Source organism: Cupressus sempervirens, chromosome 10 (assembly GCF_028749045.1).
Source record: "Cupressus sempervirens isolate cs-2001-9-10 chromosome 10, ASM2874904v1, whole genome shotgun sequence".
Lineage (NCBI taxonomy): Eukaryota > Viridiplantae > Streptophyta > Pinopsida > Cupressales > Cupressaceae > Cupressus > Cupressus sempervirens.
In genome coordinates, this window is record NC_143127.1 from 993,158,246 (window position 1) to 993,230,334 (window position 72,089).

Genomic DNA, 72,089 nt, shown 5'->3' on the forward strand with positions numbered 1-72,089 from the left:
TCAAAAATTGAGAAGTTCAAATAGAAAGGGAGGAGGGAAAGTCCAATGAACAACAAATGGAAAGGTGAAAGTAATAAACCTATAGGGAAATAAATAGCCAAGGAGCCATTTCCAAATTTACTAGGAAAGAAGACATGGGGTGTGACGAAAATAGGCCAAGAATTAGGTATGTGGTGTGAAATCCACAAAAGTCCCTTTCATAAAACTAAAGATTGTAGAACTATAAAGAATTTAATGATGAAAACCCATGAAGAAACTATTGAACATGAGGTGACATATTTTGGAAAACAAAAGGAAGATGAAAAAATCACCCAGGCTGGCCCATATGCCATAGTGGCTAGTGCATAGGTATTTTCTCATGACGATGAAGAGAGATTATTTCATTCACAGATATGGGTAGGAAGAGAAGCTTTGCATTTTATTGTTGATAATGGTAGCCAAAAGAATTTGATATCTATTGAAACTATAAAGAGACTAAATTGAAGACAACACCACACCCACAACCATATTATATGGGTTGGGTAAGCCAAGGGTGAGACATTCAAGTAAATAAGCAATGTCGTATTTCATATTCCATAAAACCATTCAAAGATGAGGTGATCTATGGTGTAGCTCCTCCTGATGTGTGTGGTATTTTATTGGGACAACCTTACATGTATTAGCACCATAGGGTGTATGAATCTAGGCCATGAAGTGTCATAATCAAATTGGGTGAATAAAATTATTAGATACCAAAGGTAAGTCCTACTCATTTTGCATCTTTGATTAGTGCAAAACCGTGTAGAAGATTGATTTCCCAAACTGGCACATTTGTGTTATTAATGATTGATCCCAAGGAATAAAAAAAAATGGTATGTAATTCCCATACCACCATGTCCATCACAACAAAAAAACAAAGGTCAATGAAACATAGTTTAACAAAATATTAAAATGTGTTTGAGCTACAAGTAGGAGTACCCTCACACTGCCAAGTTAGACATTCTATTGATTTGATTCTAGGGACACCATTGCCTAATTAGCCAGTATATAGGATATCTATGTTAGAAAATGATGAGATCAAAAGGAAAATACAAGAGTTGATTTAGAAGAGGCATATTCACCCAAGTGCATCTCCTTGCGGTAGCCCAATTGTACTTGTAAAGAAAAATGATAGAATATGGAGACTTTGTATTGATTATAAAGAATTGAATAAGATCACTATAAAAAATAGCTATCCAATTCCTTGGATAGATGATCTATGGACCAGCTTAGAGGGGGAAAATTATTCACCAAAATTGATTTATAATCAGGGTACCATCTGTATATGGGCAATGTTAGTATGATAATAGAAACCAAATTTAAATAAAGCTTCTACAAACTAAACAAAATTCATAAACTTCAAGATAGACTAAGATGAGCTCTCAATTGAGAATATGAGCCATTAATGGGCTCTCTTCAATGAGAATCTCTCTTGCTGAGTAGCTTTGTCTAAATAGATAGGATGTATGCTCAAGCTTTATGCTTTAAAAAGGGCTTCAAATGGAGTTGGAATTTGGGTGTGAGTGTATGGTTTTGATGTAAAATTGCTTCTTAAAATGGCATTATGACTTTACTTCATGGATTGTGTTATTTTGCAAAGGGGAAGGATCCAATTTATAGGCAAGAGGCTTGAGGGATTGAGGGCTAAGATGCAAGTATGGGAAAAAGCTCATGGAGGGCTTAGATTGCATGAGAGGAGAGCACATGGATTGTGCTTCCTTACAGCCAATCAAGGAGTGACACATGTCATAGGGTGAGAGGATGGAGGAAAGGGGAAGGATGAGTCAACAAAGGAGGTTCAAGGGATAAAATCTTCATAAATACCCTCATAATGGCTTGTAAGAGCAATAAAAGGGCTTGGAAGAGTCATTTATGGCCTAGTGGACTTCATAAAGTTTTATGGTTGAGATATTTTGAGGGAGATGAGAGAAATTTTGACTTGGGCTTGATTAGGAAGGTTTTAAGCTTGCTTAGGATTGTGCAAATGATTAGAGGATGGATTAGGATGGTTTAGGATTAGCTTAGGGATAGGCAAGTGGATGGCATTTAATGAGGGTGGGTGAAGGAGGAGATATTTGTTAACTTTGGCTTGGGTTAGTAAGTCTTAACCCATGTTTAGAGAATGTGACAAGGTTAGGAGGGGATTAGGATTAGGTTTAAAGACATCTTCTAGAAGAGTCTAGACTTTGGATGAGGATAAAGACTTTCTAGAATAGTCTAGAATTTCCTAGGATGAGGATAAAGACTTTCCAGAAGAGTCTAGAACTTCTTAGGATGAGGATAAATTAGATTTTTAGGAAATAAATAAAGTTTTATTTATTTCAAGGGTTTGGGTTGAGGAGATATTTATTAAAACTTTTTAAATAAACATGAGGATTAATATTTAATCTTAATTAAATATTTTGAGTTGGGATTAGGGGTAGGAAATGATGGGATTAGCCTTTAATCAAAATTAAAGAAGGATTAGAAGATTTTGGAAGGGGTTAGTGGTCTTAAGGAAATTGGCCAAGTTTTGGGTAAAAAATAATTTTTTTATTTATTTTGGGTTTTTTGGTCAATTTATTAATTAAATAATTAATAAATAAGGAAATAATGTTTAAATAAGATTTAAACATTTTTGGGAGGGATTCCTTAATTAAATATTTTTAATTAAGATAAAGGGATTTAATGGCATAAAAATAAATAAATAAATAAAATAATTAATTAATTAATTAATGATGATGTCATCAAGAATTTTTTAGAAAATAAAAATACTTTATTTTCTAAAGGTTTTTAGGTGTCTACACCATCAAGTGCCAATTGATCCAACAAGTGTATGGAAGACTGCTTTTAAATCTAAGGAGGGATTGTTTCAATGGTTGGTGATGCCTTTTGGCCTCACAAATGCTCCAACCACATTTATGAGGATGATGAACGGTGTACTCAGGCCATTTACTAGTTCCTTTGTAGTGGTGTATGTAGATGACATTCTCAATTTTAGGAACATTCGAAAGAGCATATGCAACATGTGGAACAACTATTTTCCACCTTGAAAGATTGTGGACTCTATGCTAACAAGGAAAAGTGGTCTTTGGCATGTAGAGTATTAAATATTTGGGCTATGTTATTGATAGTGAAGGTGTTCATGTTGATCCTAAAAATATACATGTAATTAAAGACTATCCTTCTCCAAGGAATCTCACTGAGTTGTGTAGCTTGTTGGGGTGGGATAACTTTGATTGTAGATTTAAGCTTGGGTTTTCCCATTTGTCTTGGCCTCTAAATTAGTCACTATGAGGAGGAATGCAAGAAAAAATGAAATGGACAATTTCTCATCAGCAAGCATTTGAGGAGTTAAAATAGAGGTTATGCTTTGCAATATTTTTATCTCTTCTTGATTTAAAACAATCTTTTGAAATACAAGTTGACGTGTTAGAATATGCCCTAGGAGAAGTCCTCATGCAACATGGACACCCAATTGCCTACCATAGTGAAAAATTCTCTAATATAGTATGTAGATATCCCACCTATGATAAGGAATTATATGCCATTGTTCAAGCTTGAAAATAGTGGAAGCATTATATTCTAGGCAAGGAAACTATCATCCATACAGATCACAAACCCCTCCAACTTTTGCAAACACAAGGACAATTATATAATGATAGACATCAAAGGTGGTCAGCCTATCTTCAAAATTTTTATCTCAAAATTCATCATAAGAAGGGAAGATCCAATAAGGTAGAAGATTGCTTGAGTAGACCCCCGATTGTAGGAATAATTATGGTGTTAGAATCATGTAGGCACCAAATAGAAAATTAGACTTAACTATATTTACATGATAATGATTGTTCTTATGTATATACCCATCTCGTAGAAGGTAAACATGTGAATGATTTTAATTTGCAAGATGGAATATTTTCCACATTGGCCAAATATATGTACCTGAGTTAGAACACAAAAAATTAATATGGGAATCTCACTACAACAAGGTTGCATGACATTTTGGAATAGGTAAACCTATTGCTATACTTCAAAGATGTTTTTATTGGCCAAAAATGAAAAATGATGTGATTGTATACATCCAAGCACATGTACAACATGTGTCATTACAAAGCTTGCAAATCCTAAGTTTGGGTTATATCTACCACTTCACATTCTATAAAAGCCTTGGCATTCAATTTTTATGGATTTCATGTTTGGCCTTCCTACCACTAGGTGGGGGCATGACTGTGTATATCTTGTAGTAGATAGATTTTCAAAAATGGAAATCTTGGTAGCCTATAGAAAGAAAATTTCTATAGAAGACACCACAAAGATCTTCTTTGAGCATATTTGGGTTCATTTTGGTCTACCAAGCAACATTATCTTAGACAGGGATAGTAGGCTTCTAAGTAAATTTTGGTCTTCATTATGGGCAGTGATGGAGACATAACTAACAAAGTCCACTACATTCCATCCTTAGCTAGATGGTCAAACTAAGGTTTTCAACTACATGAGCATTCAAATATTGCATATGTATCACACAAAACATCCTCGTACATGGGATGAAAGTCTTCCCTATGTACAACATAGTTACAAAAGGGCAATTCATGGTTCAACTAGCCATAGCCCTTTGAAGTTTGTCTTGGATATCATCCATTACACCAATAAAGATTCTATTCTAGCTATGCAACCTAATTTAACACCATTCTTGGATAAGGATAAGGAAAAAGCAATGAAGTTCATTGACAGAATTCACCATTTGCAGCAATAGGTTCATGAAATTTTGGAGCAGACCATTAAGAAGTATAAACAAAGGCTTGATGAGCATCGAACTCCTCATAATTTTCAAGTTGGGGATAAGGTATGGTTGCATTTTTAGAAGGAGAGATTGCAAGGACCTCATAGAAATCTTTGCCCCCTTTGTTATGGTCCATACAAGATTATCAAACAAATTAGCAAAAAAGCATTTGAACTTAATTTTCCACCATTCTTGGGTATTCACCCAGTCTTCAATGTTGAACTTTTGAAGCCTTATTTTCCTCCATTACTAGACATTATAGATGTCACTAAGCAGGTCAATCATACAGAATTAAATCCAATAGTGGCTAATCCACTCTAGACTGATCAAGTTATGGAGAACTCTATAAAGAACTTGAAGAACTAGACTATTTACCTATATCATGTGGTGCAAGTAGATCAGGTTGCTCATCAGGGGAAGTGGCTTACATGTGAACAAATTTAGATTTTTTTTCCACACCTACTACAAAATGTGGATGCAATGGGGCCCATTGCCTCTCAAGGGGGGAGGAATGATCAGAACATGGTCCATGATGATCCAAAGGAGGTTGGCAGAAGCAGAAAAGGGAAAATATCAAAATTTGAATTGTTGATATTTTTTAAGTTTTAGTAATTTACATTTTCAAAGGCCTTCGGGGCATTTCTGGGCCTTGAAAGCTTTCATGGATAATTGGATTACCTTTCCAATAATGTAAGTTGTGTACATTTTCAAGCTACGTGTTGAAAGTTATGAATTCTACAAGTAGACTTAAAATTTTAAATAGTTTTCATAGTTTTGATATTTTATTTTGTAATAAACATTATGTGGACTATGTTAGAAGATTGGTTGAAAGCATGAATGCTGATGATATTCCTATGGGGGAATATTGTAGACATGTTACTATGATGATATCTTACATTCATGACTAAGTTTGTCATTGATGTCAACATAGTATTTTTCTATGGTATTTGATAGAAGAACAATGAAAAGATAGTGTTGGTATAGATGACTAGTTGAGTATTCTAACTATCTAAGGTTATGGGAGATACTTTTGAGTATCTGGTATATGCAATTAACATCAGAAGAAGAAAGGATAAGTCTAGAGGAAGTTATGTAAGTTTTGGTGATGTCTATTCTGAGATAGAGTTTACAAAGGCATATTCTAGTAAACATGTTATATCTTTTAGCAGAGTTAATATTCTGAGGATCAAGGTTGAGGACATGAAGAAAACATGTTGAAAATTATGTGACTAATTTTTCTCATGATAATATTGTGTGTATGGATAGATACTCAAGTTGCAAGGCGAAAGATTAATGTTATCACTAAGTGTAACATGTTCTTAATGTGGTCCTATAATAATTAATTGAGAAGGTCTAATAGTCAACTTAGGGATTTTTTTTGAGGAATTGGTATAAAGGAAGGACATTTTCCTTTATCATGGTATAGTTTATAATTGATGAGAAGTAGCAGCAAGAGCAGAATGCGAAGTTGAGAAAAGTAATGAGGAAGTGAAGGAAACTTCATTGTCGAGGACTTGCTGAGTGATCTGAGGTTTGATATTTGGATTTGAGATTCGTGAACAAGTCTACAAGGTCTAACAATGATTGGTTTGATTGAAAAAACAAAGGAAATAAGAACACAATAATAAATTACTAGTTTGAGTAGTGGGCTCTTCTTGTAGTTGAAATTGCATGTTTGGGCAGTGGGCTCATCTTGCATACATTATACTATAGCTTCTAAGATGGATTCAAAGTCTCCTAATAGGGACTCATTGTACTAAATATTTTAATAGAATCCTAATAGGGTCCATCCTCTAACAAGGAATATTTATATTAGTACATCATCTTGTGGGAATCATTCCCACTGGGGTTTTCTCTCTGATCAAGGGTTTCCCTAGTCAACATATCTAGTGTAATTATCTATGTGCATTTTATTATGGTTTCTATTTACTTTGGTTGAATGGTTAAGTTTTTTTAAAGCAGATAAATCTTTTAATTGTCAGATAACTGATTCACCCCCACCCCTCCTTAGTTATCTTGGTGGACTATTGTTTCTAACAGACTATTCATTTCTTTTTGAAGGGATGTTGGTGTCCCTTTAGATTCATCATACCCTGTATAAACTCAAATGTTGAATGAAATGAATGAATTTTTGGCTTGCATAATCTGTTTTCCATAAATCATTTTATTCACATTAGAATTAACAATATCATAGGTATCACACCAGGTGTTGTAATACAGAATTATAATTTGGATCAATATACAACAATCTAATCACTATAAGTGGTTATCATTCAAGATTATAGCATGTTGCTATTTCCAAATCAAAGATAGATTTGGACATAATTACATATTCATATTCATTGCATAGATCATAATATTTCACATAGTGCAAATATATACAATAACAATTCACTTAACATTTGTTGAATTGTACATTTGCAGAAATGAGTGTTAATGATATGAACAACCATTTTATAAGTTTATCTAGTATATATTATTCTTGAAAATGTTATTATTATTATTACTAATTAAATTAACTTTTTAGGTAGTATCAGATATTGTACTTTTAGTAAGAAGAGAGAATTCAATATAATTGTTCTAAATTTCTAGTTATCTAAAAATTATCAAGGTTCTCAATCCAATCCTAACATAATTTCTCTCAGAATAGATATGATTTTTTTTAAAATAAGAAATAGTTTATTTCTATTTGTATATAAGCATCCTATCATAATTATGGACATTTTTTTTCAATTAATAGTTAAACTAAAAAAAGGAAAAGTAACACATGATATATCAATAGGAAAATGTAGATGTTTGGTTGCATGCATAGGAATTAAGAATAAAAATGCATATTGAGAATAAGAATGGCTATTCTAATAACAACTATTTTTTGGAATAGACATAAGCTCATTTTAGAAAAAAAAAAATGGTCCCTATTCCAATTAACAAACAAAACTAAAAATAGAAAACTTGTTCCTAATTTCCTATTCCTATTCCAACAATCAAACACACCATAAACCTTTAAAACATGTAGTTACAACATTAATCCAAGAACACCTAGGAGAAATTTGTAAAAAATGCATGAAACTCAAAATGAAAACATGGAGGAAATTAGTCTATTTAGTTAACTATTTATTCAAGCCCTCTATTTTATCACCACATATAGCAGATTCTTCATAACTACTGTGAATTCCTCCACCTCCAAGATCAATAGACCCCCCTGCTCTACTCTCCCACATGAATTCCTCCATCAAATGAGCCACAAGAAGCTAAAGATGCATTAGAACCATCCCTATTCTTGAAAAAATCCTCTTACCCACACTGAAAGGCATCATTTTTATCTCTCTACTCCCCGTCACATCTACTTCCTAATTAATAAATTGATCTAGCCTGAATTCCTCTACATTTTCCCATTCTTGTGGATAATTACCCATTTCCCAAATAGAGAAATTGATGAATGCATTTGTAGGAACATGATACCCACCTACAGATGAAGCCTCTATGACTACGTGTGTCAAAATGAACTACCCTGGTGGGTGGTGTCTGTTGGTGTTTGAAAACTACTGAACAAAAAAATGTTCAATACCAAAATGATAACACTCATATAACCTAAGGATCAACCAATTCCTATTATCAATTACATAAGTAAACCATTTGGACCCAACTTCAACAAACCAAGGTAGGTATACCTAGGGATGATTCTAATGCAAACTGTTGTGTAGAGATTATTTTAGTTTCATTATGATTCTCATCTATTACCCACTAACACATAAGCAATTTAATTTACTTCTTTTAATCTTCTCAAACTTGTATGCATCCCTTATCAGTAGTTCTAGTCATCATTCTCCTTGAATTTACAAATATACCTAGTAATAGCAGATACCTAAGACTTAGAGAATAGATATAAAAGAGTATTGACCAGCATTTATAACTTCGAACAAAATTGAATGAAAAATGATTTTTATTTTATGATCGGTTTGATATGCAGTAGCAGAATTTATCCTTGTTCACTTCTAACTTATATTACCAGTTCCTTATCCATTGGGTAGAAAATTGACTATTGGCAGGAGATCTATTTCAATTAACTTGTAAATGAATTAATCAATTCTAATCACCCATTTCCATTCTTATGAAGTATCCTTTTTATAAACTCGTAAACCCTACTGATTCATTGAAGCATTTCTATAATTCCTTGAATTAAAAGCAACAGTGATATCAGCATACAACCCATCCAAATTGCATTCAACCAAGTTAAACCTTATTTAAAATGACTTCAAAATAGACAAACCCATAAAAAGGAGACAGAAACTGATGAAACAAATTCAGTGTAAATACCCCTTTGTATTATCCTTTCAGATGACTAATACAATGACCAATAGAATTCAAAGGAAATCCCACAACAACTTGTTGGTTCCGTCATTTCAATATATCTTCAGAAAGTATAGATAAAAAGTAAACTCAGAACAACTACACACTATTTGACCAACTGTATTCTCTCAAAGACTTAAAATTGTACAAAATTTGAACCCTCACATTGCCTTGAAAACTCATTTATATAGGCATGAGTTGCAACAAGAAAAGGACAGATGTGAATGACAGGTGTCCTTCAAAAAGATTTTAACACACACCCATAACAAAAGACAAAATGAAAATAACAGAACAGCTAATAGATCAAACATTCCTTTGTGGGCCCATTTCTGTTATTTCCTTTGGAAAGGAAATAATACTTTGATCGGATTCTTTTAGTGCTCTGGTTCCTCGGGATAGGTGGCCATCAAATGTGATAGTAATGAGTCATCTCCCACTACCTGAGGATCCTCTTTGTCTTTATCATCAGTAGCAAATCATCCTCCACCTCATCACCTTCTTCTATTTGTTCTATAGACATAAACTCTTCCTTCCACTTATTGTAGATAGTGTCCTCTGGCTAGTCAAAATTTAGAACTTCTCTTTGAACAGTTACTAAGGAATTTGCATTTGCCTCTATATCAACAAAATCTTTTTTGATGGAGTTATAGAATATCTATACTTTCACCAACTCCTCATTTTTCATTGCCCACAATAAATGGCCTATTTCATTTATAACCTTATTTATTCTCTCACAGAAGTCTTCATCTAGCTCCCTCTTCCATTCTTCCTTTTCCTTATTTTATCAACTGTCTTTAGAGCACAAGGAAATAAATCAAATTTTTCCACAAAATACTTGGAAAAGCAATTAGTTAATCTTCTATAGAAAGAATCTTTCTTATCATCAAAACCTTGAAACTTATTTACTAAATCAAAAATTCCTTCTATCTGATGATATGTTAGCTGAATAACAGATATACACATAGCAGTGATATCTGAACTTCTCTCTATCCACTTCTGTACAATGGGTCTGAATACAGCTTCATTTTGCTTCAATTCATCTGTGATTACTGAGATCCTTGCTAATTGATCAAAAAATGTGGGCCATTCTATCTTATCTATTAAATACATGATACCTTGCCTCAATTTTTCCTCATATTGATTATTAAGTTCTACATGCATTGCATATAACTTATTCTTCTCCTCTTAAAAATCATCTACCATATAGAACTGAGGTCTTTCTAGAGTATCAAGTATCTCAATAATTGGTGTTGATTTAAAAGGCTCAACAACTAGCCTCGGGGGGTATGCAATCCTGGGTTTACTAGTCTCTCCTAATTTTCTTTTCCCAAGAATCTTCTCCATCTAAGTTACTTTATTTTCTAAGGATTGTATTTGCATACCCCTCTCCTCATATGCTTTCAAAACTTCATCAAACCTAGCATTGAGTTGGGAAAATTTAGCTTCCTCTTGGCCAGACACTATGCTACCAAATTTTAGCATCTCTAATGCCATCCCAATTATTTGTTTACTACCTACCTCACTAGCCCTGAACACTATCAATGCACCAGTATGCTTTGCAGTGGGAATCTCATGCATTCTAGTATTTTCCCTTTTTTCCATTGACCATATAACAAGGGCTTGGTGGTCATCACTAAATTTGACTCCTCTTTGAGTTTGTATTATTTCTTCAGCATCTCTTAGTTGAACATCCCTCTATTTCCTTACTGAACAAAAAATAATGGCATTTGTTATATCCAATTCTAGCACAAGGAGGACTCCTGATTGTCTAACTATTTGTCTCCTAGCTTCAGGAGTAAACTGGGAAAAATCATTCAATTTTTTTTATTTCACCTCTTCCTTAATATCTGAATTAGGTTTGTCTAGCTATTCTGCTTTTATCTTCTCATAGGTTTTCTCAAAATTGCCCATGTTTAACCTTCAAAAAAATTGAGCAAAAGCCCTAGACTTTACAAAATTCTTATCATTAATAAACCTTTCAGAAGCTTGAGAAACTATCAAATCAATTTCCTTACCTTGGTAATCAACAATGGTTAGGTCCAAGGAAGGTGTAGGAGGTTCTTGTGGCTCTCCAACATCCAAATCTATAGAAGTAACAATCACATCCCCTTCTCCACCCATTTTTCTAAGATGCTACCTTAGAGATGCTTCATCATCTATCTGGATTGGCGACTGGCTTGGGGAGTATTGTTCTTTTTGAGAAGAAGAAGACCCTCACTCTAATTTTTTCCTTTTTGGAGAGCTATCTACAGATGGACTCCCTGGTCTTGGCCTCTGATGAAGGGGTCCCTGTTGCACACTTTGAACCATTATATAACCCACCCTTCTCTGCAAGGTATACTGGCTAGGAGCCACCATATTTCTACTACTTATCCTTCTTTGTACCTCTACAGGCTTGTCTAGATGTGTCTCAACATATATGGCTTTCTTCTCATTCATGGTTTGGATTATTATAGAAAAATTATTCATTAATGCTTGCATTTTAGCTCCCTAGTATTTCTTATCATTTAGTGGGTCATACTGGGGGTCAAAAGCATTAATGAATTCTAAAGTCTTACTGAATACTATCCACTTTTCTTTCCTCAATTCCTATTCTTGCAAAGTGAAAACATTTCTGATTATATCCTCTAGATAATAAACTTGATGTACCATACAAGAAGCTTTCACCCTCTCTCTTAAGAGGTCATAGAATCCCTCAGGATCAATAAATCTGGCATGAGATTCTGCCATATTATATTTATCTAGAAACAAATTCAAGTATTTCCACCCTTTCCTGACAAAAAAAAAATCATGTACTATAGTAAAAATTGGAAAGAAGGTACCCTTCTTAGATAATTCCCTCTCATCTATAGTGCCTATCTACCATAGGAGCTCAGCTATCCCTATCTTCAAGGGCACATGGAAAGGTGGAACATGAGCCTTTCCCAAAAATCCATATACTCTTATTACTGTTGAGACATTGTAAGGGATTATATCCCTCCAATTATGACTAACCAATAGCCCTCTTGCATGGTCCATGGGTTTGACCAATTATAGCAATGTTTGTGGAATTTTGGGGTTGTCACCTTTCAAGAGAAACCTAAGCTTTGAAGAAAAGTACTTATCAAATCTCACATAGCTGGTATCTGTAGCTTCTGAAGTCATATCTACACTCCACAGGTGCACTGGATTCCTCTCTCCATCCCTGATCATTTCCAACTCCATACCCTTGGAAAAGAAGGTAAATCCCTTGTACAAGTATACATGCATAAGAAATGAATACCAATAGATTGGTTTGTCCACCTTTCCCCATGCTATTCCCACCAGACCATTGTGAATTTCTTTCACAAGAAAAGTAGCAAAATCCAGAATAGTGCTCATCCTAAATTGAAGAGTTTGAGCCATAATAAGGACAATAGAACCTAGGATTTGATCAGCTTCATCCATCCCAAAAATCTTGCAAAGAGAGAAATATAATGCTTGAGCTCTAAGGTTGAAATGCCTTCTTAGCAATGGCTCTAGGGTACTAGCTGTAATCATAGGCAAAGTGCCAATTTTAGTAGCATGCTCTTGTAGTGGCCCTATTCTCAAGTAAATCCTTTGTGCATCATACCTTGCTTGAAGGTCATCCATTTCAATAGTTTCATGTATAGCATGGTTAGGATTGAGGTTGAAAACCTCACTAATTAATTCAGGGTAAACCTTAAAGAAAATTGTGGGGACTGTTAATTTACCAATATCAAACTCCCATATATTTCTCATAGGAGTATCCTATTTTTGCTTTGAAAACCATTTCTTAAACAACTCTAGACCCCCAATGGAAACCTAGGCATCTCTTATCCAATTTTCTTTGTCATAGAAACCTTCTGCTACAACCACTCTCGGGTGTTTTGGAATGAGTTTCCTCCCCTTAGTTATTTCATGTACTAATAAGGGGAATTGTTCAAGAAAATCATCATGCACAGAACATTTCAAGTAATCCATTTTTTTGGTGAATTCTTTTCGGGGAGGCATTTTGAATAAAACCCTAGAAAAATTACAATAGCAGATACTTGAATTTTTAAAAGAGTTGCAGAGTATTTACCCACTAGAATTCACACTTTTGCATTGTGTGATTTCTTCTACAATTTTATTAGATTGCTAGCTAAAAATTTTGTGCCCTAGCTCTGAGAATTTTGTATGCCTTGATGTTCTTTATGTGCCTTGGTAATTCATTAATGGTGAGATCGTGAGTTATATTCATACAATAAAATCACACGAACAAAATCTGCACCATATTTACTCTCAGTAACTGTTACCTCCAAATTACAACTAAATTTGAATCCTATCCATAGATTTTCACCAGATCAGATGGCTTTGATTTAAAAGGAAATAAGCTTTATGGCTTTGAAAACAAGGCTACATGTCACAATACCGCTTTCCCACATTACTTAAATTTCTTGCACCTTAGAATTGAGAGGAAGCACCGCATGTTGATCAAGATAAGATCAATGATCACATCAATTCACATTTGAACAAAATCTAATCAGCTATACTAACCAATAGGAAACCTTCATATGAGTTTGCATCTTCTAACAACTTCCATGCTAGCGTGTCCAATATCTTCTTTTGAGCGAGTAGGTACTTGACATCATTCATTCCACGTGTCATGCTGGTACATTCTTTCTTTTCTTATCTGACGAGCATCTTCAAATTATGGGCTTGTGCTAGTCATCAATCTTCAAAAGATCAATGGTGGTAGTGCTTATACCCTACAGAACTTCTGAGTTAATATTTTAGACATCACCATGGACACATGTTTGCATGGTGCATTCCCACTTTGTTTAAACTTTACTCAAGTTCTTTATGCGGGAAAGCACCCTTCGTTGATCAAGATAGGATCAACAGTGTGAAACAAATCCTACATTTTATGCTTGCACCATCCACTTTGGCCAATGAAATGATTTCTTTCAATCCACATGCTCTAATTTACCTAACTATTGCATTAATTTATGAAACTTTCTATGCTGACATCATAAGTATTTCTAGCTAAGCACGAATGGTAGACCACATGGTGTGACCTAGTGTCCTTCTATAGTTCAACCCCACTTTGACACACACCACAAAGGTTCATACCTACATTCCTTAAATCTCTAGCATCTTCATAATGCGAGATTGCACTAACCCTCGATCTTTGAAAGATCTACAAAAAATGCGGCTTCACTTCCATTTGGCAGACAAACTTCTTCAATGGCACAACTGGCAGTACACATCAGTGATCATTTTATAGCATGGCACACTACAACATATAGTTAAAATTTCTTGACCCCACCTTGCCACACATCCAAAAAATGCTTGCCTACATTATTTATCTCTCGTGTAGCTTCAAATTGCAGGCATGCGCTGGCCTTTGATCCTTGACAGATCAACAGTTATAAAATCATGCATTTCAAATACCACATTGGCTGAAGTGAGAAATAAAATATCTACATTCATTCCAACTTGCTGACACTTGCCATGGAGGACATCTCAACATCATCCTCGAGAATAGCGAGCTCATCTTGTCAGACTATGCCACTTGTCCAATTTTCACTTTCCCACATTATTTATTTGATGAGCATCTCCTTTTTTTGGGAAAGTGCTAGCCCTTGATTCAAATCAAATCAATGGTTGATGCTTCTTGGTGATAAAGGCATATCTCTGTTGGTAACTCAACCAATGATATCATAGGAAATCAAGAACATGCACAAAAAGTAGTGACAAACCTGCAAAAGTTTCTAACAACTTATGACTCCTTTTATGGTTCACTAGAATTTTAGAAAGGCAAGGGTTATGTGTCACCAAGTTACATGCCTGCATTATTTAAAAACCTTGCATCTCAAAATTGTGGGAATGTGATACCCATTGATCTGAACAAGATCAACAATTATAAAGGCTCTGTGTCATCAGAGGTATTTCCTAATAGAATGATCAAACAATTTACAGGCCAAGCACAACCACATAAGGTTAAGACAAAATAATAATGAATTCATGCTTGTGCAAGCCCTTCCTTAGGTTAAATGGTATATCATTAAAAATATTTTTCTAAAAATACTTTGAGGGTTTTCTAAAACTAGGGCAATCTAAGGGTTTGAAAAATATAAGGAACAAAACCCTAATTTGCAAGACCTAAAGACTCAAATGATTTTTCACTAAATTTTTCCATAATTTTTGCAATGTGAAAAATTAGACCAACAGTGGCTCTGTCTGGGGATGATAGACTACCTAAGTCTATAGAAGAATTCAAAATGTTTGGGAGAGCAGACCACATACTCGGTACATGGATGACAACCTTTTCAGAGAGCACAAAGCAACACACAAAAACTAGAAACAAGAAACCAAACTGTATAGAGAGACTATTTATAAGGATTTACAAAATATATAGAATGTACAAAACACCAGAAACCCTAAAACTACTGTTCATGGAAAATAGATACTTCAAGAAAAGTACCTCTTCAAGAATTGTCCATGAACTAGAAATTCAAGAATACCTCTAGTTAAATCCTTCAAAAAATATGAATCTTCTCCATTTCTATCACAAATATTATATGGACCAAGCCAAATTGGGTCAAATTTACCATGCTTTCCCTTATCTTCCATTCTGGCATTCCACATTAGTACCATATCTCCTATTTCAAATTTCCTATTGTTGGATTTTCTATGATACAAATGTTTCATTTGTGACTGCAACTTGGCATTTTGAACAACATATTCTCTCCTTGTTTCCTCTAGCTACAATATATCATCCATTCTGAGTTGCATCTCATCAATGATATCATCTTCATACAATTGAACAAATCTATACATCTCTTTGAGGTTATTTTGTGGAAGTCTACCCTATATACCATAGAGCAAGTCAAATGGGGCACAACCAATGGCCTTTTTCATAGTAACCTTGTCAACCCACAGGGCTAATGGAAATTTTGAATCCCATGCCTTCTTGTTTTCCCCCAAAATCCTCTTGATGATTTTCAATATACTCTTATTAGATTCAGCATAACCGTTACCTTAGGGGAGGTAAGGTGATGATGTGTATTCTGTAATGCCATACATTTTACAAAAATCTTTATATTTCTCTGATCTAAAACACATGGCATTATCAGTTACAATCTTCTGAGGACATCCAAACCTAACTATAATATTATTCAAGATGAAATTAATCACCACCTTTCTTGTTGCATTCCTAGTAGGGATTGCCTCAACCCACTTGGTGAATTAATCAATAGCCACCAAGATCCAAGAATGACCTCCACTGGACTTGATTGTGATTTCGCCTATAAAATCAATTCCCCATTGTTGGAAAGGTTCTTGCACCTCAACAGGTCTTAAGGGTAAATTCACAAAAAACTTCAACTACCCACTGAATCTTTGACATTTTTTACATAATTTCACAAAGTTATGAGCATCTTTAAAAAGTGTTGGCCACCAAAATCCAACCCTCAGAATCTTGTGAGTAGTAGTTTTAGCCATATAGTGACCACCACATACACCTTCATGCATATCTTTCAAAATCCTTCTAGACTCAATTTCATCTACGCATTTTAAAAGGACTCCTTCCATGCTTCTCCACCACAACTGTCCTTGGACTATAACATATCTTATAGCATGCAACTTAAAGGATCTCTTTTTATTATCAGTTAACCCTGATGAAGATTTCATAGTTTGCAAATAATAGATTACATCCTTGTACCAATCAGAGGTGTCCATATCAATGAGATCTTCTCTGCAATTATCATCCAATTGATTAATTTGGTTTGCCTCTAGATTTGCTTCTTCCATCAACTTGGCCAAACCTTGTCCTTTGACCAATTTAGTAATCTGGATGTCAATATTGAATTCTTGTATTCTATTGATCCACCTACACCTCTTGCCAGATACCTGTTGTTGTGAGAAGATGCCTTTCACAGTAGTAGTAGGGACAAAAGCAATAATTGTAGCTCCCATCAAGTAAAACCTAAAAGCTTTCACCCCTTTTACCAATGCATATGCCTATTTTTCATTGATGTCATACTTAATCTATGCTACTTGCAAAGACTTGCTGAAGAATGCAATTGGTTGTTCATAACCTTCTTCATTTTTTGTAACAATACCACAGAAACAATGTGAAATGAAGCAAAAGAAAATATGTGCATTGGCTTATCATAATCAAGAGCTCTAAGAACAGGGGCATCTTTAATAGCTTTCTTAATTTTTTGAAATGCAATATTAAGTTCACAATCCCACTTTATCTCAGATCCTCTCTTCAACATTCTTGATATTGGCCTACTAATCTCTGCAAAATTTGTCACAAATCTCCTAAGAAAGTTGATCTATCCAAAAAATGACTAGATGCCTTTGACACTCTAACAATTTTCCTCCAGTGACACCAAAGTTACATTTCCTTGGATTTAAAGATATTCCATATTTAAGGGCTCTAATAAATACCTTTTCTAAGTGCATGCAATGATCATTTTCATCCTTGGAGTAAGCAGTAAGGTCATCCTAATACATAGCCATAAATTTGTCAATAATATCAGCAAAAGTCACATCCATGGCCCTTTTGAAAGTAGCTCCAGCATTAGTAAGCCCAAAAGGCATCCTGACATAAACATATGTACCCCATGGAGTAGTGAAAGTAGTCTTAAACTATTCTAATTCTTTGACAACCACTTGATTATATCCTGAAAACCCATCCATCATGGACATCAATTCTGAACTAGTGACCCTTTGCAACATGGCTTCCATATTGGGTAAACCATAATTATCTTTTAATGAAGATATGTTGAGATTCCTGAAGTCAACACATAGCCTTATATCTCCATTTTTCTTTCTTACTGGTACTAGATTGGATACCCAAGAAGAATGTCTAACAGGCTTTATAATCCCAACATCTCTTAACTTGATCAATTCTTCTTACATTTTGGGAGCCAAGGTTCGATTTATTGGCCTTTGTTTTTGTCTGAAAGGCTTAGCATCTAGTTTCAAAGGGATTTCATGTTGAAATAAATCTTCCCTATAGGTGTTTAGATCATCATATGACCATGCAAACACATGTCTATACTTCCTTAGTAGGTCTATTAGATCTTTCCTAATTTTAGGAGGCAATTTCTTACCAATATATACCTTTTTAGGTGTTTCCTGAGTTCCCAAATTCACCTCCTCTAAGTCCTTGGCATTATACACATTAGTATCCATTTGTGTCCTATCTTGGTTGTTAAAAATAGTTTCTAAAATAACTAGCCCCTTTGGAATTTTATTTGTCTTCAATTGCACAACTTCTTGTCCAAAAACAATATCTTTTCCGTCTATAGTTTCCACATAAGTTGCACAATCAACTTCTTGTCCTGACAACATATGCTCACAATTCAGAAATCTCAAAATGTCCTTGTCATCTTGAAATACTTGCCAATTTTGGACATTGTCAAGAACAAAAGGCCTGATCTGAGTTTCAATTTTAGATATAACAAAAAATGTAACATCATCAGGTTTTATTGCTATATTTGCTAGCAAATCCACCATCTTATTGTTAGATCTATCATTCCAAATTATCCCAAATGCATCAAAGCACTCAATAATGTCCCGTACTACATTTCTATACTATTTTAACCTTTTATTCTTTGACACATAAACATTTCTCACCTAAGATATAATTAACTTAGAATCCCCTATTATATGTAAACATTTTATGCCATGCTTATGAGCTAGTCTAAGTCCTAACAACAAAGCCTCATATTCTGCTATGTTATTGGTACAGGGGAAATTCAATGTAAAAGAAAATTTGTAAGTTACCCTAGCAAGAGAAATTAATTAAATACCTACACCCACTCCATCTTTGTAATAAGCATCATCAAAGAACATGGCCCATAAGTCACCTTTATCTGACTTTGTATCAACTTCCATTTCTATCTGAGATTTTTGCTTGCTTTTCTTCAGAGTCAGGACCTCATCTCTGAATGCATTGACATCTATATCCACAAAATTCATCATATCATCCTCAACTTCCTCTACTATCATATATATGCTTTTTGGTTCTCTATTGATCTTTACAAAATTTCCATCAATATTAAAAGTAGCAAATGATAGGTCACATTGTAAAATTCCTCCCATGGAAACACTCCATTTTCTAGATAATAACATGCCATATTGAGGTGGTATGTCAACAACCAATACACTCATAGTGAGTTCTTTATTTGGATAGGTTGTCAATTTATAGGGTATGGTAGGAATGATGCCTATGACTATAACTTCCCTCTTATCCATGGCACAACATCTTCCTTGAGTAGTGTCAACCTTTAGACCTAATTCTTTCATTATCTCAAATGGAATAATAGTACTAGAAGCACCAGAATCAATCATACAATTTTTTAATATCTTACCATTCACTAAGATGCTTAAGAAAAATGGTTCAACATTTCCCAAACATTCATTGACAGAATTATCCAAAAACATCTGAGGAATTTGAGACACAACCACTTCAATGTCTAGTTCCTTCACCTTTTCCTTTCCTTTTTCACTCTTTTAGGAACATGATTTTCATTACATTCTTGACTTACCTTTACATCAGTATTCCCCAACCATGCTATGGCTTTATCTCAGTGCTCTGGGATTCTCAATAAATCAGAGAGAGGAACCTTAATATTAATTTGAGACAAAACAAAAAACATATCTGTAGAAGAATCAAAAAGGTTATCATTATTCACATTCCTTTTTTCATCATACTTACCCAAAGTGTTCAAGGGATTATGATGACTCTCATCTTGCTCAGTGACATTCTGTGATATCTTCCCATCTTTTTTCTTGGAGATATTATTTGAGTGCTCTATATCCTTAGGGTTGCCCCCTTTCCTTGGTTCCCATTTTTTATTTGCAAATTTACCCTTCACAGCAGGGGACTCTTTAGGTTTTACAATTTCCCCTTTCTTATGGTTGGTCCCCTTTACGAAAATACTAGCTACCTTATTTCCCTCATTTCCTTGAACCATACTTCTAGTTTGAACCTAAGCTACCATATTAGCAATGATTTGGTCAATTTCTTCTCTAGAGGGTTTTCTCAGGGTCACTTCATCTTTTGAACCTACCATGTTACACACATTATCCTCAACACTTTCATCAGAAAATACTTGCTATTGATTGACACAATGAAAGCATCTCTAATCATTTACATCTATGTCACAACCTTCATTGTCAAAAAAATGTGAATCAAACATGTTACATCCTACATCATCATTGGTTTCCTCCTATTCCTGACATTTTTCCACTATATTCTAATTTCCAAAAAATGACAAAGCTACTGCACAATATTCAGGGGCTTGAGGTAGTTGACAAGCAGAACACCATGTAGGTTCAACAGTGAATTCAGGACCATCTACCAAATTTATAGATTTTTTTGATAAAGGATTAGGGGTCACTTTGTTACTGGTGTTCTTGGGGGGAGGAACATTAGGCTAACCATCCTTCCAAGTAGTGTTATAAGGGAAATTTTGCAATCTATTTTATCTACTAAAATTTGATTGGTAAGGGACCCTATTTTCAGTGGGGTTCCTATCATTCTTTCCCTGAGGAAGATTCAAACCTTTTATAGTAGTTAGAATTTGACTCATTTCACTAGGCTCTTTCTTTTTTCCTCTAGTAGCTTTATGTTCTTCCCTTTTATTTCCCTTATTCTGAAATAACCTAGGATCATCTCTTTTTCTTTCTAACCTCCCTAAAATCCTTAAGTTATTTTCTATATTAATAGCAATTCTGAAAGCATCTCTTAAAGTCCTAGGCTCCTTATCCCTAAGTTGATATGCCATTTTAGCATCAAAAGCATTTAGATAAGTAATCAAACATACCTTGTCATCAATTCACATGGCTTGCATTAGCTTGTACATCCTTTTCTAGAATCTAGTGTTAAATTCAGTGACAGATTCATTAGGAAACCTCTTAATATTATTGAATTCACTCAAAATATAACTCTGATTTTTCTTGTCAACATATTGCTCTTTGAAACAATATTCAATATCCTTCCAATCAACAATAAATAATTTAGGGAGTCTCTTGAAGCATTCTCTAGCACCTTCAATTAGTGACTGAACAAAGAACTTCATAATGACATCTTCAGCCTCAACCTCATTATCACTCATCATATCAAGAAAACTCCTCAAATGGTCCTCACAAGAGATAGCATTATTTCCATCAAATTTAGGCAATCTTTTTCTCATTTCTTGTGGTATAAGATTAGGAAAACCAGGGATCCCATCAAAACATATTTTCCTATAACCTTCTAGGTGGACAAGTCTCCTTTGTACATCAATCTTAAGCTGATTAACATTATCTTTCTTATTATTACTCATAGTGTTACTAGTGCTAGCATCACCAATAGATTTTTTGAGATCTATTTTCTGTAAAGATGAAGATAAGAAAGAAAAAGGTACCTTAGTAGTATTCTGATTTACATCATTAGATCCATCATTATCTTTAGGCAGAGCTGCAGACCGCTTCTTGGTGTTTTCCAAGAATTTGATCTTATTGTTCATTTCAACTATAGCAGCCTCATTTTCTACAATCTCTAATCTCTTGGCTAAAGCATCCCATTCTTTCCTTCTCTTTTCCAATTCAATATCAGAGAGTGACATAGAATCATGGATACGAACTATCTTCACTACCTCATTGATCTTAACACCAATCTCCTTTTGTTTTCCTTTGTCCTTAGCCCCTACAATAGGTTCCACATTCTTTACTCTATTATTATCAACTTCTAGAGCAGTTTAGTTCTTAACTTGTTGTATCACAAGTCCCTCTAGATCCATTTTCTGAGTTTCTAGAAACTTCTTCTCTTGCCTCCTAAGTTGTTCAACTTGTCCCACAATCTCAAGCTACCATGCACTAGTTGCTATCTCATTTTTCTTCTTTAGAGCAGCAATTCACCTTAGTAATTCTTTTTTTTCTTCATAGTTCTTCATAATCACTTCTTTCCTTTCCTTTTGAAATCTTCTATTTATAGCTTCTTTCTTAGCAAGCTGTGCTTTCAAATTTTCATTCTCATCAGGATCAGGGATAGTGAACTCAGATCCAAATGTTTTCTCATTGTTAAAACTTTTAGGTTCTAAGTGTCTAGGTCTGACCTTTTTAGGGGAATAATCTGACATGAAAGGATTTGTACTATGCTAGAAAAGATTGTTACTAGTCCTACCCTCAAGACTAAATACATGTGGTTGCACAATCTTCTCCTGGCATATCATTTTAGGGGTATTATAGAAATCATCATCAGAAAAAACTAAATGAGATCTCGAACCTTTGGAGAAAGGCATTTTTTCAACATTAGAATGGTGAGCATTATCTTTACCTACTGCTTGCTCCTGTGAATAGCTTCCTTTCTATATCTGGTTTCCCTTCACAGCCCAATTCTGTCTTCCTCTAGGAGGGAGATCAGTTTGTAGTTTGATGGCCAAGTTTTTCCTCACATTTTCCCATGTATTTATCTTATTCTCCATTATTGGGGACAACAATTTTCTAAATCTTGACACTAGCTAAAACCTTTTGAGTTGCCACCCACTCTATCAGAATGGGAAAAAGAACAAAACAAATGATAAATCCTTTAGTGATAGTCTCGAGCAAAATGTATAAAAATTCCAAATCCACGAGAAAATTTAGCATGAAAAAAATTTGCAACTCTACCCAAGGGGACACAGATCTCTAATAATTTACTATTTATGACAACACTAAGTGTAATTCCCCAACAGAGTTGCCATTTTGTTGGTGTTTGAAAACTACTAAACAACAAAATCTTCAATACCAGAATGATAACACTCATATAACCTAAGGATCAGCCAATTCCTATTATCAATTACATAAGTAAACCATTTGGACCCAACTTCAACAGAACCAAAGGATGGTTTCCTACTCTTTTGGCTCTGCTAAACCAAGGCGGGTATACCTAGGGATGATTCTAATACAAACTACTGTGTAGATATTCTTTTAGTTTCATTCTAATAATCATCTATTACCCACTAACACATGAGCAATTTACTTCAATTCTTTTAACATTCTCAAACTTGTATGCATCCCTTATCAGCAGATCTGGTCGTCATTCTCCTTGAATTTACAAATATTCTTGGTAATAGCAGCTACCTAAGACTCAAAGAGTAGATATAAATGAGTATTGACCAACATTTATAACTTTGAACAAAATTGAACAAAAAATGATTTTGATTTTATGATTGGTTTGATATGCAACAACAGAATTTATCCTTGTTCACTTCTGACTTATATGAGTAGTTTCTTATCCATTGGGGAGAAAATTGACTATTGGCAAGAGATCTAATTCAATTCACTTGTAAATGAATTAATCAATTGTAATCACCCATTTCCATTCTTATGAAGTATCCTTTTTATAAACTCATAAACCCTACTAATTCATTGAAGCATTTCTATAATTCCTTGAATTAAAAGCAATAGTGATATCAGCATACAACCCATCTAGATTGCATCCAGCCAAGTTGATGAGTCTAAAAAATGCCTTTATTTTGTTATGTTTAAGATACTTTGTGATACTCCATTTATCCTTGTTTTAACACTTATAAGCCTGTGTTTGATAAACCTTTGATGATTTATGGGGTAGAAAAACTATGTCATCTTTTGCCTAAATTATATCTAATATGCAGTATTTCATATAAATATCTAAATGTGCGTTATTATGCTTGAATTTAGTTTGATAGATGTTTATTTGCAAATATTTATTATATCATAACTAGCCTGATGATAAGGATTAAAGGATGAGTGGAAGAATCTAGAAGTTAGTTGTTGAAAACATTAAAGGAGAAACAGGCATCAAGGAACAACCACGAAAAGGAAGTTATAACCACTCTAGGAAACATGGCAAAGAATAAGGAGGAGCTTTTATGAGCCATTACCTTCTCTACATTTACATTGTAACAAGTGGATGCTCAGACTTCATTGCTCCCTCCTCAATTTCGTTATCCTTCCTTTTTGCTTTCAGTTGTTCTCCTATATTCTCTCCTGCGGACTTAACTTAGGATAGTTACTTTTTTGTTATGTAATAAAGAGTAGATTCCCTATATATGTCGAGATTGACTCTTGTGTGTGAAGTTTTAGTTTTAGTTTTTTGTTTTTGATAAGTTTTATCAAGTAAGAGAGAACACTAATTCACAGTTTGTTGCAATTGTTTTTTACAATTCTGAATCATGTAATGACTGATTAATGAAATGAATTAGTTCTCTTTAGCTTCTATCCTATGTTGGTAGATTAGAGAAGCCAACCAAGGTGGACCACTTGGAAGGTGGATTAGATTAGGATAGAATAGATTCATTTTACTAGCATTAGCAATATTTTAAGTAAGACGTAGCTAGTTAATTCCTTCCTGTAGCATCACACTTCATGAACGTTCCTACAGCATCTGTGAGAATAGTCTAGTGGATGAATCAAGATAGAATCTCTGTTATCTTGTCATTGTGTTTTCAACATTCATAGATTCAATAGTTTCCTTTCCACAATAGTAGTTTAGTTTCCTTCCTTTGCATTTTTACTTTCCTGCAGCACAAGCATAATGACTCATCAAGGTACCTAGTGCACATACTGTGCTAACCATTTCAAGTATACGTCCTTGGGTTGACAATCTAAATGCACCTCATGGTAGGGGAAAAGTAGTCCTTAGCTTGAATTGATTATTCCTAAGCCAGGCCTTGCGCATGACTATGGAACACCTATTGTGAGGTGGTTCATTTTTGGTGTCATTGCCGGGGATGGTGTCAAGCTAGGAGCATTTTTGAGTCATAGTTTTTAGATTAAGTTCTTTTTACTAGTGTGAAAATTTTAGTTGCATGCATTGAAGAGGAAGACGATGAGATGAATATGGCAAATTTCTTCCACAAAGATCTGTTAATTTGAATGAAGAAGTTGGAGAAGAATTTGAGTTGCCCTTTGAAGATGCAAGTCCTATTTTCCCCACAGTATCATCATCAAGAGCTGAATCCCTAGATATATCTGGTCTCCAACCTTTCACTGAAATATTGACCAATCTTCTTGATAACACTACCTCAAATCCACCAGTTAATCATCTAGTGCCTAACATTCCTTTTCAACAGAAACCTCATAATCCAGTCCACCAGTCATGGCACAACCCAATTTTCCATTTCCACTTCCAAGTCTCATAACCAATGCCAATCTCAAGAATATACCTCCCACTGCTCTTTCGAAATTCTATGGCCTTGCAACTGAAGACCCTGATACCTTCTTATTTGAGTTTGAAATCCTTTGTTGTAGTTTTGACTACAACACTGATGCCCATAAGCTTAAATTATTTTCAGCCACATTGAAAGAATCAACTTTACGATGGTTCATGGGTTTAGGAGCCAATGCAGCTGTGAATTCGGATGAAATGCAAGCCTTGTTTTTGGAAAAATATAAAGAATGTTGCAAAGCATCTAGCACAAGAGGAGATGATGTCTTTAGGATATCACAGAAGGAGGAAGAGACATTAGAAGACTATGTTTCTCAATTTTTATATACACTACAAAAGAATCCTCAACACACATTGTCTGAAGATTCCCAAAAACTAGTCTTTCTAAGAGGAGTGAATGAAGATTGTTTGGAAGCATTGGACCTGATGGCCAATGGAGATGTATATCAAGCTCAATGGGATGACCTCAAAAAGATATGTCAGAACTACTCAAGGTCAACCATGAAGAAAGGTCAAGGACCCCGTTCTACGGTTACAAAAGGAATTAGTCAAGGCATTTCAAAATTTGAAATATCCAATTTGTTGTCAAATTTCAAACAAGATATCATTAATGATGTCGCTACATAGTTGGATACAATGACTGCAAAGAAGAAGCAAGTAGAGCCTGAGTTACAACTAGATAAGTACTGTCCTCATTGCTGAAAGAAAAAGAAGGATTGCCACTATAAATTGGTTGCAAGCATGGAGAACTAGCATCTTCCAACTGAATATGTAAAGATAGATGGGGATGATGAGCAAGTATTCTTTGTTGCTCAACGCCGACCATGGGCTCAACGTCAAGGTATGCCTCAAGACCCCTTGCAAAATTCAAACTCATATGGTAATCAATGGCAAAACTGCAATACCCAAGTTCCTCCACAAAACCAACCCAATTGGAATAATGCTGGGCAAAATAACCCACAACAGTCTCAATGGTCTCAAAATTTCCAACAACCTTGGCCTAACCAGTAGAATAACTAATGGCCCCAGAACTAGAAGAACCATTGGCAACCACCTAAGGGAATTGGCAATCTCCAAACCAATGGAAGGGATCTCAACAATGGCCTAACCAAAATACTGGTGCTCCATAATTACCCCCACCAGCTCAACAACCTACTTTAATGCCACCACCTGCAAATAGTGGACCTCAAAAGAAAACACAACTACCTGCATAGCCTCAGCCAAATCCAAATAGCCAACCATAGCAGCCCATCTATAGTGCTGATACCCAGCAGTACCCTGCTTATGCCCTATATGTCACAAATATACATTTGAGATCTAGAACGACCTTACCAACACCAAAGCCACCTCTTATAACTAAAGTATCAGACTCTCCTGCAGCATCAAAACCTTTGGTTGATGAACCTATTGATCCAACTAATGTTACCATACCAATACCAGTTCAACCAACAGTAGAGCCTCCTTTTCCAGACCAACTAATACAAAAGGAACCAGAACAAAGCAAGGAACAACCCTTTGACATTGTTAATCAGTTGAAGAATATGCATGTCCAAATACCTTTGTTTCAAGCTATTAAGGACATTCTTGCTTATGGAAAAGCTATAAGGGAAGCTTGTCTAAAGAAACCTAGAAGGAAGAAGAAGGATCCTACCATAGTTCATGTTGTTGGACACTTAGCTGATATCATGTTAGGAAGAGGGATTTCACCAAAATATTCTGACCCAGGGAGTCCAGTAGTAAGTGTCAACATAAATGGTCAATTTGTTAAAAATGTCTTAATAGATTTGGGAGCTGCTATAAATGTGATGACTAAAGAAACCATGAAGAAGTTACAAATAGAAGGATTAAGGCCCACACCAACTATTCTATAACTTGCAGATAGTTCCACTATCATTCCTGATGGAATGATAGAAAATATTGTTGTGACCTTAGATTCCCTAGAATATCCTATGGAATTCATGATTTTGTCCCCTAAAGTAAACCTATCTGGCTATCTTGTCATTCTAGGTAGACCATGGTTGGCCACAGATGATGCAAACATAAATTGCAGATCAGGGAATATGACCATATCAAATGGCCAAGCAACCAAGCAATTTGATCTATATCCTCTTGCACAACCATTACCAAATTTGAGTACATCTTTTTGGCTAGATTTAGGAGATGAAGAAGAAGAGATAAATTACATAGTACAACTTATGATGTTACATAGGCAATCTTTTCTAAAGTTGCAAGAAGAAGATTCAGTAATCCAGAGCATCCTTACCAACACTTGTGTGGTAGAAAAAGATGTGTCTAAAAGCTCTGTATTAGAATTGATTACATATGAGGAGTGTGATACAAGTTGTACTTTACTTAAGGAACCTGAAAATCTTTGTTCACTACTTCCATGTGAATTAGAAGGAAGCCCAATCTCTGAAATTGCTATGGTAGAATCCACTATTCCTATTGAACTGAGTAAAGGCCATAAACTGCATGTTAACCCCAAATTGACATCTGTACAGATGGAACAATTAAAAGAATTGCTTCAGAAGCATGAGAAGACTTTTTCTTGGGATTATGGTGATATGAAAGGATTAAGCCCTACACTATGTACCCATAGGATATACATTAATGAAGGTTGTCTACCACTTCGTCAACCTCAAAGGAGGATAAATCCAAGCCTTAGAGAAATAGTCAAAACAGAATTGTAGAAACTGCTTGATGTTGGCTTTATCTATCCTATATCTGATAGTAAATGGGTATCACCACTGGTTATAGTACCTAAGAAAGGAGAAAAATGGAGAATTTGTGTAGATTATAGGGAGTTGAATAAGGCTACTAAAAAGGATCATGTTCCTTTACCCTTCATAGATCAAGTTTTGGATACACTAGCTGGAAATAAGTACTTCTCCTTTTTAGATGGATACAATGGCTATAATCAAATCAGTATTGCTCTTGAAGACCAAGAAAAAACTACATTTACCTGTCCATGGGGTACTTTTGCATACTCTATTTTACCATTTGGTCTTTGTAACGCTCCTGCAATGTTTCAATGGGCCGTAATTAGTATTTTTGCTGATATATCACATGATTGTATGGAAATCTATATGGATGACTTTACAACATTTGGAGTTACTTTTGAAGAAGCAATGATAAATCTTGAAAAAGTTTTGGTAAGATGTCAAGAACATAATTTGGCACTAAATAGTGAAAAGTGTTTCATGCTCATGCAAGAGAGTGTGGTACTCAGTCATTTCATATCTACTGCAAGTATACAAGTAAACCCAGCTAAAATTGAGATAATTCAAACATTACCCATACCCACTAAATTAAAAGATATCAGATCTTTTTTGGGACATGCTGGATATTACAGGCATTTTATAAAAGACTTCAGTAAAATAGCCAGTCCCTTGTACAAGTTGCTTACCAAAGAAGCTAAATTCAATTGGACACCTGACTGTGATAAAGCTTTCCTGTAGCTTAAGAAACTTTTGACCACAACCCCAATTTTACAAGGCCCTAATTGGAACCTACCTTTTCACATATATACAGATGCTTCTAATTATGCCATAGGTGCAGTTTTAGCATAGAAACACTCAAATCTTGAGAATGCCATTTATTATATCAGTAAGAGTCTTCATGGTCCAGAATTGAATTACACAATGACTGAAAAAGAATTGTTAGCAGTAGTCTATGCTCTAAATAAATTTTGGCATTACATCATAGGTTATCCTATCTATGTTCATACTGATCATGCAGCAATCAAATATCTCATGAACAAACCTGCTATAACTGGTAGGTTAGCAAGATGGTTACTATTGTTACAAGAATTTGACATAACCATAGTGGATAAGCCTGGAAAAAAAATGTCGTAGCTGATTATTTGTCAAGAATCAATCATCATGATACTAACACTACTCTGGTAGGTGATGCATTTCCATATGAACATTTGTTTCATATTGTTGTTAAAGTTCCATGGTATGCAAATATTTTTGACTACATTGCAGCTAATAAGACATCAGTGCATTTTTCTTATAAGGAGAGAAAGCTGCTCATACAGAAAAGCTTCCATTTCTCATGGATAGACAATTTTCTATTCTATACTGGACCTGACCAAGTTATGCGCAGATGTGTAAGAGAAGATGAGACATATGATATTTTGCATGCATGTCATAATGAGCCCTGTGGAGGACATTTTGCAGCCAAAAGAACAGCTTTCAAAATCTTAGCCACTGGTTACTATTGGCCTACCCTTCATTAAGATGCAATCAATTATACAAGGAAGTATGACCAATGCCAAAGAATGGGTTGCCCAACCAAAATAGATGAAATGCCTCTAAATCCTCAAGTGGTGTTAACACCATTTGACAAATGGGGAATGGACTTTATCAGTCCTATTGATCCTCCATCCAATGGGAAGTCTTATATTTTGGTTTGTACTGACTACCTAACCAAATGGGTTGAGGTTAAGGCTATGAAGCATGCCCATGATGAAAAAGTTGTTGAATTCTTATATGAAGAGATTTTTACATGCTATGGAGTTCCTAAAGAATTGGTTACTAATCAAGGCACATAGTTTACTTCCAACCTAATTTCAAAATTGATGAAATAGTATAACATTAGGCATTGCAGATCCAATCCTTATCATCCACAAGCCAATGGACAACCAGAAGTTACCAACTGTGAGCTGGAAAATATTCTAACTAAAATAGTCCATTTGCATCGTTGGGATTGGACCAGCCGATTACAAGAAGTTGTTTGGGCTTATAGAACAACTTGGAAAACCACTACCGGATTCACACCATTTGAGCTTTTGTATGGGAAAGTGGCAATGCTTCCAATTGAATTTGAACACAAGACTTTAAGAACAGCCTTGACCTTAGATATTGATCTTCCTGCAGCACAAAGAGAATGCCTCATGCATCTTAATTCTTTGGATGAAATGCGCAAGATTGCTTTAGAACACACTGAACTGGTGCAAAAATAGAGAAAACACTGGCATGATTCTCATATCCTCAACAAACAGTTCAAAGCTGGTGACGGGGCATTATTGTATGATTCCCACTTTAAGGATATGCCAGGGAAGCTGTAGATGCGATGGTTAGGACCATATCAAATCATCCATGGCTTTGACGATGGAACAGTTCAACTAACCACAATTGATGATGTGCCTTTCAAAATGTTGATCAACGGTCATCAACTTAAACTTTACAAAAAGCCTCAATCAAAAGCTGAATTCATGCAATAGTTCGTGTAGTGCCTCTCCCATTTGACTTTTGTAAGTCATCCTGATTGATGCACCCTTGCTAATCTTTTGTTGTGATGGATCATGATTGTGACCCTGAGTGGTCTACACCATTGAGGTGTTTGGATTTATGTTTCTTTATCAGTTGCTTTGATTATGCTTTTCACTGATCTTTAAGATTATGATGTGATTTTTGGTTCACTAAGGTTTGTGCCAGTGGTTACCAGGATCGATGTGGTATTATGAGGTTGTTTCGTGATTACCCTGAGATGTGTGCAGAGATTGCACTGTGTACTTTTTACCATGCTACACTGGACTAGGTTCCTATAGCAGTGGTTAGTCATGTTTATGACTGTTTTTGCTTATGTGTTTTAAATGCCTTTTTAATGCAGAGTAATCAATCATTATTAAATTCTTAAGTAATTAGAATGGATTGTTCATGTTGATTTATTTGGTTATGTGCTGCAGGCATTTACCTTGTTATATTTTTTATTAGAGAGATATTTGTTACTCATGTTATGTTTTACATTTGAGATGACCTGAGGGTCAAATGTTATTCTTTGATTCCAGTATCATAGATATTAGACTACTATGATGTTTAGTTAATCATATTGCATGATGATGCCATTTTGAGGTGACAGTGTGTTTTATGATGTTATTTGGTTATTTGGTATTTGGACATACCTCTGATTTTGTCATGTGATGGATTTAATGCTATGGTTATTTACTTCATTCCTGCGTTGCTATGCCTTTTGCGAACGTGAGTGATGTAAATAGATTATTTTAATATAATTAAATAAATGGTTAAATTAGGTGATTTAATGCATTTATTGCTTCGGCTATATTATTATATGCAATTGCACTTGATCATGTTGTTTAGTGTGCAGGATTATATCCCTGGCAGTGGCACATGGAGTTAGTGATTTAGCCGTTCATATTTTACCAATGTCGTCCTTATATGGTCGACGTATCCTTTATTAAAATGTTTAATTTAAACCTTTCGATGATTATTAAATCCGAACTCATTTGCATTATGTGATTAGACCAGTAAGCGTGTCTGTGCATTTAGAGGTTCGCATTGTCACGAAAGTTGTTAAGGTGATTTTTGTGTTTTTGGATTTTTGGGCTTTTAATTGATTTATTTTAATTTCTGGCAGCTTTGCCATAGATGAATTCCTATTTATAGGAATAGCCTATTTTCGTTTGGATCGATTCGGGGTTTAACTAGATTGGCTAGTTAAATGCCCTAATCGATTATTCACCCAAAAAGTGAATAAATATCTAAAGAGGAATTTAATTCCTCACTTCTCACTTTTGAATTGGAAAGTTGGAGAGTAAAACCCAAAATCCTCTTCATGAGGATTTACTGTTTTATTCATTGTGGGAGCTACGGGCGTGGGATCATCGCGAGGTTCAGCTTGTTGGATCCAGCTCGGGGAAACCTTGGATTGCTGCAATTTTCAGCTACTTCTGTGAGATATTTATTTTATGGTTCAGATTCCCGTTTTGCCCTTTTGGCTGTGAGGTAGGGCTTTCTCATTTTATTGTTTTTGCTCTGTTTCAACTTTTGTTTTTGGTAGCCATTTTTTTGGAGTCTGAGAACTAGTGTTCCCCTCTGTTTCTGTATGTTAGTTCTACCCGATTGGGCGGGTATGAACATTTCCCTATTTTTTGGGATGAGGGTTTGGGATTTTGCACCGTTATGCTGGCCGTTTTTGAATACGGTGTCCGATTTTAGTTATTTTTGGATTTTTGGGGTTTTTGAACCCAAAGGCCAAATGGGTTTTAATTTTGAAGTTTTTCAAATTTTTGGGATTTTTACCTCGTTTTGCATGCCGCCCTATTTTCTCTAGTTTTCTTGGCACAATGTGGGTCATGGACCTTGATGATCCATTTGGATATCAGTCAGACCACTTTTGCACTGTTATGTTGCATTGGGATGCGTGTTGCATCCGTACTCCTGACGTTGTGTTCGGTTGAGTGATTTTATACCTGGTGTTATGATTTCCTTTAGACCTTTGCTTTTGTTTCGTGAATGCTAGGATTCGTGTAGAATCCATACTCTCAGATTGAGGCCGATTGAGTGAGTTCATGATGTTTGGTCTTGTTACATCATTGAGATTCGTGTAGAATCCATACTCTCGGATTGAGGCCGATTGAGTGAGTTCATGATGTTTGGTATTGTTACATCATTGAGATTCGTGTAGAATCCATACTCTCGGATTGAGGCCGATTGAGTGATTTTATGATGTATGGTTTTTTTGGCTTTGGGATTCGTGTAAAATCTGTCCTTCTCATGTTGCTTTCGGTTGGGTGTTTTCTTTACATTGTGTTCTCATTCCTGTCCTTGTGTTATGATCTTCGTGATGGTGGTGCACCACACATGAGTATGTACACGTACATTTGTTGGGTGACTTGCGAGGGCCGATCTTCCGTGGATTTGCCAGAAGTTATGATCATTGGGGTTGGGATGGGAGTATGCATGCCCACGGGCACTTATCGTAGGATGAGCATGGGTAGGGTAGGGTAGCATATGGAGGGGGCTTCTATCCTATAACCTGGTGACTACTTCTCAATTGGCAGAGGAAGTTTTATATAAGTGATAATTAAATTAAAACTTTGGGTGGTAATAAATACAAGATAATTAAAATGTGTGGGTTGTGCGCCTTTCATCGTGAAGAGTAGTTGCCCTAGGCTGTGCGCCTTCTGTTAAGAAGAGTAGCTGCCTATACTAGCTTGGGCTTGTCAATGCCAAGCGACTCTCCATGATGTCAGTCCCTACTTAGTAGCCTATTGAGTGTCTGACCAGGACCTGTACTCCTTGCATTGTCTTAGGTTCTTGGTTGCAGCCATCATACTGTCTGGCGTTAGTGTTAGCCATGGATGTTGTGTTTTTTGTGTGCTTATGGTTGGATCATTATCTCCATCAGCACGGTGGGTGTGGACCTATGGGTGCCACGTGGTTGGGAGGCATAGCTACCTTCACCACTGCTAGGGATTGGTGTATAGAGACGATCTCTTATCCTAGTGCGACCGTTGCTGGATGTTTTCACTTGGTACTTCGGGTTTTGGAGTATGCTTTCTCGTGATTTATGCTTTCATTGGAATGCTTGGATATCATGTCTAGATGATGTTAGTTTATTTGACGCATTCCCTTATCATGATGATTAGCATATAATTAGATGATGTTATTTGATTTAGTAGTATATCTGTTGCTTATTGCTGTTTAGCATGTAATAGGAGATGTTATCTACTGTAGGATTATCTTATGCTTTACTACTAGCATGTTAGATTTCCTTATGCTTATATTGTTGCATGTTTTAGTAGTGACATCCCTATTACGACAATACCGATGATTTGGTCAGTGGCTTGGGATGTTACGCGCGGGGGATGGCTAGGACCCACGATGGTCTTATGATGCTATTGATGGTTGGGAGGAACCGCATACTTAGTTTGGTTATTTTGTTCCTAAGATGTATTTATGTACATTGCGATGTTGCTTTTGTTCTCTATGATGTTTATATTCAGTGTGTTCTATGCTGTTGTAGTTTAGATGGTTGATGTTCTGCATTTTGTGTTGTTATTGCACTCAAATGTTCATTCCTCGAGCCTTTGTGGATCCGGTACTCCCTAGTGTGGAGGTTCTTTGCTCTATTTTGGTCCTTTTTACTTCTGGGAGTGTTTTTGTGTTTCTATGGGCGACATTTGTTCAGCATGGTGTGACACTTTAAAAAGTATCGCATGCCCATGCAAACTATGTCGTACGACACTGTAAAGTATCACACGGCTTCTTGAGAAATGTCGTACGACACTGGAAGAGTGTCACATGCCTTCTTGAGAAATGTTGTACGATGCTGAAAAGTGTCGCATGCCTTCTTGAGAAATGTTGTACAACACTGGAAGAGTGTCGCACGTCTTAAGGAGAAGTATCGCCCTCCCTTAGTAAACAGTGTCACACAGTTTTTGTGAAAAACCTGCGTGTGCCATCAGCGAGCAATTTTCTTCATGATCCAATCTTTTTGAGAGTGGTTTTGGATACCCTTTTGGGCGTTCTTCGAGCCTATGTTGTTGCATTTTGAATTTAGGAGGTTTCTTTTGAAATTCAATTTTTGGGTTTCTGTTGTAATCCTTCAGGGTTTAAAATATATCGTTTAAGTATATGCGACAAATCGTTTGAGATAGGTTTCAGACCTCTCAGAGATAAGTTATGGATTCTAGGAAATTTCAGGGCTTCAGAAATCCAGACTTAGCCAATTTTTAGGGCTTCAGGATTTCAGGCTTAGCCAAATTTTGGGATTCTGCATTTTACCCCAGCTTGGTGTTTTGTTGATGAGTGGTCATTTCTTGTGCCCTCATCTTGTTGTTGTTGTTGTTGGCTTTGTTTGTGTGTGTCAGTTTGGTAGTGGCGTTCGGAGATTCGTTGGTTGTTGGGATTGTGTTTCTTCAACATTAATTCTAATTTGCATGTCTATAATAATAACTTTATGTTTGCATAAAGTCCATTTTCTTTTCATGATATTTCTTTCCATTCATATCTTAATCTTCTATCCACCCACCCCACTCCATTTCTTAATCTTCCATCCACTCACTTTCCACATAATTAAGTTTTTGTGTTTTCAATCAAATCTACACATACTGATGGATGCTGCCATTTACATTATTTCTGCCACCTTTTATTTTTGGAGCATGTGACAATCCACTTGGCAGGTATAAACGTTTTCAAACTATTATTCATTTATAAGTTTGAAAATTTTGTTAATTATATATAATACTGCATAGTCTCTATAATTACGACATATTTCAGTCCCTCACCCATACTAGTCTGACAAGTGAGGACACTTGTCGTAAATTTAGAAGGGGGCAGGAGAGTGTCATACTATCCAATGACATGCCTAATTAACTGTGATGATTTTCTAAAATCTTGGCATTACTCTTTATTAATGAGAACTTTTTGCCATAAGTATGCCATGTCAAGTGTTGTACCCCCACTTTCTGAATGAATTATTTTTCCTTGTTCGTGTCAAATTCTTTGTGCTAAGCCATGATGTGACCTATTTTTTAAATTTTGGCATTTGAACCATGTTTTCGGATGATTCCCATGCAAATTCATGATTTAATTTTATCTAAACTTTAATTATGGCACATAACAATTGGTTATGGAAATTAATGTTCCCAAAAAGAAGTGGTGAAGCGTCTGAGAAATAACATAGAGTTTTGAAGTTTGCATTCAGAAAGGGAGAGAGAAACGGAGTAGTAGAAGAAGTGTCAAGAAATGGGAGGAGGTTTATAGAGAAGAGAGCTGGTTGAGAACATTTTGTTGCTCTCTGACGTAGAAGCAGTAAGAAGATTCAATGCATGCAGGTGGTTAGGTTATTGTTTGAATTTAATAGCATATGATGAAGAAGTAGCTATAGAATTCACCAAGACATTTGATGAAGGTGAAGCTTCTGTATGAGGTTTGACAGTAATTGCAACAGAAGAAAAAATTGTAGAAGTAATAGGGTTACCTTCTGTTGGAGAGCATTATCCGAGCTTGCATGACGCAAGGTCAGCAAGGACCCAGTTCACTACCCCACATGACCCTCCATTGGATGTTACAAAGAAAGGGTGCAAGAGATTGTCTTTGCCGCCTCCATATCCTGAGCTAGCAATACATGTCATCAGGTATTTTACTTGTGAAGGAAGATTTTCTCACTTGCATGCACATCATTTTAAGTTGCTTAGTTGTATAAGGCACAACATTGCCGTGAATCTTCCAAATTTTTTGTATAATATGCTCTATATTAGTGCGGAAGAGACTCAAAAAGGGAAAGATAATTCTGTCACTCACCATGCCTTGATTAAGTTGTTAATAGAAAGGTCTCTTAGGGATCTATCCCCTTTGACATGGGCTGACTTTGTGAAATTTAAAACCCTACAACCCCAAGTTGACCCTAGTGAATGACAGGGTGAGGAAAACGTAGTTCCCAGTAGTGAGCCTGCAGAACAAAATATTGAGGGAGCTGAAACAGAAAATGTACAAGGGATTGAATCAAAATTTTCTTCCATTCAAGAGAATGTGCCTCCACCTAAATAGGACATCCCTAAACCCACTACTAGTAAAGCTAAAAGGAAACAGAAGTCACCAGAAGAAACCGCTGCTCAACAAAAACCTAGTCCTGCAATTAAGCAATAGAAGAAAACAAAGAAGGTTCCTATAGCAACTAATCCTATAGTAGTGATACCAAAATAGAAAAGTAGGCAAAAGACAATAGTACAAGAAGAGACTCCTTTGTGGAGAAGCCCTAGAATGAGAGGGCATATTTTTAAAGATCCTATATTTTCTAAAGCACCTGCTCCAGAGTCTCCTGTGTAGATAATTTTTGACCATTCTCCCCTTCACACTGAGATGAAAAAAGCTTATGGTAATCCTCCTAAAGCATGTGAGCAAGAAATTAATGAAACCTTAATAGATTTACTAGGTGTTTCAAGCCATGAGAATGAAGTAGTTCCTGAATGTCATGATTCGAATACTGCCTTAGTCCCATATAAGTCAACATGGATCAATATTTTGGCAGAACATCTATGGCGGGAATAGAAAAAGAAAAAGGATTATGAGGAAAAAAAGGATTATGAAGAGAATAACAGTGCCATCACCTTGCAAAAACTCCTTTTCCAATTATATGGACAAAATTTATTTGCTGAAGCACTATGGAAAGAGGAGAAGAAAAGAATGAGCAAGATCATAACATCACAAAATGAGGAGATTGAAGAATTGAAAGAACAGATAGAAAGATAGAAACAACGCATGGAACATGCACTTAAATTAGCTGATCAAGCTCTTGCTTGTAGACCACCTCCTCGAGTATATGCTTTTTGTTTGGAAGAACAATATCTTTTGTTTCAGTTGATGTTAACCCTCAAAAATGTAAATATAGAATTCAAAACCGTACAAGAGTTTTATGAGCTGTATCAAACCTTTCCACCATGGCAGTGAAATCTATTGTCTGAGCTGTATATTCATAATTTTCTCATTCCTGTAGAAATTGAGTGGAATCCTTTGCTCTATATAGGAGATGTGCAGTTTAAATCTTTAATGTCATGGATGTCTAATGAGGCAAATTATGATAGACAACTGGTTAATTACAGAGATGAGGAGAGAACAAAACCTTTACCCTTGAGGGCAGAAAGTAAACAACCAAAAAAAATGCTTCGAGACTGGTTTACATTAATCTATGGGAAGAGTAATCCAGAAGTTAGAAAGAAGGTATTTGCTGCTAGAGCCAAAGTGTATGCCAAATATGAAAAGTTGTCCTACTTTCCATTCCAGAGATCTATGACTGGAGTAAGAGGTAGATGGGCACGATTACCTGATTCTCTCAAGAAATCAAATCTGCATAGTCCTATTAATTTAGTAGCAACACTATATAGAGTTACAAAATATTTAGAACTGGGAAAGCAACTAAGGCCAGAGCTATGGTGTCCTTTAACCATGCAACCTCCAATGCTTTTATGGCCCCTATATGATATTGATGTTGAAAAACTTGATAAGTTGCAGGAAGACCATAGGTGAGAAGTATGGGAAAGGACCAGAGGATTCTATTACACCTTCAAGAGCAGCAGAAAGGGAAAGACAAAAGTTGAGGAGCTCAGATCTTTGACAAAGAAGTGTAATGCTTGAGGACAAGCATTAGTTTAGCAGGGGGTAGATGATGAGTCTAAAAAATGCCTTTATTTTGTTATGTTTAAGATACTTTGTGTTACTCTGTTTATCCTTGTTTTAACACTTATAAGCCTATGTTTGATAAACCTTTGATGATTTATGGGGTAGAAAAACTATGTCATCTTTTGCCTAAATTATATCTAATATGCAGTATTTCATATAAATATCCAAATGTGTGTTCTTATGCTTGAATTTAGTTTGATGGATTTTTATTTGCAAATATGTCTTATATCATAACTAAGCTGATGATAAGGATTAAAGAATGAGCGGAAGAATCCAGACGTTGGTTGTTGACAACATTCAAGGATAAACGAGCATCAAGGAACAACCATGAAAAGGAAGTTATAACCACTCCAAGAAACATGGCAGTGAATAAGGAGGACCTTTTATGAGCCATTACCTTCTCTACATTTACGTTGCAACAAGTGGATGCTAAGACTTCATTGCTGTCTCCTCAATTCTATTATCCTGACTTTTCGCTTTCAGTTGTTCTCCTATATTCTCTTCTGCAGACTTAACTTAGGATAGTTACTTTTCTATTATGTAATAAAGAGTATATTCCCTATATATGTTAGGATCGACTCCTGTGTGTGAAGTTTTAGTTTTAGTTTTTGGTTTTTGATAAGTTTTATCGAGTAAGAGAGAACACTGATTCACAGTTTGTTGCAGTTGTGTTTTACAATTATGAATCATGTAATGACTGATTAATGAAATGAATTAGTTCTCTTTAGCTTCTATCCTATGTTGGTAGATTAGAGAAGCCAACCCAGGGGGCCCACTTGGAAGGTGGATTAGATTAGGATAGAATAGATTCATTTTACTAGCATTAGCAGTATTTTAAGTAAGACGTAGCTAGTTAATTCCTTCCTGTAGCATCACACTTCATGAACATTCCTGCAGCTTTTACGAGAATAGTCTAGTGGGTGAGTCAAGATGGAATCTCTGTTATCTTATCATTGTGTTTTCAACATTCATAGATTTAGTAGGTTCCTTTCCACAGAACTAGTGTAGTTTCTTTCCTTTGCATTTTTACTTTCCTGCAGCACAAGCATAATGACTCATCAAGGTACCTAGTATACATACTGTGCCAACCATTTCAAGTATATGTCCTTGGTTTGACAATCTAAATGCATCTCATGGTAGGGGAAAAGTAGTCCTTAGCTTGAATAGATTATTCCTAAGCCAAGCCTAGCACATGACTATGGAACACCTATTGTGAGGCAGTTCACAAGTTAAACCTTATTTAAAATGACTTCAAAATAGACAAACCCATAAAAAGGAGACAAAAATTGATGACATAAATATAGCGTAAATACCCCTTTGTATTATCCTTTTATATGACTAATAAAATGACCATTATAATTCAAAGGAAAGCCCACAACAACTTGCTGGTTTTTTTATTTCAATATATCTTCAGAAAGTAAAACTAGAAAATAAACTTAGAATAGCTACACACTATTGGACCAATTGTATTCTCTCAAAAACTTATAATTGTACAAAATGCAGACCCTCACATTGCCTTGAAAACTCATTTATATAGGCATGAGTTGCAACAAGAAAAGGGTAGATGTGAATGACAGGTGTCCTTCAAAAAGATTTTTACACACACCTGTAACAAAAGACAATGAAAATAAAAAAAAGGCTAATACATTGAACATTCCTTTGTGGGTCCACTTCTATTATTTCCTTTGGAAAGGCAAGAATACTTTGATCAAATTCTTTTAGTGCACTGGTTCCTCAGGATAGGTGGCCATCAAATGTGACAATGATGATTCATCTCCCACTACTTGAGCATCCTCTTTGTCTTTATCATCAATAGCAGAGGTGGCTTCTACTTTTGTACTCTCTTCTTTATCATCATCCTCCACCTCATCACCTTCTTCTGTTTGTTTTGTAGACATCAACTCTTCCTTCCACTTATTGTAGATAGTGTCCTTTGGCCAGTCAAAATTTAGAACTTCTCTTTGTACAGTTACTAAGGAATTTTCATTTGCCTCTATATCAAAAAAATCTTTTCTGATGGAGCTATAGAATATATGTACTTTTACCAACTCCTCATTTGTCATTGCCCATAATAAATGGCCTGTTTCATTTATAACCTTATTTATTCTCTCCCAGAAGGCTTCATGTAGCTCCCTCTTCCATTCTTCCTTTTCCTTTATTTTATCAAATGTCTTTAGAGCACAAGGGAATAAATCAAAATTTTCCACAAAATACTTGGAAAAACAATTAGTTAATCTTCTCTAGTAAGAATCTTTCTTATCATCAAAACCTTGTGATTTATTTAGTAAATCAAAAATTTATTCTATCTAATGATATGTTAGCTAAATAATAGATATACACATAGCAGTGATATCTGAACTTCTCTCTGTCCACTTCTATACAATGGGTCTGAATACAACTTCATTTTGCTTTGATTCATCTCTGATTGCTGAGATCCTTGATAATTGATCAAACAATGTGGGCCATTATATCTTATCAATTAAATACATGATACCTTGCCTCAATTTTTACTCATATTGATTATTAAGTTCTACATGCATTGCATATAACTTATTCTTCTCCTCTTCAAAATCATCTGCAGTATAGAACTGAGGTCTTTCAGGAGTATCAGGTATCTCAATAGTGTTGATTTAAAAGGCTCAATAGGTGGCCTTAGGGGGTATGCAATCCTAGTTTTACTAGTCTCTCCTAATTTTCTTTTCCCAAGAATCTTCTCCATCTAAGTTACTTTATTTTCTAAGGATTGTATTTGCATACCCCTCTCCTCATATGCTTTCAAAACTTCATCAAACCTAGCATTGAGTTGGGAAAATTTATCTTCCTCTTGGCTAGACACTATGCTACCAAATTTTAGCATCTCTGATGCCATGCCAATTATTTGTCTACTACCTACCTCACCAGCATGCTCTGCACATTATCAATGCACCAGTATGCTCTGCAGTGGGAATCTCATGCATTCTAGTATTTTCCCTTTTTTCCATGGACCATCTAACAAGGGCTTGGTGGTCATCATTAAATTTGACTCCTCTTTGAGCCTGTAGTATTTCTTTAGCAGTTCTCAGTTGAACATCCCTCTATTTCCTTACTAAATCAAAAATAATGGCATTTTCTATATCCCATTCTAGTAGAAGGAGAACTCTTGACTGTCTAACTATTTTTCTCCCATCTTCAGGAGTAAACTGGGCAAAATGATTCAAAAATTTTGATTTCACCTCTTCCTTAATATCTGAATCTGGTTTGTCTAGTTGTTCTACTTTTATCTTCTCACAGGTTTTCTCAAAATTTCCCATGTTTAACCTCCAAAAAAACTAAGAAAAAGACCTAGAGTTCACAAAATTCTCATCATTAATAAACCTTTCAGAAGCTTGGGCAACTATTAGATCAATTTCTTTACCTTGGTAATCAGTAATGGTTAGGTCCAAGGAAGGTGTAGGAGGTTCTTTTGGCTCTCCAACATCCAAATCTTTAGAAGTAACAATCACATCCCCTTCTCCACCCATTTGTCTAAGCTGCTTCCTTAGAGATGCTTCATCATCTATCTGAATTGGGGACTAGCTTCGAAAGTATTTTTCTTTTTGAGAAGAAGAAGACCCTTGCTCTAATTTTTTCTTTTTTGAGAGCTCGCTGCAAATGGACTCCCTAGTCTTGGCCTCTGATGAAGGGGTGCCTATTTCACACTTTGAACCATTATATAACCCACCCTTCTCTGCAAGGTATACTAGCTAGGAGCCACCACATTTCTACTACTTATCCTTCTTTGTACTCTCCAGCCTTATCTGGATGTGTCTCAACATATATGGCTTTTTTCTCATTCATGTTTTGGATTATTATAGAAAAATAATTCATTAATGCTTGCATTTTAGCTCCCTAGTATTTCTTATCTTTCAATGGGTCATACTAGGGGTCAAAAGCATTAATGAATTCTAAAATCTTACTAAATACTATCCACTTTTCTTTCCTCAATTCATGTTCTTGCAAAGTGAAAACATTTATGATTATATCCTCTCGATAATAAACTTGATCTACCATACGAGAAGCTTTCACCCTCTCTCTTAAGAGGTCATAGAATCCCCCAGGATCAATAAATCTGGCATGGGATTCTACCATATTATATTTATCTAGAAACAAATTTAGGTATTTTCACCCTTTCCTAGACAAAAATAAAATCATGTACTACAGTAACAATTGGAAAGAAGGTACCCTTCTTAAACAATTCCCTCTCATCTATAGTGCCTATCTACCATAGTAGCTCAACTATCCCTATCTTGAAGGGCACATGGAAAGGTAGAACACGAGCCTTTCCCAAAAATCCATATACTCTTATTACTGTTGAGACATTGTAAGGGATTATATCCCTCCAATTATGACTAACCAATAGCCCTCTTTCATGGTCCATGGGTCTAACCAATTCTAGTAATGCTTCTGGAATTTTGGGGCTGTCACCTTTCAAGAGCAACTTAAGCTTTGAAGAAAAGTGTCTATCAAATCTCACATAGCTGGCATATGTAGCTTTTGAAGTCATATCTACACTCCATAGCTGCACTAGATTCCTCTCTCCATCCCTGATCATTTCCAGCTCCATACCCTTGGAAAAGAAGGTAAATCCCTTGTACAAGCATACATGCATAAGAAATAAATACCAAAAAAATGGTTTTTCCACCTTTTCCCATGCTATTCCCACAAGACTATTGTGAATTTCTTTCACAAGAAAAGTAGCAAAATCTAGAATAGTGCTCATCCCAAATTGAAGAGTTTGAGCCATGATAAGGACAATAGAGCCTGGGATTTGATCACCTCCATCCATCCCAAAAATCTTGCAAAGAGAAAAATATAATGCTGGAGCTCTAAGGTTGAAATTCCTTCTTAGCAATGGCTCTAGGGTACTAGCTATAATCATAAGCAAAGTGCCAATTTTAGTAGCATGCTCTACCAATGGCCCTATTTTTAGGTAAATCCTTTGTGCATCATACCTTGCTTGAAGGTCATCCATATCAATAGTTTCATGTATAGCATGGTTAGGATTGAGGTTTAAAACCTCACTAATTAATTTAGGGAAAACTCTAAAGAGATTCACTCCAGCATGGTTTTTTTACCCACATTGTAATTGGATAATATCTCTTTGCTAGATCCATCAATAAATCACTATCAAAGAAAATTGTGGGGACTGTTAATTTACCAATATCGAACTCTCATTTATTTCTCATAGGAGCATCCAATTTTTTCTCTGAAAACCATTTCTTAAACAACTCTAGAGCCCCCATGGAAACCTAGGCATCTCTTACCCAATTTACTTTGTCATAGAAACCTTTTGTTGTAGCCACTCTCGGGTGTTTTGGAATGATTTCCCTCCCCTTAGTTATTTCATGTACTGATAAGGGGAATTGTTCAAGAAAATCATCGTGCACAAAACATTTCAAATAATTCTTTTGCCCGGTGAATTCTTTTCGGGGAGGCATTTTGAATAAAACCCTAGAAAATTTACAATAGCAAATACTTGAATTTTTAAAAGAGTTGCAGAGTATTTACCCACTAGAATTTTCACTTCTACACTGTGTGATTTCTTCTACAAATTTATTAGATCACTAGCTAAAAATTTTGTGCCCTGGCACTGAGAATTTTGTATTCCCTGATGTTCTTCCTGCACCTTGGTAATTCATTAATGGTGAGATTTGGAGGTAACCGTTACCTCCAAATTGCAACTAAATTTGAATCCTATATGTAGATTTTCACTGGATCAGATGGCTTTGATTTAAAAGGAAACAAGCTTTATGGCTTTGAAAACAAGGCTATGTGTCGCAATATCGCTTGCCCACATTTCTTAAATTTCTTGTACCTTAGAATTGCGGGGAAGCATTGCTTGTTGATCAAGATAAGATCATCAATCAGATCAATTCAAATCTGAACAAAATCTAGTCAGCTATATTGACCAATAGGAAACCTTCATATGAGTTCATGCCTTTTGATAACTTCCACGCCAGGGGGTCCCATATCTTCTTTTGAGTGAGTAGGTACTTGACATCATTCATTCTACGTGTCATGCTAGTGCATTCCCACTTTTCTTATTTGATGAGCATCTTCAAATTGTGGGCTTGTGCCAGTCATAGGTCTTCAAAAGATCAATGGTGGTAGTGCTTATACCTTGCAGAACTTCTGAGTTAAAATTTTAGACGTCACCATGGACACATGTCCGCATGGTGCATTCTCGCTTTGTTTAAACTTCACTCGAGTTATTTATGTGGGAAACCACCCTTCGTTGATCAAGACAGGATCAACAGTGTGAAAAAAATCTTGCATTTTATGCTCGCACCATCCACTTGGGCCAATGAAATGACTGCTTTCAATCCACATGCTCTTATTCACCTAACTATTGCATTAATTTTTGAAACTTTCCCCGCCAACATCATAAGTTTTTCCAGCTAAGCACGAGTGGTAGACCACATGGCATGACCTAGTGTCCTTCTGTAGTTCAGCCCCACTTTGACATGCATCACAAAGGTGCATACCCACATTCCTTAAATCTCTAGCATCTTCATAATGCGGGATTGCTCTAACCCTCAATCTTCGAAAGATCTACAAAAAATGCAGCTTCACTTCTATTTGATAGACAAACTTCTTCAGTGACACATTTGGCAATACACTTCAGTGATCATTTTACAGTGTGGCACACTACAACATACAGTTAAAATTTCTCAACCCCACCTTGCCACACATCCAAAAAGTACTTGCCTGCATTATTTATCTCTCGTCTATCTTCAAATTGCGGGCATGCACTAATCTTTGATCCTTGATAGATCAACAGTTATAAAATCATGCATTTCAAATACCACACTAACTAAAGTGATGAATAAAATATCTGCATTCATTCCAACTTGTCTGACACTTTCCATGGAGGACATCTCAACATCATCCTTGAGAATGGTGAGCCCATCTTGTTAGATTATGCCACTTGTCCAATTTTTGCTTCCCCTCATTATTTATCTAACGAGCATCTCCTTCTTGTGGGAAAGTGCTAGCCCTTGATTCAAATGAAATCAATGGTTGATGCTTCTTTGTGATAAAGGCATATTTCTATTGGTAACTCAACCAATGATATCACAAGAAATCCAGAACATGCACAAAATATACTGACAAACCTGCAAAAGTTTCTAACAACTTATGACTCCTCTTATGGTTCACTAGAATTTTAGAAAGGAAAGGGCTATGTGTCAGCAAGTCACATGCCCACATTATTTAAAAACCTTGCATCTCAAAATTGCAGGAATGCAATACCCATTGATTTGAACAAGATCAACGATTATAAAGACTTTGTGTCATCAAAGGTATTTCCTAATAGAATGATCAAACAATTTATAGGCCAAGCACGACCACGTAAGGTTAAGAAAAAATTATAATGAATTCATGCTTGCGCAAGCCCTTCCTTAGGTTAAATGGTATATCATTAAAAACATTTTCATAAAAATACTTTGAGGGTTTTCTAAAACTAGGGCAATCTAAGGGTTTGAAAAATTCAAGCAAAAAAACCCTAATTTACAAGACTTAATGACTCAAATGATTTTTCACTAAATTTTCCCATAATGTCTACAATGTAAAAAATTAGACTAATAGTGTCATAGGGTTTCCTTCATAATTCCATAAAAATACACCATTTTCCCAACATCCTCCTCTTCAACCAACCTTTCCTTACCCACAAAACTCACTATTTCATCATACAATTTCCTCTAGATCCCCTAATCTTGCACCAAATTTCCCATCACCTATTGTAGAGTAGTCAAGATTGTGTCAATCTCGGCGTTGAAAAATTCTAAGCAGAGCATCACCAATTGAGAGTCATCAATTGGGACTCACATCCCATCCACCGTCAAACAAAGATAACTTTCAACATATACACTACATTCCACCTAACCCCCTTCCACTGAGATCTCCTAACACTGATTGATATGCTCCATAAGGATTTTCACCTGTCGTTGATGCATCCCCTATAAATTCTTCCACTATTTCCTTAAAAGAAAACCCAAAACTAGGAAAAAAACATCCAATTCCACTTTCCCCAAGCCCAAAATAATTTCCCGTAGAATTACCTCCACATCTCTCATTGTTTCCTCCTCAACTAAAACACATGTAGAGAAGAATACAAAAGACTGCGTACCTCAAATTATCAATAAATTTCACAACCCTTGACCTTTGCTCTACCTCTTTTCTCAACCCATCCATCAAAACCTCCATTCCAAATTCTCTACCCTTTTGGAAGGACTTGAGAGAAGAGGTGCTTAGTGTCTCATTTACTAGGTTTCATCTTAGTATTCTCTAGTAGGGACTATATGGAGTTGAATTGATGCTTTCTTGGTTGTGGGTGAAGCGCTTAAGGCCCCTGCTATGGTTGGTTTTCTTGCAAAGATTGAACCTTTCTATATGAGGGCTTCATAAGCAAGTTCGAGGTTGGCTATTAGTATAAGATGAAAAGAACCCAATTGGAGGCTTATGATTGGGCCTTATTTCTTGTGGAGTTTGTGAATGTACTACTAAAATGGTTATTTCAAGTGTATGATTTTGAGGACATTTCCTACAAGTGGCCATTTGAGAAGACCCAAAGGAAGCTAATGTTTTTTCTTCTTACTCTTATTGATGCTATTCCATACCCACAACCAAATAAGGCCTCCTATGAGTGCTAAAACACATGTGAATCCATTCAAGGTGAGAGTTGATAAATTTGTTTAGAGTTGCAAATGGTTTTAATTACAAAGTTTGAATGACAGAGAAGAAGATTTCATTCAAAATCTATGCTATCATTCTAAAGTTGTCTGCAACTAGCCGAAATAGGGTACAATTTTAAAATTACCATAACACTCCATATTCTCATTGGTTTCTCAAAAATGACAAACAATGTCATGTTTAGCATGCAATGTTAGTTGGTTTAATATTTTTAATTCATGGTGATATTAATTGACGAGGGCGTTTTGGGCCTCATCAAGGAAGAAACTACCTCAACAACTCTATTATCTATTTAGGACAAAAAGAAATGACTAAAATGAGGGTATCTTTGGGGATTGATTTGTTTGTTTCAATTTTTTAGTTTATTTCCCATGTCATTCATTTGGTTTTTGTTCATGGCAGTTAATGGGAATGTCAAAACATTTGTTATGTTTCACAATGTTAATGATATGTCATAGCAATGTCTTATCATGCTAGTGGCACCCATTGTATTTAGCATGTCCCTCATTTTTCCTCATTTTGGGATTGGTAGTGGTGTGTTGCCAAATTTTTAATTCATTCATTTTTGCTTTAGGTTTGAGTCAAGTTAGTGTGTCAATATCTTGAGTTTGAGTCTAGAATGCCCATAGGATTATCTCTCTTCTCATTATCCCCTTGAACTAACCTAATACGGGAAATAATTTTGAGTAATGCACTAGTCAAAAGGCTAGGTGATTAGGTTTTGGAGGGTTTGTTCATGTGTTCCCCTAATGAGAAGAAGGTCTAGATACTTTACTGATCCATCATTCTCTATTCTTAATCATGTTCAAGGTGAAGATTCATGTTGTGTTATAGTTTTCATGGAAGATATCACAGTGATCGGGCTCAGAATGCAAAGAAATTGATTTGTATCAAGGAGTTACATGGATGGGTGGAAAAGTGAATCAATAAAAGGAGAAAATTTGATTGGTAAGTTGAAAGTCAATTACCTTTGAAGATTGATCATTGGCCATCAGATGAAGATCAGATCAAGGGTGTGCACATGTTCACTAGCCAAGATGTATTCAATATATTTTAAGTTGTGACATGGAAAATGTAGTAACAACTAGTCATAAATAGTTATCACAAGGTCGTACACAGTTAAAGTTTACTTGAAGTTAAGGCAGTGGCAAAGTGAAGGTGTATAAATCCCTGATGCAACCAACATTCCTCAAACAATTAACATAAACATAAGATAGAAAGAACATAAAAATAAATATTAGAACTCCAAATTCTTCTTTATTATTCTTCCAAATCCTCCTCCTCCTACAATGAGAGAAATTAAAATTTTTAATACAAATCCAAAATTACCATTTTTGGCAGTTTTCATAAAACTATTTTTTGCCATTTTTGGTAATCTTTAAAACAACTCTTAAAAAGATGATTTTTTTTGTGAAGCTTCATAAAGGTGAGATAAGATGAACTGCCGACTAAAATTTGAAATTAGAAGTAATATTTCAAGGTTATTAATAAAAAAAAACTTTCTAAAAACTAAGAAAAACATTAAAAGCTTTAAAAAACTACTAAAAGCTCCTGCATAATTCTCCTTTGGTTGAAAGAACCCAGCTCCTGCAAGTTGTTTTTTGAATGTGTATAGTTTCTTTTCTAGAACTTTTCCTTCTATTGTATCAAACATTGATTTTATTGACTCGGAGGAATGTAAATTTATTCCTTCTTCCTAGACTTCCATTTTTTTGACATTTTATCATTCATCTTTTCATCTATCACTAGATCCCTCTTCCTCTTATTTTTCTTAATCCATGTTCTACTCAATATCTTATTAGCCTTTAAAATCCAAAATTTTGTTTCTTCTGTATAAACCTTTATACCATAATTATTTATGTCTTCAACACATAATATATTAGCATATCCACCATTGCTACAATTAACATAATACCTTTGGGAACATTCATATACCTCATTAAAAAAATTCTAAAACAACTTCATTAGAAATCTCATTATAAACAACCATTTCTTCTTGCTCATTCTTAACATAATGCTGAAAATGACAAAAAGACTCTCCTGCAACTGTGTTTATCTTGGCTTCTTCAATTATTGATGTCAAAATAGTCATTGGTATACTCACCATTTCATTTTTTGGAAGTTGCTTTATTTTTTGTGTCTCTTCTTTCCTTTTCTTCTTTTGAATAATCTTTTGAATAGGCCATGTGAGCTTCTTCTTGATAGGTAGGTACCATTTTTGCATTTCTAATTCCATTAACTTTATTAATTGTTGCCAACTTTCTTGTAATTTTCTTAACATTTTTTTCAACTCTAATTGCCTCATCTCTTCCTCCTTCCTGTTCCTCTCTTTCTCTTTTATTTTATTTTCTTCTCTCCTCTTATGCAAATACTTCATCAATAAATCTAGTTCTTCAAACGAGTCCATTAAACTTGCTTCGGCTTTTCCTTTGCCTCAACTTAGGTATTCTATCTTCTCTACCTAGTCTTTAGGAAACTAGTTCCTCTTCTCAACTTGCCTAAACATAAACTCAAAACCACACAACTACAAATATCTCATTTTCCCAAATCTTCTGTGCTCTGATACCAGATGATGCAGCCAAAATTCCTCAAACAATTAATAGAAACATAAGATAGAAAAAACACAAAAATAAATATTAGAACTCCAAATTCTTCTTTATTATTCTTCCAAATCCTCCTCCTCCTACAACGAGAGAAATTAAAATTTTAAATACAAATCCAAAATTACCATTTTTGGTAGTTTTTCATAAAACTATTTTTTTTGCCATTTTTTGGTAATTTTTAAAACAACTCGAAAAAAGCTATTTTTTTCGTGAAGCTTCATAAAAGTGAGATAAGATGAACTGCTAACATTTGAAATTGGAATTAATATTTCAAGGTTATTAATAAAAAGCAACTTTTTAAAAACTAAGAAAAAACATTAAAAGCTTTTAAAAACTACTAAAAGCACCTACTTAGAAAGCTGCTAAAAGCTCCTGCATCAATCCCATGATTCCAAAGTCGTAGGCAGGTTAAGCTAATCATAGGTCAAGTTCATAAAGTAGCAAAAATAGAAGAATTACATGGTCGTGGATGATTAAAGCTATCCCAAACTTAAGACAAAGATAGGGAAAAAGCCATTGATCATAAGGTAGCAGGTAGTTAAGGAAAACCCAAGGTTAATATTGCAAAGCAATGACTGATATAGTCATACAATCACAAAGGTTTAAGCTAACTCACAAAATTGACCTACACAGCTACAAAAGGTGATCTAGATAGTTAAGTGTGAGGTGATTGCAATGTCACCTGTAGTAAAATAGTTAAAATAATTTAAGTGGTGAAACTACAAAAAGTAACCCAAGATCAGAAATTTTGTACTGTCGCACTATCATGAGTGGGTAAAGATAACCTAGAGTCAACTTAGCGAAGCCACGAATGCCAAAGATCATATGGTCATAGAAAGTTGAAAGTAACTTGAGGTTAATGTTATGAAAGTGCAATCATGTTAGCATGTAGTTGTCACGAAGTCACTGTGGTTAATAGAATGGAGACAGGTCATGATGTGAAGTGGCAAATAAGAGGAATTGCAAGGTTGTAGGTTAAAAAGAATTTAAAATATTCTAGGTTGCAAAGTTGCAAAACAAGATAGAAGTTAGTCATCACATCATCGCATTGAGTAAAGGCATCGTATGAAGAATACTTGTGATGGAGTGACAAAAGGGAAATAAGAAAGATTGCTAGGCTTAATCTCAATCATTGATCTAAGATTGATAGTCAAATTTAAAAATTTATGTGACTATTGAAATATGAATTACATAGACTTGGCACCAAACAACAAAATATGAAGAAAACAAAGATTTCCATAGGATTCTTGAAGCAACATGAAGATAAATAGACACCATGTATTTTTAGAAGTGTTATGGTGTCAAGATCATAGATGGGAAGATGCCACATGCTCATGCCATGCTACAGATTTTATATATATATATATATATATATATATATATATATATATATATATATATATATATATATATATTCCTATTCTTCTTTTTATTATGTGATTGTTGCTATACCAGAATAGAGGGATGACAAAAAACTATAAATGTAATCTCCTTTGATAATACAAAGGTCAGAAAACTTGATGGTGAATTGGCTCTATAATTCCATTTACCTAATTTTCTTTTCATGTTCTGTTGCTCATAGATTAGTTCTGCATTGAGATTTGAAGGACAATTACATGTGATTTTGTGATCACCTCATGGATTCCATTTCACCATGGTATTTATAGTATAAGTAATTCCATTTACTTTTTCACATATGATTCTGCTTCTCCTCTTGTTTATTTCATGGCATGTTAGAAGTAGTTTCATTTGGAATCAGAGGATAAATGTGGATGAATCTATTAGTAACTTGTTGGATTCCATTTCATTCAAGACTAATAGTTAAAGCAACTCTATTTTCCCTCATGTGCACCTCTCATTCCTTTCCTCTTTTGCATTTAGATAATTAATCTACATTTAGAATAGGAGTAAGAGTCATAAATTCTCAAGATAACCTACTATAGTCATTCCATTAGGTGTGATAGTTTTTCCAAATCCATTTTTCCTGTATTGTTTGTGTCTACAAGAAATTTGGGTAGCCTTTGCTACTCTCAGGTTAAGAGCTTATTCTATCAAAACTTCTAATCTAAAAAAACATATTCATTTCACATCATTGCAAGTCTTAAGGGAGTTGTACCTTGTAATTCAAAGAGAAGTGATAGAACACATACACTGGCCCATTTGTTGGTAACATCCTTTTGTTTCTCCAAAATATTGGCTATTAAAGAGTTAAGTCATAAAATTTAATAGGAGAACAAATTGTTAACCAACAATTTTTGTCAACTCTACTGGGAAGAATTCAAAAATCAAAGCTCTAAAGAATTTTCCTTCATATTAGTTTGCACTCTAATTCTATATATATTTTGAGTTGCAAGGAAGGTCTTGTGGAAGTCAAGTGTTTTCCATAAGAACCTGATATTGTACACTCAAATTGTGTCACACTCTAAACCCTTCTATTAGAACAATTCCATGAGTTTGGAATGTTTGAATGCCGGCTTAGAGCTCCCTATCCATGGAGTGCAAGAAGCTAGTATTCAAGCATGAAGGCTCTCAACCAAGCCTTAGAAATGTGCTTCTTGATAGTAAACCATGCAACGGGAGGTTCTTTGAGACAAGAGCAAGAGTGCAAATGTCTCAAGGAGTTCCTCAAGAATGCAACGCAAGTATGGAAACTAAGCTAAGATGAGAATGCAAAATGCAGCTATTCTAAGCATGGATAAGAGTGTTACAATCCAAATATTAAGCTATGTGAGATAGATTATTGCAAAATAGAAGTTAAACTAACATGCAACATGAATCTAAGCCAAAATGCTATGGTATGAGAGAATGTAGACAAGAAATAGAAGTTCTCCACTAAGCTCCAAAGAAACCTGTTAGAAAATCTGTAGCATAACAATATTCAAAATGAGGATTGATCCTTTGAGGGGGAAAGATCTCTCCCTTTTAAATTCGTACAGACAGTAGAGATCAAGATGAAGATAGTGGATGATCAATGGTGGAATTCGAAAATAGGAATGATCCATGTGCACACACAAGTCAACCAATGGAATATAAGTTGACTTGTCACATAAGACAAAAGTCTCACAAGCCTTTTCTTTTAATTGTAAAATAGAAAAAGGACTTTATGTGTGCACTTTAAGTGGGTTAGAAGAATGGGGTGTTTTATTTAATTAAAAGGGGACATGTTCTTTTAATCAAATAATGAACTTAGGATAGCATAGTCAAACTATAGGTTATAATCAAAAAAATTGATTATTAGCAATTTGGCTTAGGTAAGTGATTAAATTAATTTAGCCAAAATTTTGAAAAGGGGGCTAATAGTCTAGATGACCATTTTTAGGTGATTACAGATACTAGTTTTACAGCCTCAACCTGCTAGAGTGAAGAAGCCAATTCAAATTTGAATACTGGTAAATTTTTGTTGATCACCATGATTAAGGTAAACTCAAAACACCATTTTCTAAATCATTTGATATATCTTGGATCCCAAGTATACCTAGAGTGCCAAGGAAAGAGGAATGATTGACCCAATATATGAAGAACTCAAGATGGCTAACTTTCCTATTCTAGAGGACATTTGCAAAAGAGGAAGAGCATATGCAAGGGAATCTATAACTAAGAAACTCTAAGATACTCACTTGTCTACAACTATTCATACTAGAACAAAGAGAATTCAATCTTCTTCCTCCCCTATTGCTAGGACTTCTATTCCTCCTATTTTTTATGCTTTGTTGTTAATCGGTGCAACACTTCCTATTTCTATTACTTTCCAAACAAACCAAAATATTGTACTAGTAGCTAAGGTAGTCCTTTTTCGAAATGCTATTGGTCCTCTCACCCTTGGAGCTAGTATTGATTTTCCAAAGGAATCAAGAAAGAATTTCCCAAGAAAGGTATTTTTTAGTGGCTAATTTTAGACATTTTTGGCTGGTAATTTGGTTAATTATTTAACATTTAATGCAATCCAAATTGCCATATTTCTATAAATTTAAGCTTTTAAATATTTAAAATCAGTCAATAATTTATTTTATTAAAAAAATTATGATCAAATATTTTCCATAATATTTGATATATGATTAGATTTGATTCACCTAAATATTATATATTATTGAAGAAATTAAAATTAATTCACCAATAATTATCATAATTATTAGTTACTTAAGGGGTATATCACCAATATTTAGTTTTCACTATTGATTTAAAATATAATGTAATGATCCTCATAATAATCCATGAGTTAAAAAAATTCAATTTTCATTTGTAATATTCTATGGTAATTAATGAAATTTCTATTATTATTGAGATTCACCAATATTTTCTATACAAAAATTATGATTCCAAAATATACACCAATATACATAATATTTAAAATAAAAAATTGAAAGATTCGTGAATAGAAATTTAAAAAAATCAAAATAACAAAAGATTCGCCAATATTTTATATCTTTTCTTGGAGGGGGATTTTTTAAAGATTACCCTATTCCCAAGATTCAATGGTGATGGCAACATCTCTAAAGAACAACACCTAAGTGCTTTTCATAAAGCCTGTGGTGTGGTGAATGCTCAACATGAAGATGTAGCTATCAAGATGTTTGTGGATATCCTTGTAGATAATGTTGCTGATTGGTTCTAGGATTTACTTACAGGATGCATCACATATTGGATTAGTATGAAACAAACATTTGAAGAATGCTATAAAAGTACAAAAGATGCACAAGTGTTGTTGCTACAATTGGCACAAATAAAGAAAGAACCATAAATTTCTATGAGAGATTTTAATGTAAAGTTTAATAAAATCATCAAGAGAATACATACTTCAAGTACACCGATAGATGATAATAAGAGGACCTTCTACATTGGTTCTATGCCTCCTGATCTAGGATATCAAACTAGAAGAGAAAATGTAGCAAATTTACAAGTTGCCCAAACACTAGTTATGGATATGGAAGATGACATTATAGCCTCTGGTAAGTGGAAAAGAGAATTTCAATCTAGAACCATGGGTAATATAGCTAGCACTTCAAATAATATAAATGGCATGCTCCAAAAGTTGTCTAATGAGGTTATTTCATTGAAGAAAAAGATCAATATGCCTACTCATTCTTTTCATCAACCTTATCAAGAATGTTCTATATATCCAAATGGAGTTAAGACCTTGCAAATACCACTTGCTCATCAAAGGTTAGAAATTGAAGCTTCTCCAAAGAGACAAATATGTGTGCTTTCCACTTAAGGGAAAATCATGATTAAGATACATGTGCTGACATGATCAGATATAAGTAGACGGTGGACAATAAAGAACAAATAGTTGAATATCTTCAAAGTGAGGATGATCATGCTCCTTGTGGTGACTATAAAAACATTTTCTTGGAGTATGAATCAGATTCAAAGACACAAGGTGATTGTTTTGCAACTCTAGATGGACCTCAGCTGACAACCATGACCAAAGGTCAAAAGAATAGGAATCAATCTCCAATGCAGTGCTTGCTAAAAATCATACACCATCAAACAAAGTAGATAAAGGTAGTAGCATGGTACCTTTAGTTTCACAAAAAGAGCACAAAGATAATTCATCTGATTCCTTTGATACAATACAATATTGTGAGAATTTAGATATTTCAATTAGATTATTTAAAATCTAATCCTAATTAATTACAGAGGTTAGTTGATCACTATAGTAATAAAAATGGAGGTCATGATGATATTAATGCTAATATTGATGCTATAACTAGTAGAACTTCTCTGACTGATGAAGATCTTGTACTTCCTAAGTTGTTTCAAGAAGAAGAGTCTATCGTCTTAGCCACCTCTCCAAATCAAAAACCGGCCCTTTTTATATTTCTTTGTTTATCAATGGAAATAGGTTTAGTAATTGTATCATAGACTTAGGGCCTTTTGATAATGTAATGCCTTCTTCTATAGCTAAAGCTTTTACTGACTAAAACCTTTGGCCATTGTTACTCATTGGATGCAAATCAAGTACCCTTGCTTGGAGAGATAAAAGATGCTCAAGTTGCCCTTGCTACCTATCCTTCCAAGAGACTTAAACTCACAATTCTAGTGGAAGACATACATATAAGTTATGGAATGCTCCTAAGTAGAAGCTTTTGTAAACACATGGGGGGGAGAGATAAAACTAGACTGGTCTTATGTTATTATTCTAGTTGGGAACAAGAAGGAGAAACTAGAACCAAATGAAAAAGAAAAGTTCACTATCCTAAAATTAGATGATCCTAGGTCTCAAATTTTATATCAAGAAATGCAGTTTGGTAATTATATGCTATTATCTAATGTCCTTGAGATTCAAGAAGAACTAGAGAAAAATAATTGTGAATAGTTGTAAACTTTAGAATTTGATAGAAGTTGTGCCAATGTTGGTTTAGGTGCAGGAGTAGTGCTAACATCATGTAGTGGGGAAATGAATTGCTTGGCATACAAGTTAGATTTCAAAAATACTAACAATACTGTAGAGTAAAAAGCCCTTCTCCTTTGTATAATTGCATAAAAATAAAAAGGAGTAAAGATACTTAAAGCTCAAGGAGATGAAGAATTGGTGGTGAGGCAAGTCAAAAACTAATATGCAGTAAAGAACTTAGGATTGAGAAACTATCATAATAAGGTGTGGGATGAAGTTGAGAGTTTGGATGCTTTCTCAATTATATCAGTACCAAGGGAATTCAATTCAAGAGTTGATTCTTTTGTAGTCTTTGCATCATTTCTCTTACCACATCCTTAATTTAAAGATCAAATTTATAAAGTGGAAGTTCTATTTAGGCCTAATGTTCCTGATAAGAAGGATTCTTGGCAGGTGTTTGATGATGAAAAACACATATAATAATTATTTTAAGGGGTTGAACATTTTGAAGGCTTGTATATCAAAGGAAACACTAATTTAAGTGGTGATCTAGTGATAGTTGACAAAAAGAAACCAAAGCCTTATATGATTCAATTGAAAGGTAATAAGATTCCACCTCATCTAATTTCTTTGGAAAGATTTTTGATAGGCATGATGCATACATTAAGAGAGAAAGAGATTAAAAAAGGAAAAGCTTGTGGTGAGTATGATGGAATTAATGTAGGGATAGAAATCAGTCCAAAAATGATAAACATAGGGAAGTGTTGCACACAAGAAGAGAGGGTAGTAATCTATAAATTACTTACTAAATTTCAAGATGTATTTTCTTAGACCTATGAGCATCAAAAAAATTTCATGGATGCAAATTTCAAACATGAAATCCCTCTTAATCTAGAAGAAACACCATTTAGATAGAAACAAAGGAATTATAACCCTATAGTTGAAGGAAAAATCATCAAGGAGATAGACAAAATGTTACAAGCTAGGATTATATATCCTATTCATCACTCTACTTGGGTTGCTAATGTAGACACCTAAATCTGATTACACCACTTTAGTAATCCTATTTAGCTATCTCTAAAGGCATCATTAATTAAATTCCTATTTAATTAATCCTTTGCCATCCCCTAGCTGATTAATTTAATTAATCATCTATAGTCCTAAATTGATAAATCAAATAACCCATTATTTATCAATTAATCCTATTCTCCTATCCAATTCCAAATCCCAAATTTATTAAAATCACTTTAATAAATAAAACTCTCAAATCTAATAGCCCCTAACCTATCCTAAATCCCCCATTTAGCCTAATCCACCCCATCCACCCATACTAACCTAGCTTAGCCACTAACTCACCCGCCCTCATGAATGCCATCCACTTGCACATCTCTAACATCCTTAATCTAATCCTAACCCAAGCCTAACCCCCCCCTAACCTTGTCACATTTCCTAAGTGAGCTTAAGACTTTCCTAAGCCAAACCAAAGTCTCCTCCCTCAAAATATTCCAACCATAAAACTTTATCCCAACCACAAAGCCTTCAATGCTCTTACATGCTCTTAAAATCTTGTACGAGCCATTATGAGGGACATTTAAGGCCTTGAGCCTCCTTTTTTGACTCATCCTTGCCCTTTCCTCCACCCAATGACCCTGTGACATGTGTCACTCCCTGATTGGTGCTAAACAAGCACAATCCATGTGCTCCCCTTTGAATACATCCTAGCCCTCCCTAAAGCTTTCATCTCTCCTTGCATCTTAACCCTCCATCCCTCAATCCCTTGGTCTATAAATTGGATCCCCTCCCAAGCCATTTCATCACAACCCCTTTTAGTAAAGTTATCATGCTAGTTTGAGAAACAAAGCCATCAATCATACCCTCATAATGCCAAATTGAGAGCTCACAAGGCTACCAATTTGCTATTATCCATCTCCACCATTGAAGTAACTTTGAAGCTTGAGCATACATCCCACATCCACATAATAGACATATCTCCAAATCAAGCGATCATCCTCATTGAGAGAGCCCATCCATGGCTCATATTCTCATTTGAGGACCTCTCTTTGTCTATCTTAAAGTTTATACTAGTTTTGTTAGTTAATTCTTTTGTTTCTAAAATAGATTAGTATTTCTTGCTAACATATTAGTGTACACATTTTGGCACGCCCGGTGGGACCCTGCAAGGGTCATTTTAATCCTCATTTATGTTAGTTTTACATGCTTTTTTTCATATTTTGGCTAATCATGCAAAACTAACAATGGCAATGTCTTTTCTTTGTCTTACCTTTTGATTTTTCTTGTAGGGCCACTTTAAATGCCTCAAGAATGCACTCCTAACGTTTTCCTCAGTTTTCACCCAGCAAACGGTCAAAAACACAAAACTTTTTGCATCCCTGCAACCCCAAGAACGTGATCCTGCGATGTAGGAATGTTGCTATTCTCTGGCAGGAATACGAACCCATGACCGTGAGTTCATACTTCATCGACAAATAGTCTCTGCCACCTATCTTCAAAAAGCCTCTTCATCCCAACTGAAAAATCCTCTAGTGAGAATGCGCGTCAAAAATAGTGGGATCATCATTCCTACCCTGCCATTTCAAATCTTAAACTTCTCAGGATTGTAATAAAACTTTGTCAGTGGGATTGTCATTCCCACTTGCGGGAACATTGTAAGGGCATAAACCCACAAGATCACTCTGTCAAAAAGAGCTCTCGAGTTTTTGGCTTGTGGCTTTTATTCTCTTTAACAATCTTTCCTGTCATTCTTGTGATCCAAATTCATGGTGGGATTGTCATTCCCGTGAATAGGAACCTCCGTGGGATCGCAAACTCGCTTGTGGTAACGTGGGTACCTTTGCGGGAATGCTATTTCTCACATTTTCTCTGCAGGAACACTCCTTTTTTTTGTTGGTCTTGTCAAAGTTGTTGTCATTTATATTTGCAAATTTGAAAAATGAACTTGTATGTCTAAAAAACCCCCACAGATCAAACATTTCATTTTGGTGCCTTAAAAAGAACAAACAAATCTCTCTTTTGCATGCAACTTAGGCAAGTTTGACTTTTGAACACTTACTAAATTGGTTAAGTTAAAAACAAATCAACAAGAGTCAAATTGAGTAGTTTTTCATTGGACTCGCCCTCTTTAATCACCCATCATTCTAACCATTGGTTGCAATATCGGTGGCATATATGGGGATGGGTCCACCTAAGAGAGTGTTAAGTGTTCCATGGTTCAATCCTACTTAATTAGATTTTGAGGGTTTTTCCTAACTTATAACATTTCTTGAATGTCCAAAAATCTAAATTAAATCGATCACACTTCAAGTTTGGGCTCTAAAACTGAACAAGAATCAACTGACGTGGAGGGCCTCCGGGTGCATGCTTGAAATTGAACTTTACACACATCTTTATTTTGGGCTTAAAACAAAATCACACTCAATATTGAATGCCTTAAAGAAAATTAATCAATACTTGACAGGGAGGGCCTCCAGGCATGCGGGTTTATTTTCTTGTTGACCCTAACTCTCCTTTGTGTATTCATTCTTCAATCACTTCTCTTTTTTTGGCGCATTTCAAATTGTAATTGAACCTTTGCATCTTAATTACTTGTGTTTTCAAAAAGTCTAGATCAGAAAACTTAAGCGTCAGTTGGAAAAGAACTCTGTCTTTTAGCTCTAGATCATCCAAGTCTTCTCTCCCCTTGTCATCTTTCGAGGCCATCTTGGGTGCATAAGATTAGGATCCAAAATCTTGTTTTATAATTTTAGGAGGCCTACTTGGGGATTTCATCACCCCTTGGGATGACCTCACCTCCAGCGTTCTTGTGGAGTATAAAGATTGGGAGGTGAATCCAAAGACACCTCTCTTGGGACTAAGATTTTGTCACTTGGGCTAAGCCTTAAGGAACTTTATACCCTTGAGAAGTGAAAGAGGAGAAGTGGGTTACCACTCCTCTCGGCTGTGTGACTTCTTTTTGGTTTCATCTACGAACTTGGGCCTCACATACCTTGCATATATCGAGGACTCGCTAGCTAAACCAACTGTCAGCCTTATAGACAACCATCTAGGATGTTAATGTGTTTGAAGTGACTAATCGAAACATTTGTAAAACATACACACTCCTTGGCACAAGTATCACATTATGGGAATCAAAACTTTTATCTAGTTGTTCTTATCTATTGCTTGATCTTTACTTGTTGAATGAATGTTTTCCAAACTTAGTCAATCCTAGCATAGGGCATACTTAGCGTAGTCACTGCCTCCAAAGAACTCCACGATTGTGATTTTTAATCCTTAGAAATATCTCATGCCAAGCCATCCTAAGACTAAATTTAAGAAGGCTAAGCTTCCTCAAATACCAGCCTATAAGGAAATTGAAGTAGAACATAAGAAGCATACCCTCAACCCTAGGATTGCTAAATTGGATCAAATTGAGCAATGACATCTCAGCTCAACTCTATATTTTTGGTAGCTATATTTTATTGCAGGGAATTATTTATCAATAGGCTTTTTATATTATACCCTGCAGCCTCTGTAATTTTTGTACAACATTTCAAGTTGTACCTTTGCGAAATATAGTAGAGGTTCCACAGAAAATTAAGGTGACAATACTCAACGGCCAGATCACTATAACCAATGACAATCCCATCATTAGTCGGGTCTTTCCTTCACCTGTGAGCAACTTCAATTAGCACTTTATGCGCTATGGTTTTTACATTATCTGTAAATACCACACCCCACGCATGTGGGATTATATTTGCTAACTCTAGCACGAAAAATCCTCAACCCGACATCGCAGAAGTGATTTTTGGCAGGCATTCCATGACAGGGTCCTTTTGCCTGCTATGATTGGGATGCACGGATGAATTCACTCTGGCCATGCGATGTGCTCTGACTCACCCTCTCCATCGAATAGTAGTAGGACATGTGGCCAGCACCTACGTCAGAATTCAAGTACAGTAAGCAGAACATGTAGAAACCAACTCAGTGATAGTGTACCTACTTAAATGGTGAACACATCAGATAGCGCAGCATCAAGTCAGTATCTGGTCACCCTGCTATGTTGGATTTTTTTGTACATATTGTACAGATCTGTATAGTATTGTACTGCCACATAAGTGCTGATGTCATCCAGTGGGGTCAAATTTTTTGCTGACATCATCAATTTACTATGCTAAATTTGATGCCTATTTGGACATCATTCTCAAGAAATTTAGAACTACTGTGATGGTTGTATGACCATCAAATTTAACCCCATCATTAGCTGATGCAACCCTTCTCCAGATTCATTTTGCTTTTTGCAGTCTAACTTTGGGAGGCCATAACTTGGACATTCGGACTCCAAATAAGGTGCAATTTTTTTTGAAATTGGGTAGAATTTTCTAAATGTTTCAGTTGTGTAGCTATTTTCTAGTTTTGGTGCACAAATTGTTTAGAAATTGCATTTTTGGTGATTGTACCTAGATAATCCTGAATTTTGCAACTTCAAAAGCTCTGTACAAGCACATCTGGAGTCAAAAATAGGTTCCATTTTTTTTGAATTTGTGTATTTTTTCATCTACTTTCTAGATCTAGCATTAGATTGTAGGGTTTTATGGACAAATTGTCACTTTCAGAAATAGGGCCTTTCTTTGCTTTGTAATGCTTCAGAATTGTAGCACATTGTAAAGTTTCAGATTTATACTCTATTAAGAGGTTGTAATAAGAAAAATCAAAAGTCCATGAAGGCCAAAATTGGCAAGTGACCCATTGTAATCACACTACTCATAAAGTGCCCAAAGCATCTATTTTGGGGGGGTTTCTTGATTTAGTGAAAAGGGAGGGTGTTCTTGGTGTTGTGTTCTCTCTTTTCTGCACTTTTCTTTCATTTTCTACATTATGGGAAACTTTAAGTTTCCTAAATAAATTTCTCATAACTATGCTTCATGGTCAATCAAAATGTTGTATCACTTAATGCATAATGGAGTTTCACAATATGTAGATGGTACTCTTCCTAAACTAGCAGGTGATAATGTATCAATAAGTAAAATTTCTAATTGGGTAGCAATGGATAGGAAAGCCTTAGGTGATATATGTTTGTGGTAGATGATAAAATCATGTATCAAATGAAGAAATGTACTACATCCAAGGAAGCTTGGGATACCCTTGAAAGCCTTTATGGTAAAGTGTCTAAAGAGAATGTGTTTAAAATTGAAGATGAGTTTGTTTCCTTAGATCCTAAGTCGTATGACTCAATAAAGGACTTCATCATTAAGGTGAATGAATTAAGGACAAAGTGTACTGATTGTGGGAACTCTATAAAAGATGACAGACTGATCTATCTCATACATAACAAGCTGCCATCAGAATATTCCACATTTCTATCTTCTTTTAACACCTCAAAGACTACCTTAGGGTCTACCTACAAGAAAGTCACTTTTGATGAATATGCAAAACTGTTGCATGATGAAGAAAAGAAGTTCAAATCAATGGGGAATTTCAAAACACCTCAGTCCAAAGCATTGGTGGCCAATAATGAGGGTTCTCAACATTCAGCTGGATAGTCTTCAAACAAAGGAAAGGGTAAGAAGAAGTGGAAGAAAGACAAATCAGAGGATGCATAAAAGACAACACCACAATCTAATCAACAAGGCAAGTCCTCAAATTCCAACAAGAAGGGGGACAACAATAATAAGGATAAGAAGAAGTGTGCTTATTGCAAGAAATCGGGTCATGAAGAGCATGAGTGTTACCTTAAAAAGATTGATGAATTGACCAACATCATGAAGAAACATAATGTTCCATTGCCTAATGCTTATAAAGATAAAGGGTCATCTTCAAATTCAAAGGGCAAAGGGCAAGCATTCATGGAAAATACAAACTCTTCAAAGGAATGGATATTTCACTCAAGTGCCTCATATCACATGGGTTCTTCAAAGGAGGATTTTTCTTCATTGAATCACTCAAAGCTACCACACATCTTCATGGGGTATGATAGCAAAATGGAATTTGAAGGGAAAAGAAATGTGGAGATGGAAAATGGAGAGTTTCAAGAGGTTCTCCATGTTCCAAACCTAAGTTCTAATCTCCTATCAATCTACCAAATCACTCACCTTGGAGATGGACATAGAGTTGAGTTCCTTCTAGACTCAGTTCAGGTGCATAAGTCTTAACAATGATTCCTTGGTTGTAGTGGGGAAAGTGGATGATCACAAGAGGTTGTACTCTTTCTCTCATTTTGTACCCAAGTCTCCTTCAAAAGCCTTTTTATCACAATCTAATTTAAACATGCAATTATGGCATGAGTGGTATGGTCATCTTGACTACTCCTATTGTACACTAGAAAGTGTGTCACACTCTAAACCCTTCTATCCAAATGCTTCCATGAGTTTGGAATGCTTGGATGCCAGCTTAGAGCTCCCTATCCACAGAGTGCAAGAGAGTATATTTCAAGAATAAGAAGGCTCTCAGATGAGCCTTAGAGATACTCTTCTTGCTAGTAAACCATGCAATGGGAGGTTCCAAAGACAAGATGCAAGAATGCAAATGTCCCAAGGAGTTCCTCAAGAATGCAATGCAAATGAAGATTAAGCTAGAATGAGATGCAAAGTGGAGCTATGCTAAAACATGTATGAGAATGTTACAATACCATTATTAAGCTATGTGAGATTAAGCTACATGTAAAAATGAAAGTTAAGCTAAGCTAGAATGCCATGATGCCATGGATGAGAGAATGCAGACAAAAAATAGAAGTTCTCCACAAAGCTCCAAAGAAACCTGTTAGAAAACCTGCAGCATAACAATATTCAAAATGAGGATGGATTGAGGGGGAAAGCTCTCTCCCTTTTAAAGATGCATGGATGGTAGGGATCAAGATGAAGATGGTGGATGATCAATAATGGAATTCAAAAAGAGGAGTGATCCATGTGTACACACAAGTCAACCAATAGAATATAAGTTGACTTGTCATATAAGACAAAAGTCACAAAGCCTTTTCTTTTAATTGCAAAATAGAAAAAGGACTTTAAGTGTGCACTTTAAGTGGGTTAGAAGAATGGGGTGTTTTATTTAATTAAAAGGGGACATGTTCTTTTAATCAAATAATGAACTTAGGATAGCATAGTCAAACTATAGGTTATAATCAAATAAATTAATTATTAGCAATTTGGTCCAGATAAATGATTAAATTAATTTAGCCAAAATGCTAAAAAGGGGGCTAATAATTTGGATGACCATTTTTAGGTGATTAGATTTGCCCCTCTTTGACTAATGCGTGATCAATCTGGGAACACATTATGTCAAAGAAAATTGAAGCCAAGTAGGCTATGATAGATATAGATATCTGAATCCAAAGAATGAAATGCAAAAATAGATAGCAAGTCCTGAATGCACAGCCTGATAGCGGCAGTACTGAACATTAGGAAGATGATGTTAGGATCTGAAAAAAATTCTAACATCTAGCAAAGAAAATAGATCGAGAGCAAGTGATAAAGTCAAACAAATGCTCCTAAGAAATAGATAGCTATAACAATTAGCAATAGAGCATTTTTGCCCCCTCGGGATCGAAATCGAAATGAGGTAAGAGGAAGCAAAAAGTAGATAGACATGAGAAAATCAAGATATAGCAATGTCTGATATGATAGATAAATGATTAGAACCCAAGAATGACTATAAGAAACTGATAAAATGCCCCAGTTTGACTAGAGTTGACCTTGAAGGATATAGCATAAAAATTAGGTCAAAATGAGTAGAAAAGTGATTTTAGACATGAAACAGTGAATTGAAGTAGATATAAAGAAATGAAGATGCCTCAATGATGATTCAGAGATTAGACCTTAAAAGGTTAGCTAACTGCTCAGAAGAAAGTAGAATTTTAAAAGACAATTTTGACCATCAAGATGAACTCAAATTTGGATTTCGATCCCAAAAATGAATCTAGGACATTGAAATTATTTTAGAGGTCAAAACTTTATATAATGTGATGATAAGATAGAAAAGAGATGAAGTGAAAGATTAAGAAGGTGAAAAGACATGAACAAGAAGAAAGTAAAGAAATATATGAAAGGAGTTAGCTGATATGTCCACAAAAAGATGAAGTGAGAGCTCTCCCCATATGCAAGAATGCAAGACTAAGCTAGAAAATGAACCTAAAATGCAAGCTAATATGAAAAGTGGTTTACCAGAAAGAAGTGCATAACATTTAGACTCTTAATTTCATCATTGAGCATTTATTAGGGACATCATGAGATCATACAACCATCACTAGTATAACTATGAGGATATGAATATGATCGATATCAGATAGGTATGTGGAAATCCAATCTAAGCATCAGAGACATGTAAGTCAAGATAACTACGTGATTAGAATCCCTAAGTTTAATTTATCAAGATTACACTTGTATCAAGGCATAAGCACCAGGATAAACCCCAAGTGCGGTCTTGCAAAACAGTCAAGGATGATACATTTGTAAGTCAAAATGTTGAATAGGTCAAGCATAAATGCTTACAACACTATAGACAAACAAAGTATACCCACAAGTAGAAATCAAGAAAACATGTCCCATGCCCCCAGTCTTCTAGTCAATGACATCTTCAAAAGACTATTAGGGCGGGAACACATGGCAAAGAAATCATCATAGACAGCACACAAAGTAGATAAAAATTAGCATAGCTCAGTCATTTAAGTGTTAAAGTGTGTGTGTGTGTAAGTCACTTGGCAATTTCTTCAAGACTTGATTCTGATAGTGAGAAATATCGCGACATCGGAGACTATAGGTAAACTATCTGAAAAGTGTTGAAAAACACTTGATGTCAAAGTGGGAGAAGTGTTGAGAAACACCATTTTGTGAGTTGTCCAAGAAACCCTAATGCACAAGAATATCTCAATAGGCTAAGCAGTTGTGCCCCCAAGACGAGGACAAGAAACAATTCCAAGCTAGGAAATGTGTAGCAAAATAGGTGATTGAGACTGATAGACAGAGGTGCAAGGGTCTCAAGTAGCACCTGTTTCCAAATTTTCACCACTTGACAGATTTTTTTAGGACTTTTTTCAATTTTTTGTATTTTTGTATTTTTGATTTTTTTGGTGATACATCAAAGTGCCTATTGCTAGGTTTTCACTAAGATGATCATTTTTTCAGGGCATTTTCTGATTCTTAGGATTTTTTCAGCATCATATATGATTTTTTGGATTTTTTAGAAAGTTTTAGAGATCACTAGTTCTCAAGCAAGATCACATCATTTTCTTCCAATGTCTAGCAAGGTGTAGGACATGATGGAGCAGAAAGTTGGTGGATCGACAAAGATGGATAAGAAAGGAGTATGAAGCAAGTGAAAGTGATCCTCAAGGACGCACTCCTCAAGAGTACCCAAGCTAGGGAAAGATAGCCATATAAAGTAGGTCTTGGATAAGCAATGGAAGTAATGAGAAAGATAGTGTGTAGGATAAGCAGTGAAGCAAACAAGTGTGATAGCATGAAGCGTATAGTCCAAAAGAGTAGCCATGTCAAGAGACCTATGAGAACCATGTTTCATTTATTATGATCAAGACCAAGGGGTCAACTAGATAGTATAGCAATGGGATAGAGCAATAAGAATAAAGCTCAAGATAGAGGCTATGAGTGAATGGGAGAGCATAATAGAAAATTTGGAGGATAAGATAGCCAATATGCAAAGATAGCTCAACATTGTCAAGATCAAAGAGAGAAGAGGGGATAGATGGATGATGAAAGAATTACGCATGATGCCTGTTTGCCAGGTTTTCATCATGGTACTTATCCAAGGTACCACAAGATGTAGTTTTCACCATAGGATGCATTTATTTCTCTTTACTTTTGCTACCAAGGTGCCACAAGAAGTGGTTTTCACCAAGGCACTTTTTTTTTTTTTGCTTTTTTTTCTTTTTCTATTTTTTTTCTTTTCTTTTCTTTTTGAACTTTTAGAAAGAGTTCAAGCTATTTGTAGATAGTGCTCCTATAGAAAAGATAAGTCATGATAAGCCGAGACCATAGACTGGTATGCTCAAAGATGTTGATAGGGTGATGAAAGGGAAATGGTAGTAGGAAGAATATATGGAGGATAAGAGTTCATGTATAGAAAGGAGGTGTAAGCTTTAGAGGATTTCACATGGGTAGCTAAAATATTGGACAAGATCAACATTGACACACACCTTGAAGGGTATTGGAATGATGGAGGAATCATGGATGAAGTAGCTTGAGGTTTAGATGTATGAGGTGGTAGAAGAGATTTGGAAAAAAGTGGAGTGGAAGGCTTTGCAATATTTTTAGAAATATTTTTGGAAGAAGATGGAATGGAAGCCTTTGGAAGCTTGAATGTCAACTTTGAAGTATTTTCAATATTCAATTCTTTTAAAAGAGACTTGGGAATCCACATAGCTTTAGATTTTCCTCGTTCTTTGGGTGCTTGAGAGTGCCTTTGTATAATGATGGATTTAGGAACCCATATTTTCTTTGGTTTAGCTCTTTGAGTAGTGGACCTTTGCGGTCTCTTTTGTGCATTCTCCTTTGTAGCATTCACATGTCAATTAGATGGGACATAGTGATCTTTCTTTTTCAATGGATTCTTATGTTTATTCTCACTTCAAAAGGACTTGGGATTTGTGGATGAATAAGGCTGATATGACTGGTTTAGATGGATAGATGGGTGAAAAGTCATCAAGGATGAGTTTCTTTGTTGATTTTGAGGTATTATAGGAGAGCTAGGGAATGAGCTAGGAGTGAATATAGGAGATGGAGGGACATAAGGCCCCAATATGGATGGAAGGTTTGAATGCTTTAGCTTAGATTGATAAGGACCAAGGATAGATTTAGAAGATGCAAAGGGATAGTGGGAAGGGATATCAACATCTTTAGAGTGAGCAACATGGTCAAAGCCATCAATAGAATCATGAGTACCTTTGATAGGAACAACATTTTTAATAGTAGAACTTGAAGCTTGAGCATAATTTTGAAGTGGATATGGAGAAGTAGAACATGAGGGGATGCTTTGATCTTGACAAGTAGCTTTGGATAGCATATGAAGAGAACTTTTCTCATAATTTTCAGTAAGCTCAAGGGAGATAATGGAAGTGGTATCTTCATCATACCTAGGAGGTGGACAAGTTATAGGATATGGAGGGGAAAAATCTTGAAAGAGATGAAAGGGTGCTTGATCTTGATCTTTCTTGACATTTATAGCTTTTTCTTTTTGAGATTCCTCTTGACATGGAGCCACTTCTAAGGACAAGAGAGAATGAAGAGTGAATGGAGTAGTGCTTGGATTAGGCATAGTAGTGCATGAAGGTTGAGGATGTTTAGGATTAGTAGCATGGAAAAGGTTTGCAGCCAAGTGAAGGTTAGCTTGAGTTTCTTTTAGAGATAGCCCTTGAGGATACGCGTAGTCAATGTGGAAAGCATCAGATTCTTTATTTGATGGAGGCATGTTGGAAAGATTTGAAGTGTTGGGAGATGCATGAGTGTTGGAAGAAGTGGAAGATGTAATAGAGCTGCTACTAGACATAGGTTCATTAATGTAATCTTGCTCAAGAGAAGTATCTTCACGACATGAGTCACTAGAGGTTCCAATAATTCCATTATCAATAAGATCTTGGATTTTATGTTTTATCTCAATGCAATCTGAAGTACTATTCTCATTATGTTGATGATAAGCACAATAGATATTCAAGAATGGGTTTTCATATGAGCTAGACTTAGGTAACATGATGATCTTATTGCCAAGAAGTTTTTGCAAAGTGTCATCATAAGAATCTTCCAAGGGAGCAAAAGTTCTATTAGAAGTATGTCTAGAGTCCTTTTCTTGTTTCTCAAATGAATGGTATGCATCCATGTCTTCATCATTAGCTTGGTCAAAGATAGGTCCATCATGAAATTTTAGCATAGGCTCAAAGGAGGTATCACTTGCTTGTTCTCTAAAGAGGTCTTTAGATCTAGAAGATGAAGACATTTGATGTCTTGAAGTAGAGCATGTAGACCTAGAAGAAGAGGATGACCTCAAAGAAGGTGACTTACATGCATGTAAAGAACTTAAGGAAGATTCAAGTAATGATGCAATCTTCTCCTCTAACCTTTTCTCAAGTTTAGACTTCATTTTTGTCATCTGCTTAGAGAAATGAAGGTAAGAAAGATCATTCGTCTCTTCTAGTTCTTTGTATTGTGCATGTAGATCTTGAAACTCTTTAGTGACATGGAGGATATCATGATCATCTAGATTCAGTTGAAGTTTGGTAGCACAAGGTTTAGATCCCATAGTTTTAGATGCAAAGCCAAGCATAAAAGAGCCTAGAAGATAACTTGATGTTGAAACTATAGGAGGTAGAGTGTTCACTTGCCAAGATAGTAGAGAGAGATTAAAGTGACTTGTCAAACAATATGTCCAAGAAACTTACGACATGAATGACTCAAGTCAATAGCTAGGAAAGATGCCCAAATAGCCAAATTAATAGAGCAACCAGGGTGACAAGTGAACAACTTTCCCAACCCAAGAGTGTAGTCAAGAAATCAAGGTAACCATTTCAGCAAAAAGATAACTAGCAAGTGGACATAGACCATGAAGATAGAAAGACCAAGAGCGCTAAGACCAAACAACCACTTTAAGCATGTTCAAAAACTAGAGATAGAAAATCAAAGTCAAATGATGAGACTCCCCTTAGCAAGCAACACAAGAAAAATATTAAGACTTGATGCTTTGACTTGGTTGACAAAGTTTGACAATAGTTGATAGCATAGCAAGTTTGATGTTCAAAAATAATTTATTTCCAAGCAAGATAGTGACACATGGAGTAGTCTTCAAACAATCATGCAAGGGACAAAACAACCTTGCATGATACAAGCATATGTGAGGTCTTAAAAGAAATCCCTAGAACTATCGTCATATGTATGTTCAAAAGATTTTCATAGGTCTAGCACATTCAAGAACACATCAAGCAATATCTACCTAGGAGTCATGGTTCATTACTCAACAACTTGGCCCACACTTGATGCTCCTTTGCCTCACACCAAGTGGTTTCCCACAAGAGATATTGGCTTTTTCATGGAAGTGCCATAAGCACAACCAAGGGAACACATATGGTGAGTGTAAAATCTTGGGGTGATCCGGGTAGTCCACTAGGATCAATCCTTGCACCAAGAAGTTGAGCGGCTAAAAAGGGTAGTTACTAACTTAAGGTTTTTAGATCAGGCTTCCGTTCATAGTGTTCCTCTTGCTCCCAATTATGGGACACCTCACCTTGCGATGAGTAACCAATCTTGCGATCACAAGAGTACCTTAAGCATTCTTGCCTAGTGATCTCCCTATGGTTGAAATCCCATAAGTGATCACACTAGGCAAAGATAAACACTACGTCTACCAAGGTTTTGTGTCCTTGATAGCTTTGAGTTTATAGTGGGTTGGAAGAGTCGGGTAATTTTCTTGTCCCCACTTGGGTCATTCCTCTCAGGTTGTCCGAGAGCAGACCCTCTAAAGGATTCTAAACTACACAAAGAGTGGATCAACTTTTGGAAGTCAAGATTTCTTATTCACCACAAGGGTGAAGAGCATACTCTCCTATTCTAATTGTTTTCTCCAAAACACGCCAAGAAGATTTAGTTGCCTCTTACTCTTGAAACCAAATGGTAAGTCAAGATTTCTGATTCACCACAAGGGTGAAGAGCATACTCTCCTATCACCAAAAGATCCCAATTGTATTTTTTAATGTGCCCAAAAATAAAAAAAATTAGTATGTGTCACACATGTAAAAGTAAAGAACAAGTAAAATTGGGTTTTTATGCATTGGGCAGCCCTGCAAAAAATTGTTAGTAGCTCTTGTGCATTTGAAGCTTTGACATTCGTTCTTTTTATGCAATGTTTTAATTTTTTTCATAAGGATGGCAACCTGTAATCACAACTTGTTAGAACCACAAGTTAGTTTGAAATAACATACAAATATGAAATAAAAAGTGGTTATTTGCCTCAAAAATCCAATTTATCTTCCAACCAAGTGCATGCAAAGAAAGTGCAAGTTAATCACAAATGCTCTCATTTTTACTCTTTGATTTTGATCTAGTCAACAAGATTGGACTTGTTTGCTATGATTTCAGATTCAAAAATAGAAATTAAAAGAAGATACCCCTACTAAAAATTAGAGAGCTTTCCAAAAATGTAAAAAATTCAAAAAAATCTCTTCATTTGCTCCCTAGAGATTGATTTTGTCAAAATAGACTAGATTTATCAAATCGAGTTTTTGATCTCTAATATGACCTCAAAAGTCAAAACACAAAGAGAGTACCCCTCTTAGAATTCAAAAAGATTTCTAAAAATGTATATTTTTCTCAAAAATGCACTGATTTGTGATCAAAAATAGATTTTTATGAAAAAAAAAGAAAAAATCATAACTCTCGAAAATCATGTCAAAATGCTTTGAACATTGGACTAAGATATTTTGAACACATACCCAACATGTAAAAAAAAATTCACAACCAAACTCAAAGTGGTTTAAAAGATATGATCAAATCTTTAAACCAACTAAGTTTTTGGCCTTCAAACCAATCTACTTATGGGTTGGCCTTAAAACCAAAGTGATAATTCTAAAAAAGCACTTGATTATATCCAATATGCTGCTGTAAAAAACTAAAGATAAGAAATGAAAGAAAATGGAGCCAGAACTTGATTCAAGCCCCACGGTGGGCACCAAAAATTTACACTAGAAAGTGTGTCACACTCTAAACCCTTCTATCCAAATGATTCCATGAGTTTGGAATGCTTGGATGTCGGCTTAGAGCTCCCTATCCATGGAGTGCAAGAGAGTATATTTCAAGAATAAGAAGATTCTTAGATGAGCCTTAGAGATACTCTTCTTGTTAGTAAACCATGCAATGGGAGGTTCCAAAGACAAGATGCAAGAATGCAAATGTCCCAAGGAGTTCCTCAAGAATGCAATGCAAATGAAGATTAAGCTAGAATGAGATGCAAAGTGGAGCTATGCTAAAACATGTATGAGAATGTTATAATACCATTATTAAGCTATGTGAGATTAAGCTACATGTAAAAATGAAAGCTAAGCTAAGCTAGAATGCCATGATGTCATGGATGAGAGAATGTAGACAAGAAATAGAAGTTCTCCACAAAGCTCCAAAGAAACCTGTTAGAAAACCTGCAGCATAACAATATTCAAAATGAGGATGGGTTGAGGGGGAAAGCTCTCTCCCTTTTAAAGATGTATGGATGGTAGAGATCAAGATGAAGATGGTGGATGATCAATGGT

General features: G+C 35.3%; 1 pseudogene; it reads right to left on the reverse strand.

Annotated features, from left to right (window-relative positions):
- Window positions 1-7,904: 7,904 nt before the first annotated feature.
- LOC149537293 (cytochrome P450 77A1-like) lies at window positions 7,905-46,917 on the reverse strand (annotated as a pseudogene).
- Window positions 46,918-72,089: the final 25,172 nt, after the last annotated feature.